The sequence below is a fragment of the Diadema antillarum genome, unplaced genomic scaffold (assembly GCF_040938485.1).
Source record: "Diadema antillarum isolate AM-2024a unplaced genomic scaffold, OU_Dant_1.0 scf00000231, whole genome shotgun sequence".
Classification (NCBI taxonomy): domain Eukaryota; kingdom Metazoa; phylum Echinodermata; class Echinoidea; order Diadematoida; family Diadematidae; genus Diadema; species Diadema antillarum.
In genome coordinates, this window is record NW_027271120.1 from 965,464 (window position 1) to 1,037,552 (window position 72,089).

Genomic DNA, 72,089 nt, shown 5'->3' on the forward strand with positions numbered 1-72,089 from the left:
TTTGCCAATCACTGTTGGACTGCGAATTTAACATGTGAAAATGTTGCCATGCGCTAGGGTAATAGTGCACTTAAGATAGCCTTGGTGTTAATTCGCGAAAACAATGTCTCGCGCAAAAATCTGAGACCTCCTCATCCGCAAAAAAAAAAATCTGTACGCGAAAATAACAGCTTTAATATACAGTGCTCTTTTGACACTTAGGATAGAAGAACTTACGTGAGGCCTTGAGTATTACAGTCAGCATAGACCCTCTGCTTGCTGTTTGTGGAGACCTCACAGTGCATTACTGTGCAAACACGAAAAATCTTCAACCGTGAATGCACGTTCATGGACCATCGCACACATTGATGCAGCTCAACGCACACACATTGTTTCTGGCCAATTCATTAGTCACGCACGACCACCACGGCTGTTATTCATGCTGCCGACATGGTGTGAATATGCACCAAACCAAAGTGACACTCCTTAATTTTTTCCCCCTTTGTCTTGTTTTTTTTTTCTAGATTTACGGAAGTACAACAAACGTAGCTTGCATGATATCACAATCAGTGCATTTTCACATCCGCATGACAACATGATATGTGCAGTGCCGCATTGCCACCGACTTCTGTTTGTCTGATGGTAAAAAGAGTTTTTGTTATCTTTTTATGAGGCAAGTCTGTGATAAAGCTATTGTACCGGCCTCCTACACAGGTGACACAACATTTGCTCCTGTAACAATTGCTCTGGTCTTAGTTTTACTTAGTTTGATGTGAGGATTAGGATGAGGGTTTATTTAGTGTTAGGTTTGTGGGTAGAATTTATGTTTGGCTTAACGCATAGATATTTCATGGGAGCAATTGTCATTGAACCCCTACAGAAACCCAGGAAGTTCTGTGTACAGTCTTCACAGATTTTAAAACCTTGAGGAAAATGGGTCAAAATGCCTCAATTTCTATTCATTTATTATGCATGTATTAGTACCACACTTTCATCACCTGTATTGCTTGGCACGGTGCTGAATTCAGATTAGTGCACATAAGAAGGCAGCATGATGGAAAGACTATAAAACATTGCATCGCTGCACGTATTGATCAATTGATTTGAAGCTCGGCTGTGCTGTTAGAATGTGACATGGCTTATGCCAGGAATCGACATCAATTCTCCTCACTAAATTACCACACACTTCGAGATTGTGTGTGTTACACAGCATTACTATCTAGCTCGTTTGATTGAGACTGTGAGGCGGTCCTTCTACTAGCACATCACATCGACTACTCATGCCTGTCCACTCTTGAGTAGCAAGTTGCATCAGCGAGCGTATGCGTCGTGTCGTTGATGCTTACTTCCTTGAGAAGCACAGGGGCTTACACATGCCCAGACACAGACTTCTTGTAGACACACAGGGCATCTTCTGCTAAACAATCTTTTCTATGCATGGTTGCATCGCTAAACACTAGGATTGGGGTAGCTAGAAAGTTTAGACTGTCTATCTGTGTGTCTGTTTACTTCGAAGCACTATGCAGGTTTCCTCTTTATACAACCTATAGCACAGAGCATGCATCTGAATCCAACTGTCCTACAATGGCTTGTGCTGCACTGGAGTCATTTTGATATGATTATACTGGTAGCCAATGCAGGCAGTCTGGTGCCATAGTGACATTGCTTTCATTAAATTTGGCTCCCTGCGCATAGTATACTTCATACTTCATACTCTCTTGCAAAGTGTCCAATCAGAGACATATCTTACTGCACACTCTGTACAAGCTTACGATTATTGACAATGCCAATGCTTTCTAAATTTTGTCTCATTTTGGGAATAGGTACATCACGAAGTATGACACAGAGCCTAATTATCGAAAGCTTTATAACCATTTTTCATCCTACACATGCTGCCACAACAGTATCCCTGAAGAGACAAAACTTCTACTGATGTTTCCAAGACACAAGTAGAGAGCTCTTTCCTGTAAAAAACAGCCAGGATAGTTGTGCCTTACATCTGAATGCAGACAAACAACAACCGCAAACTCTATTGCCAAGGTCACGTCTATGTCTTGTGGAATTGTTTTTCTTAGGAAAACACACACCATGACACAAGCACGCAGAAACACACACACACACACACACACACACACACACACAAGGGCACACAGATTGAGATGACCACGGCCAACCGCGGGAGAATATGTTCACGTGGTTGCCATGACGACATTGGTTGGGGTATCTATGGGGACGAGGTCGGAGTGGTGCTGCTCTATCCTGTCCAGGAGCTGGGAGGCCACAGGGCAGAACTCGGTCTTCCAGTAGGACTTCATCAGCTGCTGGGTCTCCACATCCCAGTCCACACCCTCTGGTGTCTCCAGGGCAACCTCCTCATCTGGGGACAGGGGAGAGATGGGGGAGCAAGATGAGGAGATGAAGAGAAACTTATCAAACTTCTGTGGGTGTCAATCTCCCAGTTTGCTACGATATCATGGTACTTGCGACACTGCACATCGCCCCAGAGACAAAAAAAAAAGAAAAGAACCTCATGATCTCAATTAGCATATATTCCAAAACCTCCATACTGAACTTTGAATACCAGAAATACTGATAGGAGTTTTAAAACATTACAATTATTAATGTCATCAAAGACAAAGTTTCCACATCACTTGACATCAACATCGATATCTTTTCATCAACAAGGAAAGTGCCAAAATGTGTCTTGACCATTCGCGTAGAAGAAATTAATGTTTTTCTAAATCCCGAAAGTTTTTGGTGTGATATTACCGGTAATATCGGGTAATATCGGTAATTGGTAACAAATTGCCCAGTGGGAACCTTTGCTTTAAAGATATGCATAAAATTTGAATATACTACGAAGATCGACTGGGGTTCACAGATGTGCACTCAAAATGGGTTGGAAACATGCTTGTGTGATGTAATGGAATTGCCATAGCCCATTCAGTATCAATACATTTGAATGAATGCAGAATGCAGTGTTTTGTATGATTTTCTTTTAAATCTGAGGGTGGTACCAAACTTTTGGCCTGTACTGTATAAAAAAGTTTTCTTCTCTCTGTCTCAAGAAAATTCAACATTTTTTTAGATAGAGGGTCTTGTCACTCCCGGAATCATATGAAGAAAATGGATGGTAACATTACATTGTCATCTTCAATAAGAATGGATAACAGCATCAGCAAAGATAGCCAGGAGGGCTTACCGAGGTAGTCGACCAGGAGCTCTGACAGGTCATTGGTCTCCTGCTCCCCTAGAGTGTCCACTGCCTTGGCCATGTTCTCACTGTAGTTCCATAGCGTCATGCACACCATGCCGGCCAGCTGCCAGTCGCCCCGCCCGTAGTCCCTCAGGACATCAATCAATCTGGTGGGTAATGGTGGCAGAAATGAAAGCGAGGGATGAATGAAGGATGGTCACTTACAGTAAATAACGGGTTATTAACTGCATCTTTTTCCACACTGAAACGGGTCAAAATTCAGGGGATGATTTATACACTGTTACAGCAAATACTTACTGCATGTCTGCATATAGTGTGCAGACAAGATTCACTAATGTGTACAATATACCATTCTCAGCTTGCCTGTGAGTGGTTAGGATAGTGGAATGTTCAAATAAAGACACATTTGAGACATTTTAATCATTTGAAATGTAATGGCGCATTACGGAATTGACGTTAATAATACCACTTGAAACATCCATGGCAAGCCATTTTGTCTATGTACCGCTACGGAAGAAACATCGTGCCAGCAACATCAATGTTCTTCCATAATCCCTACCACAACTAGACAACTGTATATCACTTACGCATCACTACCAGGTACTCATCTCTTTGTCAAAACTTAAACAGTCTGGGGCCTTGGGGAATGAACAGGGAAAGAATGTTTAGAAGCTAGCAGAAGTCAAAGACCACCGACATGATTTTAAACATTATGATTCTATATTTCTTTCATTTAATTGGCCTTGAGTAAAAACAATGATAAATCATTTTATGAATCTGAGATGTTCGTTCAACCCTGCAAAAAGATTCATCACGCCATGGGGAAAATCAAATCAAATGTTCACAAAGGAAAATAGGAAGAGGTATGCTGAGGCAAATTGTATTTTTTTTCCCCTGACGGCCCAAAAAGGGGATGCATTAATACATGGGTGCGATTAGGACACCGTTATTTATGGTACTTCTTGCTAATAAAGCCTTTAAGTGCCCACACACTCTGACATACCATGCAAGGCCATTTCATTTGCATTTAATAAGTCAATTTTCTTTCTTCCGAAACTTAGCACTTATATGTACATTGTATGTTACACAAGGCCTCTCAAGCATGGTATGAATATCCTATCTTATCCTAATCCATCATTATGATTGTGTGATCCCTCCTCAACATTTTATTGTTTCATTATGTTTCAAAGCTTTTGTTCTGATCAGTGTACATACTGCAGCAAGGTTTAAAGAAGACATATCCATTTTCGTTTGCCAAAATAATCCTGTTAGCTGTTTACTGCTAAGCCCCTCTCAAACTTGAAGAAATCCATCTTTTTTTTAATCTATGCTTTTTATTGATTTTCAAGATTCATAGCAACATCTATCTTTTAGATTTCTATTTATTTTCTACAGGTACAAGTACTTCTGGCCTCTCCTAATCAGACTATAAGAAAACTCGATCTCCCTCCAACAAGGAAATGCAAAGAGACTCAGAATCTAACATATAATCATTTCACACATGCTATTTAATGGTTTTGAAGGGAACTGAAACTATCTTAACAACCTTTTATTTTTTTTTCATTTCCTTCCAGTGTTAATAGCTCCTTTTGGGTGGAATCAGGCAGCACTTTCTCTTTAATATTTTACACACAAATACTGAAAAATTAAGAGAAATTTGAGGCAATGCACAAAGCATTTTGTACAGGCTGTCTACCTCTGGTCGTATAGTAAAAGTGATTGGAAGTTTGGAGGTTTATTTAATCAAGGATTTCATCATAAACCACGAACACTCACTTGCTAATCCCTCCCTCCTTCTTGAGGGTGGGTCTCCTGATCTCATCTGCCATCAAGTTAATCAGCACACCGCATGCCGTGTAGACCACCTCCCGGTTACCGGAATCCAGCAGCATCACCATCATCTCATCCACTGTAACGAGCAAAAGCAAAATGATTGACGGGTTCTGTAACCATGGAAACTAACGCCCAAGTTTAGCAGAGCCCTTCAGCTTCAGCGAAAACGTCCGGGCAATCTTAAAATGGTCCCTACGTAAAATGCTGAAAAGGTCCCTGCAAAATGTTGCAGAGACGTTGCTGCAGTAACTTTTGACGAATTCTACCCTAGCCAGCGAGGGTAATTACCTCCACATTTCCCCTGTGTTACCCAGAAATTATCCCGACAACCCTTCTGTGAAAATGCTCTTGAGGTAACATTCCTTTGAAGGACAAGTTCACCTTCATAAACATAAGGATTGAGAAAATGCAACAATATTAGTAGAACACATCAGTGAAAGTTTGAGGAAAATTGCACAATCGATGCAAAAGTTATGAATTTTTTTAATTTTTGTGTTGGAACCGCTGGATGAGGAGACTACTACAGCTTGTGAGTCATATGCGTACAACAGTATAAAGAAAACGTAAAAGAAAATTCAACATATTTTCACTTTTTGGGCATAATAAAAGTGCACTTGACTTGCCTCTTTCTAAAGGCAGGGGGAATAATATTACCCATAACATTTGTCGGTAACGAGTCAGGGGAATGTGTACTTTTTTCAAAAGATGGAATTTTGTGAAATTCTCTTTATATTTTCCTTATATTGTTGTACGCATGTGACATTTAAGTTATTCATACACTGCAGTAGTCTTCTCATCCAGCGGGTACTGCACAAAAACTTCAAAAATTCATAACTTTTGAACGGATTGTCTGATTTTCCTCAAACTTTCAATGATGTGTTCTACTAATGTTTCGCGGAGCGAAGCGGTTTTGATTCTGGTTAGGAAAATTTGCGTCATTGGTAATTTGAAGACACCATAGACGACATGCGCAGTGAGTGAAAGTTGTCATTTGTCACGTTTCGCGCAGTTTCTAATTGTGCCATTCAGTTAGTTAGCAGCTGATTGTTCCAACGTGAAGACTGGTCGCGTCATGGGATGCGAATGCTGACTCGTCCGTTTCTGCAGAAGACTCATGCAAGTCAAGTTTAGTCCCGCTACAGGAGTAAGTAAATACCGGAAAATGTGAAATGAACATTAAAAACTGAAAGAAAGCAAATAAGTGTATGCTTGAGCGAACTTATGAACTCATTTGAACTCAGTTACAGTGTTGAATTTGTTGCATGCGTACTGGTGAGTTGCAACGTGGTACGTACATGGTTATACAGGTATTGCACGTGAACAGTAGTGCATGTTCATGTAATGCACGTTTATGTCAAGGCATGTAATGCCGGGAATTTATGAACTATGTGTAATGTCATTTCATCAACCTGATGTGGTGGTTGTGTGAAGATACAGTTGTGACAGAAATTGACATTAAGACAGATTTAGAGAGTTATATAAATGTCGATAATGGTTTAAAGAGACAAAGCTGTTGGTGAATAGAGTTGATAGTGGGAAAAGGTCACCACACGTTAATAGGTTCTTTGTGTATGATTTATCGACATGCATCAGTGTGGGTGTTTGTATTGCAAGACAAATTGCAAGGTAATTATAGAACTGTGTTAAATGACAGCAGTTCGTACAGTGTTTGTAGCGCCTAAAGTGGAATCTCAAGTGTAAGAATCTACTCAGTGGTGTACTGTAAGGTTTAATTTGCATTTCTTGAGTAGAATCCATGGTATGGAGGTAACAATGTTGAGTGTACAATAGTGCTAAGCGAATACAGAAATGCAGGTTGTAGATTTGTTTTAAGGTGTTACATTGAGTATATTCAGCATCATTTACCGGGCTCAAAGTGAGATTATGAGTGTCTACAGTACAATCAGAGTGTAGATGCAAGTGATGTTTGACAGAAGAATAAGTACAGGTAGTTTGACTTATACATAATGTAAGTTATGTTTCATATCCGTATGATTTGTGACTGCAAGTGTATGAAGCAAAGTCACTGAGAGTTAAAGGGTGTTAACACGTGTTGTATTTGTACAAAATTACATGTTTGTGCAGAAGTACAAATTAGACAGGATATGCACAATACAACTAAGTACAGTGCAAGAGTGCCAAATAAAGTGCTCAGATTAATCTGCATGTGTACAAAGTAAATGAGCACAATGAGCCAGTGTATTATATATTATACAAAGCTGTTCTTTCAGTAAGACAGAAAGAATCTGTAATTTTGGCAGGCAAGTGTTGTAGCAAATTACTACATACAACTAGCATACATCTAGCATACAAGTGTCATAGTAAATTCCAAGCATTCAATGTGCATGTTCAATTGATACTCCCCACAATGTATGTATGTAACAGAAACATGATGGTTTATTAGTTGCTTTTCAATATGTGACAGGTATAAATCCAGGTGAAGTGTACATGTACAATACACGTACAATATACTATGAAGGTAATAAGAGACAGTGACAATAAGAGAAGTCTTTGAGTCTATATGCATGTCAGGCAATGTAAAGATTTAATCATATACAAGTGTATAATGTACAAGACGTGCATGAATAATGTACATGTGATTCAGAAGTCCAAGTTCAGTGTACAAGGCATGCCTGAGTATTACATGTGATTCACATGTCCAAGTTACTGCATGTGTATTAGCAACAAGACGCTAATAGTTTCTTTGTTTTACGGTTTTGATCTATTCACAGATCGAATAAACAAGCTTCACGGCTTAACTATCTCAATCCACGGCTGGGCTAAACTCGGGTTCCATTCTTCAACTATTCATCAAATTCGATTCCTTGCTGACCTGGAATAGGAGACAGAGGGAACACTGCATGCAGTCATGAGTGCAGAACAGAAAGAGAAGGACCTCAAGATCAAGAGGAGGACTGCTAAGGCAAAGCTGACCCGATTATTGAACGCCTTGCAGAAATTGCTGGACAGCAACAGGAATCTTGACGAGGTCACCGAGTCCTTACAGAATCTGGAGTTAGCATATAAGGACTTAGAGGAGAAACATGAAGCCTACTGTGAGATCATCGAGGATGACGAGCAGTTCCTTAAAGAGGGCACTTGGTTGGAAGAGTGTCAGTCAAGCTTCATGGATATGCAGATAAAGGTCAAGGATTGCATCAAAGCAAAAGCAAGTGAGGCATCTGAGAGAGCTGAGACACCACCGGCTGTAAATGTTAGCAGCAATGTCGCCTCACCTGAAAGGCCAGATGAATCTGACAGTCCACAAGTAGAGTCTGCATTCAGAGTACAGGTAGAGCGGCCCAAACTGCCACGTTTCGGCGGAGACGTGAGAGTGTACTCTACGTTCAAATCGGACTTTCACCATTTGATTGACCGATACAGTAAACGGGACGCGATGACCATCCTTCGTACAGCATTACACGGAAAGCCTTTGGAGCTAATCAGAGGGATAGGAAATGACTATGATGAAGCATGGGCATTGCTGGACTCCATATACGGCGATCCGAGGCTTGTGGCAGATGTAATCGTAGATGAAATGGAGCGGTTCCCCCCACTGAAAGAGGGAGATGATGCAAGATTCTGCGATCTTGTGCACATTGTGATGAGAAGTTACAACACACTGAAGGAAGTGGGGAGAACGGGAGATATGGATAACAGCCACATGCTGGCACTGGTGGAAAGAAAGATGACCAGCAATGATCGCAAGGTTTGGTTCCGCTACCTACAGAGGGATAGACAGGAGGCTACCTTTGAGGCACTGCGAACCTGGATGAGTGGGGAAATGAAGATGAGATTAAGAGCATCGGCCCCTCTTCGAGATGCACGGTCTTCCACTCAACAGAAAGACAAACGATCCAGTGCTTCAGTTAGTCACATCGCTGAAGAGGATAAGTCAGGTAAACAGGCAGACTACAAATGCTGGATTTGTAAATCATCTGATCACTGGGTTGACCAGTGTAAGAAGCTCCTGTCAAAGAGTCAGCCTGAAAGGTTCCAAATGATGAAAGACAATCATGCATGCTACAGTTGCTTGAAGAGAGCAGGAAGGGATCACAACATGAAAACTTGTAAGCGACGGAAGAGGTGCACAGAGAAATTGAACGGAGAACAGTGCACATCCTTTCATCATCCTCTGCTGCACAAAGAAACAGCTCGTGAGATAGTGGCAAGTGTTTCAGGTAAAACAGCCCTTCTGCCTGTTGTGACAATTACTATGATGGGTTCCAAGGACCAGAGCTACTCAGCTAACTGTCTACTGGATTCTGGTGCACAAATTAGCCTTGTCAGACGATCAGTCGCAGAGAACCTAGGGTTGAAGGGAAAGCCGATATCCATCAACATCACGAAAGTTGGCTGTGTCACTGAAGAGGTCCAGACAAAGATCTACAGACTAAGACTTCGATCTCTCGATGACAACAGAGTGTACAGAGTGTCGGCTGTCGGACTGGATTCCATCAATGATGATATAGTACAAGTCCAGACAGATGGCTTGTGCAAGACGTTCAACCTGGGACAGAACTGTCTACATCGTAGCAGCGGATCGATTGACGTCCTGGTTGGAATTGATCATGCTAAACTGCACACAGGAGAAACCAGGCAGAAAGGAAATTTGGTTGCCAGACATACCCCCCTGGGATGGGTGGTATTTGGAGCTGACCCGGATCATCAGGCTGCCAAAAACACAGTTTTGAATGTGATGGTTACAGATGCTGTGGACTTGAAAGATTTCTGGACAACAGAGTCGATGGGAGTTTGTCATGGTCCCAGCCAGTACCAACAGGACGGACTGAGTAGACAGGAAATGGATGAGAGTAAGCTTATCAGTGACTCCTGTCAGAAGGTCGGCAAGCAGTGGCTTGTTCCCTATCCATGGCAAAAGGAGCCGGATCTTCTACCGGATAACAAGGCTCAGGCTGAGAGAATGCTATATGCTACTGAGAGGAAACTGGCAAAAAATCCCAACCATGCAGACGCATATGACAGACAGATCCAGGAGATGGTTGAAATGAAATTTGCCAGAAAGCTGTCAAAGGATGAAGTGCGATTGTATGAAGGCCCAGTGCACTACATTGCGCATCATGCGGTCGTTCGACCGGAAAAGCAGAGTACCCCCATCCGAATCGTATTCAACTCATCTGCTTCCTACCAGGGACACTCGCTTAACGACTATTGGATGAAGGGTCCAGATCTGCTGAATAGACTGTTTGGTGTACTGATGCGATTCAGGGAACACGAGGTGGCACTCTGCGCAGACATATCCAAGATGTACCACAGAGTGATGATACCTGAAAGGGACCAGCACGTCCACCGCTTTCTGTGGAGGAATTTGAATCAGGATAAGCAGCCAGATGTCTATATCATGAGAGTTGTCACTTTCGGTGATAAGCCATCCCCAGCTATGGCACAGACGGCATTGCGGAAGACAGCTGAGGAAGGCGCTAAGATGTATCCGAAAGCTGCATCAACCATCATGCATGATACTTACATGGATGACATCTGTGCATCGGTGCCGACAGTGACAGAGGCAGAGGAGCTGAGCAGAAGTATCGACAAAGTACTGGCTGATGGAGGGTTCAAAGTAAAGGGATGGAGATCAAACAAGGAGTTCTCCAGAGGACATGATGGGAATGCCGAAAAGCCCAGACTACTGAAGACGATCACTGACGAGAAAGTCCTGGGTGTGGTATGGGAAAATGACTCAGACACATTCTCATACAAAGTCAAACTGAATGAGAATGCAATTCAAGCAATCAAGATGACAAAGAGGAGCATCCTTAGCCAAGTTGCACGTATCTTCGATCCCATTGGATTCGCAACCCCCATAGTGATACGAGCAAAGATCGCACTGCAGAGGCTGTGGGAGGAAGGCTTGAACTGGGATGATGAACTACCCGAGGAGAGTCAGACAGAATGGAGAAAGCTGTTCCGAGAAATGGAAAAGCTGACAAATGTCAGATTTCAGAGATGTTTGACCCCAACTAATGCCAGAGGCAAGCCAACTCTTTGCATTTTTTGTGATGCATCCATGGAGGCATTCGGAGCATGTGCGTATCTCAGATGGGAGGTAGACGAGGCGAGGTACGAGGTGCGGTTTGTGACAGCAAAGTCTAGGGTGGCACCGCTGAAACAGTTGACTATCCCAAGGCTTGAACTGCAAGCAGCGGTACTCGCAAGCAGGTTGTACACCACAATCAGAACTGAGATGTCATTGGACCTGGCAGATGTTATCTTCATGACTGACAGCATGATAACACTATCTTGGGTAAAGAGTAAGGCCAGGAGTTACAAGATGTTTGTCGCTGTCCGAGTTGGTGAAATCCAGACTGCTACTGACCCGAGTAAGTGGCGTCATATCCCCGGAGAATTGAACGTAGCAGATGACCTGTCGAGAGGGCTAGATGCAGATCAACTGACCGCCAGATGGCAACATGGACCTGACTTCCTTCGTAAGCCTATGTCAGATTGGCCTGAAGAAGGCAAGGCAGAGGAAAAGATGCCTGAAATGGAGAAGGAAATGAGAAAAGAACAGTCAGTTCTAAACATCACCCAACTACCAGATGAGGATGTCATAGACTGTGCCAAATTCTCCAGCTGGAGAAAATTGATCCGGGTGACATCATATGTGCTGAGGTTCCTGAGAAAGCTGAAGGCAAAGTGCAAAAGAGAAACTGACGAGAGTGAGAAAGACACAGATTGCACTTTGACACCTGATGACCTACAGAAGGGAGAAAATTTCCTGATCGAGAAAGCCCAGCAGTCATTAAAGGCCAGAGTCGACAAGGGAGAATTAAAGACCCTCAGCCCATACACAGACGAAACAGGCATAATCAGGGTAGGGGGAAGAGTAGACAAGGCTGAAATGTCATTTGAAATGAAGCATCCAGTGCTACTTCCATATGAGCATTGGATATCTACCCTGATTACACGGCATTTCCACGAGAGTGGTCACAATGGAGTGGCAGTAACGACTGCTAAGGCTCGACGCAGATACTGGATATTGAAAGGGCATAATTTGGCAAAAACAGTAAAGTTCAGATGTACAGTTTGCCGAGCATTCGACCACAAGACTGAGACCCAGGAAATGGCAGACCTGCCTACCGAGAGGCTATCTCCACATATGCCGCCATTTCACTACACGGCATGTGACTATTTCGGTCCTTTCCAAGTGAGGGTAGGACGAAACAAGACTGCAAAAAACTATGGCGTCCTGTTCACATGCTTAAACTCAAGGGCCGTCCACCTTGAGCTTGCAACAGACTGTTCCACGATGGAATTCCTGCAAGTGCTTCGACGATTCTTCGCTATAAGGGGCCAGCCAGGGAAAATCCTAAGCGATAATGGAACTCAGTTCATTGGTGCACAGCGTGAACTACGAGACATGGTAAGAGGCTGGTCTAAAGAGGAGCTACGAGAATTCTGTGCTGAGAAAGGCACGGAATGGACATTCACGACACCCGCTGCCCCCCATCAGAATGGCAGTGCAGAGTCTCTGGTTAAAAGCTGCAAGTATGCTCTGAAGAGGGCAATTGGGGAGCAGATCTTGACACCGTTTGAGCTGTATACGTGCCTGCTGGAGGTCGCCAACCTTGTGAATCAGCGACCGATTGGCAGGATTCCGACTGATCCCGATGACGGCAACTACCTATGTCCCAATGATATGCTGTTGGGGCGTGCATCTAGCGACGTCGCTCAAGGGCCGTTCCGGGAAACGAGAAATCCGAGGCATCGTGTCGAATTCATTCAGCGAATTGTCGACACATTCTGGCATCGCTGGACGAGAGACGTTCTTCCGTTGTTAGCACCGCGACAGAAATGGCACGTCGATCGCCGCAACGTACGTGTCGACGACGTCGCGATGATGGCTGACGCGAACGCGGTTCGAGGGAAATGGACCATCGCCCGCGTTATCCAAGTCTACCCGGGACCGGATGGTAAGGTGCGCAATGTGAAGGTGAAAACGCCAACTGCTGAGTATCGACGTCCAGTTACGAAAATCGCAGTGATCTACCCAGCTGAGGGATACGACGAGTGATTTGTTTGTGATAAATTCAGTGTTAAAGCGATCATGAGGAGAGATTTCCTCATTGGGTGGGGAGGATGTTTCGCGGAGCGAAGCGGTTTTGATTCTGGTTAGGAAAATTTGCGTCATTGGTAATTTGAAGACACCATAGACGACATGCGCAGTGAGTGAAAGTTGTCATTTGTCACGTTTCGCGCAGTTTCTAATTGTGCCATTCAGTTAGTTAGCAGCTGATTGTTCCAACGTGAAGACTGGTCGCGTCATGGGATGCGAATGCTGACTCGTCCGTTTCTGCAGAAGACTCATGCAAGTCAAGTTTAGTCCCGCTACAGGAGTAAGTAAATACCGGAAAATGTGAAATGAACATTAAAAACTGAAAGAAAGCAAATAAGTGTATGCTTGAGCGAACTTATGAACTCATTTGAACTCAGTTACAGTGTTGAATTTGTTGCATGCGTACTGGTGAGTTGCAACGTGGTACGTACATGGTTATACAGGTATTGCACGTGAACAGTAGTGCATGTTCATGTAATGCACGTTTATGTCAAGGCATGTAATGCCGGGAATTTATGAACTATGTGTAATGTCATTTCATCAACCTGATGTGGTGGTTGTGTGAAGATACAGTTGTGACAGAAATTGACATTAAGACAGATTTAGAGAGTTATATAAATGTCGATAATGGTTTAAAGAGACAAAGCTGTTGGTGAATAGAGTTGATAGTGGGAAAAGGTCACCACACGTTAATAGGTTCTTTGTGTATGATTTATCGACATGCATCAGTGTGGGTGTTTGTATTGCAAGACAAATTGCAAGGTAATTATAGAACTGTGTTAAATGACAGCAGTTCGTACAGTGTTTGTAGCGCCTAAAGTGGAATCTCAAGTGTAAGAATCTACTCAGTGGTGTACTGTAAGGTTTAATTTGCATTTCTTGAGTAGAATCCATGGTATGGAGGTAACAATGTTGAGTGTACAATAGTGCTAAGCGAATACAGAAATGCAGGTTGTAGATTTGTTTTAAGGTGTTACATTGAGTATATTCAGCATCATTTACCGGGCTCAAAGTGAGATTATGAGTGTCTACAGTACAATCAGAGTGTAGATGCAAGTGATGTTTGACAGAAGAATAAGTACAGGTAGTTTGACTTATACATAATGTAAGTTATGTTTCATATCCGTATGATTTGTGACTGCAAGTGTATGAAGCAAAGTCACTGAGAGTTAAAGGGTGTTAACACGTGTTGTATTTGTACAAAATTACATGTTTGTGCAGAAGTACAAATTAGACAGGATATGCACAATACAACTAAGTACAGTGCAAGAGTGCCAAATAAAGTGCTCAGATTAATCTGCATGTGTACAAAGTAAATGAGCACAATGAGCCAGTGTATTATATATTATACAAAGCTGTTCTTTCAGTAAGACAGAAAGAATCTGTAATTTTGGCAGGCAAGTGTTGTAGCAAATTACTACATACAACTAGCATACATCTAGCATACAAGTGTCATAGTAAATTCCAAGCATTCAATGTGCATGTTCCATTGATACTCCCCACAATGTATGTATGTAACAGAAACATGATGGTTTATTAGTTGCTTTTCAATATGTGACAGGTATAAATCCAGGTGAAGTGTACATGTACAATACACGTACAATATACTATGAAGGTAATAAGAGACAGTGACAATAAGAGAAGTCTTTGAGTCTATATGCATGTCAGGCAATGTAAAGATTTAATCATATACAAGTGTATAATGTACAAGACGTGCATGAATAATGTACATGTGATTCAGAAGTCCAAGTTCAGTGTACAAGGCATGCCTGAGTATTACATGTGATTCACATGTCCAAGTTACTGCATGTGTATTAGCAACAAGACGCTAATAGTTTCTTTGTTTTACGGTTTTGATCTATTCACAGATCGAATAAACAAGCTTCACGGCTTAACTATCTCAATCCACGGCTGGGCTAAACTCGGGTTCCATTCTTCAACTATTCAACTAATATCGCTACATTCTCTCAATCCTTATGTTTATGAAGGTGAACTTGTCCTTTAATACACTCAATAAGAATGCACAATAGTCCAAACAGAATGACACATCGCTCACCTATCACATGCATACATTCGCGCATGAATGGGTAATACACGGGATAAATGGTATATGTGATAAATTAAAAAGAAATACATAAGAAATTAATTTCAATACCACAACTATTTTCTTTTAATATAAATTTGTTCATAACACTACAAAAATAAATTAAACAAAAAAATTAACAAATTTGAAGGTTTACTTAGGGAGTTAGAGCTCCAAATCAGATGTATAAAAAACATTATGCATAAATTAGCATAAATGTTTTGGGAAAAATTAACAATTCAGTCTTGGTTATTACATAATGGGCAATGCTCACACCATTTTCTTTTTTTGTTCTTTCACATCTTGTGCACCATTATTAGACACATATTCAGAATAACAATAAATACCATAACTCTGACTATGCATTCTCATAAAATACATGATGGGACATTGACACATAAAGTTTGAACACAACTGATAATAAATGGCAGAGATCTGTGGGCAAATTAGCCCCCCACCCACTTAAGTCCAAGAAAATCACACAAAAATGGAGCATCTTTCATTTGCATTTGTTTGTGTTGATATTTCCTCATAATTCTGTATTGGTTTACTGGTCTGTAATGATTTGTGTGAGAATTGATACTAATATTTCTAGCCTGTTATAAGCTACAGGGGAAGATTCACATCTTTGAATCTCCTTGAAACTCCTGCTCATCTTTGAGACTACAGACCTTGATATTTTTCATCAACCAATTACCAAGCACTGAAATAGTTTAGGTCACACGATGACCCAGATGAGAACTCACCCTTCTTTGCCGTGATAAAGTTGCGTATATCGATGGAACGTGACAGATTTCCAAAGACCCTGGACGACTCGATCATTCCTTCCGTGTGGTCAGTAACCAGCTGCTTCAGTAGCACTAGTCAGAACAGAAGATCATAAACCTCACAGTCAATTTCAAACATGCATGATTACAATTACCAAATTTGTTGGTGTATCAACGGCACATGCCTATTGATCCCACCCCTCCCCCTCTCTTCCTCGCCTCCCCTCCCACTCCCCCTCCCACTCCCCCTCCCCCCCCCCCCTCTTCCCCCTCCTCCTCCCTCTTCCCCCTCCCCTTCTCCCCTCCCCATTGCAGGCTGGAGTGAGTGCATCAGGCAGTGCTTAAATCTCATGAAATGGAAATAATTTGTCATTCAAAACATCAGCTTCACAAATATCAGTTACTGTACCACTTAAAATGCTCCCTAATACTTCATTTTGCACTTCTGGTTCCAAAATGTACTGGTAGGATGATTCCTTATGTGGACATACGACTGTTTGCATGGACACAGGATTTTGCCGCTATTTTGTCTACCAGCACCAGTTCCCCCTGTTTTAAGGATCTTCCTGTCAGCAAAAAGAATGTGGTTAAAAGTATATTTGGGGAAAAAAGCAATACCACATGATATAACAATACAAATATTTTTCTTACTCTGACAAATATGAGATCAAATTGAATTGAATTTGTATTGCACTTTATAACTTTTGCATACTGTTTATGCCGAATATTTTGCGAGGTTTTTATTTTTGCGAATTTCGCGAGTCAGGTGCTATTTGCGAAATAAAAGACACACAAAAATATTGATTCTGATCCTGATATGAATGTGACGAACACAAATACATTTCTCCATTAAGTTCAGTACTCCACGATCGCAAAATTAACCACTCACGTCAATGTTGGGAAGTCCTGACTCGCGAAAATTTAGACCTGTTAAATATATGCGCATACAGTACTCTTGTCAAGCAGTTGCTGTTGTACTTATAAGTGAATGAAGATGTAATAATGGACTCAAATCGAAACCAAACTAGAAAATGTCAGAATTGAGCCCAGATCCTGCCCCTGAGGGGCAAGCACTCACATCTGGCGATCTGTATCTGCCTCTCCACGATGGCACTGTTGATGATGTCATAGAAGGAAAGGTTGTTGATGGTGATGAGGGCATTCAGCACCAACTCCTCGCTATGGTGGATGTCCTTCGATTCTAGAGGTCAGAGGTCAGAGGTCAATGACATGACAGAGCATAAAAGTGAGAGGGAACAAACATGTATGCTGCTAAGGATTGGCTGAACATCTAGCTTATGGAACATCGCTGGCCTAGCCACACTGGCTGTCTGTACTGTATGAAGCTCAGGCTGGTATCCTAGAAGACTGATGAGTTAAATATAGTTTGTCTAGTCTCTAACAACCTAAGCGTAATCCCAATTGAAAATGTATGCAGGACAGATACAGCCTTGCAAATCAAATGTAATACCTGCCAGTAGCTTTGGATGCCATACTCATGACTACAGCATGTTTTAATGAGTACACAATAAAATTGCATAAACTCTGCGACAGGTAACCAAATTTTTTGCTTGGAAATATGAAGGATTGTAAAAAAAACCAACAAGACAAAATCTTGGCGCTACAAATGCATTGGATAACTCCGGGTGGTCTACCTGGCATTGAGTCTGCCGTTTGTTTGTTCTGTTGCCTTTTTTCCCCTCTTAAAGGGACTGTACAGAACTGGTTTAGGTGGGAATTCATGTTTCGAACATTCCTAAGTGAGATACGGAGAAACCTCTTATGAAATATGAAAGAGCATGTAATTTTAAGGAGGATTCAACGTTTATTTGATGAAAATTGGCTTTCAAATGGCTGAGATATCCAAAAAAGTGATATTAATAAAAGGTGACAGGCCACGCCTTTTATTAGGATCGCTTTGTTTCACCTTGTTTTTGGATATCTCAGCCATTTCAAAACCGATTTTCGTCAAATAAACTTTTGATACCCCTTAAAATTGCATGCTCTTTGACATCTCATAGAGTGGTTTCTGAATATCTCGCAAAACGTAAAAAGCTAAATCCTCACCTCGACCAGAACTGTACACACCCTTTAACCTGTTGAGGATGAGTCCCGAGTATACTCGGGCAGGTGTCTATGGGAAATGCGTGTTGTAGCAATATCAGACCCTCCTAAACAGGTTAAATTAAATGGTTCAGAAAAACCTTTGCAAGTTAGAGCAAAGCAGATGAGTTACACTAAGGCTTTAAATGAAAACACAGGCAGATGATACCAAACCCCTCCTGGTTTCCCCCAGGTGACTAGCAAAGAAGAAAAGATGAAGAGGAGGAATATGAAGAAGAAGAAGAAGAAGAAGATGAAGATGAAGTAGAAAAAGAAGAATACATGGGAAAATACAAAAAAAAAAGAGAAGAAGATGAAGAAGAAGAAGAAAATAAAGAAGTGTAGAAACAACCGTCTCACCGAGGACTTGCATGAGGAGGTCGACACAGGTCTCGTTGGCGGCGATGAGGGGTCCAATGTCGGGGTTGATGGAGAGGTTGGCCACCACCCTGATCAGTTTGATCATCACATCCTCCGTGCTGCCATCTGGCTCGGTGTCTCCCACTGGTTCACTATGACTCTCCTGGCAGGAAACAATGCGGACTCCAAGTCATTATCAAGATTACGTTTTTATACAGAGAGGTTTGGGTTTTGAATAAAAAGGTAGTTTAAATCCAGTTCATGGATTCTACAAATTTCAACTGTGTAAATGCATGGTGGCACATCACGTAAACCAACAAATGTTCACTGATGAAGTGACACTGACGTGGGCACATTGCAAAGTATGCCTACTTTTGTACTTATCTTTTCTTCCATGGAACAATTTGTCGGTTGAGAATGATAAGGGCGTTCAGTTGCTGCTAAAGCCATAGCGTTTGAGGCACCTTAACGCCCTTATCACTCTCACCCGACGAATTATAAATCATGGATTTGATTAACAAACTACCTTTGTGAATTTAGGTCATAAATTATGTTATCAGCCAAAAGAATGATAGGAAAAATCGAAATGGAAAAGAAACACGTTGACTCAGAGAAGATAACTTTGAAGTCTTACCCTCAGATCCTTGGCGAAGTATCTTCTGATGGAGCCCTGGAGCGTCTCCATAGCGCTCTCCGTGTTGAAGAGACAGTAGCGGCAGTCGTCGTTGCGCGCCGTCAGGTTGCCGAGGACGAAGGCCACCCTGACGACGAGGTCGTTCCTCTCCGGGTGCTTGCCGAGGAGGGAGAGCAGCGACTGGAAGGCCGTCGGGTGCTCGGCCAGGACCGCCGTGCAGTCATTGTTTAGGGTCAGCTTGCTGTCGGGGGAAAACACATTGAATGTTAAACACATTGTACACACACACACTGTATGTCCAAGGACAGAACAGAGTTGCTGGCCACCTTGTCAACTTAGAGAGATAGTACAGTTTTGTTTGAGATGGGGTTTAGGCTTCCAACTTTTTTTTGGTGAGATAATGACAAACCTATCATGAAATATGAAAGAGCATACAATTCCATGTAAGGTTTATTTGATGATTTGTTGTTGTTGTTGAAATGGCTGAGATATCCAAAAAGAAAGAAGTCCTAATTTCATTAGGACCCTTTTATTAGGACCACTTTGTTTTACTTTGTTCTTGGATATCTAAGCCATTTCAAACCGTTTTTTGAATTCCCCATAGAATTGTATGCTCTTTATCATTTCTTAGAGTGGTTTCCTCGAAAAAAGTTAAAAGCTGAATCCTCTCCTCAACCAATAATATACCACCCCTTTAAAGGACAAGTTCATCTTAATATACATGTGGATTGAGTGAATGCAGCAATATCAGTAGAAGACATCAGTGGAAGTTTGAGGGAAATTGGACAATCTGTACAAAAGTTATGAATTTTCAACATTTCTGTGCAGTCACTGCTGGATGAGAAGACTACTACACACTGTAGTCTACAGTGTCTGATGTCATCACATGCTCCATGCAAAGAACAATATAAAAAAAGTATAAAGAGAATTCCACAAAATTTCTTTTTTTTTTTTTTAAAAAGGTACAAATTGCCTCAACCTGTTACTGACATATGCCAAGGGTAATATTACTCCCCCTGCTTTCTTAAAGACACAATTAAAGCACTCTTTTTTATGCAAAAAAGTAAAAACATGATAAATTTTCTTAATTTTGTTTAATATTATTCCATGCATCTAACATCACAAATTGTAGTAGTTTTCTCATCTAGCAATGGCAGCATTGAAAATCAAAGATTATTACTTTTGAATGGATGTCCAATTTTCCTCAAACTTTCACTGATGTTTTTTTTTACTAATAGTGCTGCACTCACTCAATCCACATGAACCCACAAGCACATGATTTAATTGACTGCCTCCTCATCAAATACGAGCAAATGTTTTTAAAGAGTTTCTTAACCCTTCGCAAGGTTTTACAGCCGATTAACACGAAAACCCCACAGCACTGTACACACTGTCCAAAGTTCCTGGCACCAAAAGGGGTTGGCCATGACCAAATTTTCTCGTGGCTGCTTTGCAATGAGGAGAACCGGCCAGTCTCACCTGAGAATCCTCGAGACGTGCATCATGAGGTCTCCGTCGCCGGCGATAGAGCTCCTGATCTCGCACAGGCCGGCGATGATCTTGTTGGCGAGGAAGTCATGCCGGTTCTCCCCGCGGTCCGCCAGGTGGCGCAGTGTGCCCACGACCTGCAGCAGCAGGTTTGACACGTTCTTGTTGTTGGAGCCTCTGGTCGCCTGGAGGCAGATCGAAAACAGAAAATGACAGAACTGATAAACCTGACTTACGAAAATCTATGTCACCACAAGATTATCTGTCCCTAAGGTGACAGGACCTCGTATCTCATTTGGCATACTAGAAAAAAAAACACCTCCAAACTCAACTTCAATGATCAAAAACACTGATTTGAGCTTTAAAAAAAAATCATTCATGTTATCAAAACTGATGCTTCTACATTATATGACTGAATATTGATGTGCCTTTGCAAAAGGATTGTGAAAATGAAGAAGTTTTTTTGCTCTCTTGAAAATTCCTGATTTTGAGATACAAGGTCTTATCACTCGTGATGATATGGATAAGTTCTCGTTGTGTAAGGTATGATAAAGCAGTCACACAAAAATTGCTGAGGATGAATTTCACTTCAGGGAATGTGTTGCATACTTTCATTACACGTACGAAAAGTAGACGACTATTTCCGCATTCAGTAAGGTGAAGGCCCCTACCAGCTTATCGCTGGAAGAGGAAAAACACACAAGCGGAATTACTGTATTGATGCATACAAGGTTTGATTTGTTTAGGAATGGGTAAATCAACATTGGCAACCAATATTCCCCCTTTTAACATCAATGCACCCAGAAGGATTTCAGTCAGTGCCAAGGTGCTGACATTCTGGTAGTGGTGCCACATCTATTTGGAGTCTTAAGACATAGAACAATCCTTGACTCCAGCTAAAAACATTTGTGCACAGACAAACAAGTAACATTTGGACACTACTTACAAGTAACATTTTGACCACTACTACTACCACTAAAACCACTGCTACCACTGCTACCACCACTACCACTACCACTACTACCACCACAGCAGTATTACAATGTTGAGCACTGCTTACTGATGCATTTACAGCCTTGAGTATCCGTCCCAGAGCTTCGATTAGACCCTTGTCGGACAGCGCTACGTTCATCTGGGCATTGGCTGACAGGCACTTGAGTCCACCTATGCAGTAGACCAGGGCTTCCAAGTTGGTTGTGTAGTCAGTCTTGGCTATAAGTGATACTATTAAATCTGTTGGAGAAACACACGAATATGTGTAATATGTTTGAATACACAAAGTGAAAAGAAAGAGATTGATAGATAGATAATGCATGTAGATAGACAGACAGACAGACAGATATATAGATAGATAGATAAATACACAGATACATGAATAGATACATAGACAGATAGATACGCAAGTACATAGATATTATATATATCACCAGAGAAAGAGATATAACAAGATTGGGAAAGACAAAAGATGGACAACAATACAACAAAAAGAATAAATGGACTGTTGCATAGATTTGTCACAATCCATACTAAGCAAAAAGGGCATTTTGAAGCCTCCAACAGCAGCCTTGAGCAGCCTTTCAGCAGATAAACAATTATTTGACAAGCACAGAATGTGTTCATGAGCCTCCGGTCTGCCTATATGGTGTCAGATAGTCTGCTACTGCTTGTAATCACACAGCAATATTCCTGACATACTAGCCAATCATAAAAATCAATACACTATTTCCAATTATATGACATAATTTGTTACCTATCTAGATGGTCAAGCTCTATAAAATATAACTAAAAAACAAAAGTTCTTGAATATCTCATGAATGCCTGAGGCCTTTTCCACCTCCCTATGTCTGCAACGTGACAGCAAAAATGCCATACCTAAAGTGTTGTGCTCCAGGAACAGAGTGTCGTTCTTCTCATCTCGGCTGAGTTTAAACAGGAGCTTGCACAGTGCCTTCAGGTTGCTACCACTAACATCCAGCTGCATGGACAGAGAGATAGATAGATGTATAGATTGATAGATGTATATATAGATAGATGGATAGATAGATACAATAGATAGATAGATAGATAGATAGATAGATAGATAGATAGATAGATAGATAGATAGATAGACAGATAGATAGATAGACAGATAGATAGACAGATAGATAGAAAGATAGATAGATAGATAGATAGATAGATAGATAGACAGACAGATAGGTAGATAGACAGATAGATAGACAGATAGATAGATAGAAAGATAGATAGAGAAAATTGTGTTCATGATGCATTCACACTCTTGGCACATTTCCTTTAGAATGGTGTTACACACAACAAATATGGAAGCTAGTCTGAGATTATATTTTAGATATATCACAATCCACGTAGGGCCTCACTATTCCACAAGTGAACATTATGAAGGAAACGGGTTAAAAATGTAAAGCCTTTCAAACCATGTGGTTGGGATGAACACATCCACCACTACAAATTAAGTTATCAACCTTACCTACTAGGCTTAGCTATCAGTTAGGAAATGTAAGTAGTGATAATAACTTATTTGGATTTCTTAGCTGAAATGCACTGATCCAAACTGGTGCAGTACAAGTCTGAAATAACTTTACTGGACATTGGGCCCATTGCACAAACATTTCACTGCATCTGCTACCTCCAATTATAGATGCAAGGTACCACGTCAGTAGCTGGCCAAAAACCAATCAGCTATCCAAGCCTGTGGGGCTGTGGACCAGTGATGACGGTAACATATCATACAGGTCAGTCCAAACCAGTAAGCCACTAGATGAACATGATTATGCAATCCTGGGCCATTTGTAATATTATCCCATGAGCAGAACACTTTCCTTTACAAGAATGGATGAATGCTGGAAGCAGCACATAGTGAAATCAGAGCACACAATTTGGGCACATACTGTCAATGCAAAGCGCAAAGACACTGGAGCTATGTAAACCCGGTAATAGTTGTGCATATGGGTAGTTTACAAGTATCTAGCTGTGGGCATGTTGGTGATGCTGTAAAAATTGGTTACTGAGAAAGCGATGCAAGTTGAAGGTACAGTATGTCTTAATCACAAAATACCTTGACTATCAAAACTCATTAGTACACTAACAGGTGATGACTTTTGTTGTCATGAGCACATACGGAATGCTCTACCCCAGGGTTTCAAACAATATTTTGGGAGAGGATATAAATTCCTCATGAGTATTTCAAACTCTTCAGGCTGGGTCACTGTGTACAATGTATATTCCTTCCAAAGCCAGCCATCATCTACAGCAACATGGCACAACATTAGCTGCGGCCCTATGGCCCCATAGCCTGGGGCCACTACAGATTGACGGTGGGCTACCAAACTTCCTAAAAAAAGTTATGTTTTGGTGGTCTGAACAGGAAACTAAGATTCCAAAGAAGATTTTTACATTTCCTTTTATTTTCGGGCCACCAAAATTCAGACTCAAAGGCTGAACTCACAAAGGTGGTTTAAACTTAAGACCATGCGTACAAAATTTAGACCATGGTCGAAAAATAAGCGTGAAACAGGCGTTACCTCTGACATGTGCGTATCAATGCGCATTTGCTCCTGGACATCTGTTGGCGTACGTAATCTGTCAATCATATTTACGCAGAGGAAATTTGCATATAACCATGGTTTATACCATGGTTTCAATTGTACCACCCTTCATAAAATTTCAGGTCTAAGGATTGTAGCGACTCAAACAGGTCATCAGAGGAAAAAGTGTCAGCCTTGTGTATAACATAATTACCTACGGTTATTACATTGCATTGCAAGGAACAAGGTCCTAGTCTAGTACAAAATGTGACAGTTTCTCACTCACCGCCAGCACCAGCCTGGCAGCCTTGAGTAGAAGTCCAGGATCGATCTGGTCCAGGAGCTTTGAAGATGGTCTTCAGGGCCGAGGATCTCCTCTTGGCACCCCGCCCCAGCATGTCACGGGCCGCCAGGGTCAAGTAGAGGTCATCGCACAGCAAGCACACTTCTTGCACTTCCTCTAAGGCCAGGTTGGCTGATTTGAAATGAGAAAATGAAATAAATATATATATATATATTTTTGGACATCAGCTTAGGGAGGCACTAAATTGTTATAATTACTACACTAAGGAGATGCTATACTTTAACCGTTGAGGACAAGTCCCGAATATATTCGGGCAGCGGTCTATGAGAAATATGTGTGTTGTAGCAAAATCAGTCCATCCTCAAAAGGTTAAGGAGACACTTAACCTTGAGGAGACAAATTTGTGTCTCCTTAATATTTCAACTACATATCTTATCCCATACAATCCATGCTTTACTGCTGACAATGCTCAGTACACACACACTCCATACACTGTCTCCCTAAATTTGTATCCAGAGTTACATGACACGATTAAAAAAAAAAATGTGATAACTCCTTATCAGAAAGAAAGTCTGATTAAATGAACATCATCATGTCTAAAGTTATAATATATAATATTAAGGTCTTCTTACTTCGGGTATCCTCTTCAGTGTTGCCACTGTTCTACCACAGGGCCCTGCCATCATCATTACCCTAGCATTGCCGGTTCAACTGTACCCATTTATACACCTGGGTTGAGAGGGACATTGTGAGTTAAAACATCTTGTCTAAGGACGTAAGCACTGGGAGGAATCAACTCAGTTCCTCCGGTCCTAGACTGGGAGTTGGGAATCTTATCACTATGCCACAGCGCCCCACAAAGTTCATTTCACAGTTTTCATTGTAAGTGCCTCCAACAATTCATGATTACACAAAGAGTGCTGAATAGGTCCCCAACCTGCAAAGCAGTCTAGGATAATTTTGCAATTTGCAGTTTAAGTGATGTAAGCTCTGATTCATCCAGGCAACATTCACTTTAGAAACAAGATATGTCTGTGAATCAAAACAGTAAGTCCAGATGCAGTCATTAAATTCTTGTTTCTTCATACCCAGTTTTGCCAATGTCACTAGGAGAGAGTATGTGGAACAAATACTGTAAAACGAGAAATGTTTCGCGTGCATTTTAATTTCGCGAATTTCGCGAGCGCCAAGATTTGCAAAATTAAAATGCACGCGAAATTTCTTATCTACACTATATGCATTGAACGCAAGAGGCAATTCGCGAAAATTTCTTGCCACGAAAAAGGCCGTCGGCGCAAATTCGTGAAAATTTCGTGCCGCGAATATATCATGTTTTACAGCAGCATGCATGTACCCAGAGTGCAATCTTGGACAGGTGAAAAGTCAACAGCATGTATGGCCACTCACCTTTACATAATGATGAGATCTTATCGAGTATGGGACTAACTCGCTCGTTCCAATAGAGGGCCTCCTCTGGTGTCTCCTCCTCTCGTCGGCTGCCACTCCCTACAAGAGGACATATCAAACGAAGAACTTCATGTTCACCACAGTAATCTGATACCTGCATTGATGTACATGTATTGCATCTGATACAACACCTACAAAGATTCTTGCTATGCGATTGGTTGACAGCTCATCACACGACACTTTGCTTTTTTACTAAAAAGCATCATAGCACACAAAACACATAGGAAATTGCTTTTTGCAGTTTTTCTAGAACAGTTTCTTTTTTCTTGAATTATGTGATTAGGTTTGTCCCAGTGGGCTCTTTTCACTTCTTCAAAAACCACCACAAATGCTCCAATTTCAACTCTAATTGCTTTTTAACAGAAGATGCTATTGTATTAATAGTATTAGTCATGAATAGAATGTACTTGATGAGTGCACCCAAATTTCAGTTTAATCTGATAATCCTTCCATAGTGGTCGCTGTGGAGTTTTATATCCTGTTGTCATCATATTCATCGTACAGAGCTCTGCTTGGTGAGATGAAGCACTCAAATGTATCCTAAACTTCAAAGCCTCTTTTCTCAGTGAACACTTTTTTCAGAGGGTTTATTACATTCTTCCTATTATTTTAGATGGGTTTATAGGAAAGTTCATGTGTATTTCAAGGCTTAGAGTATGCTCTTTCAGAATCTACCCTACACTTTAAAAAAAACAATAACAACAACAACAACAACAACAACAACAACTAACAACAAGCAACAACAACAACAACAACAAACATGTCTGGTGACTTTTTGGTGGTTTGGTGATGCAAGGTCACAAAGTTGGCTCACTTCATTTTATTCCCCTCACTGGAACCAACATGAATACCGATGAAGTAAACTTGATAGAAAACATGCTGTAAAAAAAACCCAACAAAAAACAAAACAAAGCAAAACAAAACTAGAAAAGCACTCTGAGAGCGCAGACCTCCGCCAAGCAGCTACTTTATTTTCACCGATGATCTTGCTTTTCCACAGAGATCAGTGATTTCCACCCATACGTACTAGTATGCATGCTGAAAAAACTGCCTGATTTCCCAATATAAAAGCCTTTGTTACGTTGTAAACCCTCAGCTGCGCCGCGTGCCTTGCCCTAACAGAAACTAGGGCCACACTTTAGTGCGCATATAAAAACCTACAAAATGCGCAGCTTGAACTCCCAAGTTCATTGACCCTACCTGCCAAAATATCAAAAATCTCCAGGTCACTACCCAAATTTAATCATATGTTCCTTGTGTCATTCTCACCTTTTCCTGCCAGTTTCATCTAAATCCGTGCCCAAATTTTTGAGTTATTTTGCGCACAGACAAACAAACTAACAAACAAACCAACCGTAATGAAAACATAACCTCCTCCCTTGGCAGAGGTAACAAAACAAAACAAAACTGTATCCACCCTCACCTGAGCGACTGCTGGCTGATTGTCGGTCGCTGGAGTAGCCACTCTCGGCTCGCTCGGTGCCAACACTCCCTGCTGATGATCTGTAAGTGTGTATACGAGACATACGGCAAACTTGACAGATGCAATAATAAAGCCCTGGCAGTAATCATTATCTCTACACGATATCTATCATTGCATTTTAGGGCCATGGCCTGAATCTCACAATAAAACCACAGTAACACTTGTTGGTGATGTATTGCTGTCAAAATGCAAATTGGCAGATGGGGGGTGGGGGGTGGGGAGTAGATGAACACGATACAGGAAAACGATGTGACCAGGCATGCAATGCCTTGTTAGTTGTGAATATCTTGTTTTTGTTTTTTCTTTTACTTTCACTGTTCTAACACTGTATCCACAGAGAGAGTGTGAAATGGGAGAATGGGGGTGGGAAGGATGAAATGTGCACAGAGTCAATACTGCTAAATACTTCATCATTATAAGAAGATTTACCTGACACCTCATGCATCTCAAGCTTACATTATTATCTTTTTAATATACTTTTTGGACACCTCGGGCTCCAATAAAAGAGAATTGACAATCCTACAGAATTGACAATAGAAAATCTTGAGCTCAGGCTCAACAGTGATGCTGTAAATGAGGTGCCAACAACAATCTAAACTGATACTCAAAAATTCTTCAACGTACTAGCAATACATCCGCTCAATATATTATATATAATCTTAGTTTAATTAAGAGATTGAGTATCATATGTATTTGATCTATCATTCAACTATCTTCGGATATTATTCAAAATCAGAGGGAAGGCTTATCACTGGTAATATCAAATTTTATATTCATTCTTTCTTGTTTGGGAGTTTACAAAAAATCTTGGTGACAGACAGCAGATTATCATCTTTAACAAATTTTCAGCCTTTTCTGTTTTTCTCTATTTTTCTCCCTAAGAACGTTTTAGTTAAGATCACCCAAAGGACTGCATAATTATACACCTGCTGGTGTTACTACCTCTCTAAACCCCCCTTTTTTTTTCCACACAAGATTTAGGTAGCCAAATAGGTAGGTCCAAGTTATTAGATTTCTAACGTCTTGAATTGCCAATGATGAAAATCATGCTGGGACACACGCAAGCATGTCAAGAAGTATTCACAAATACCACAAAATTCTGCATAGATCTTTTATGAAGGCACTGTAATATCAACTGTAAGCTATTCTACATAATAGGAGTAGTTCATGTATGCGAGTTCTCTGAACTTTATCTGTATCTTGAAATGTGCTAGAGAGGCAGCAGAATGGAAAAAAACAACAAAAGAGGAGGAATTCCAGCTTGAGGACTTTGACATCCTTCGATGTTTTCCATCCACTGAACGATCACTCACCGGCTGCTGCTGGTGCTGCTGGTGGTCAGACTCTCGGCCGATCTCACCCTGGGCATGCCGCTGTCTGGGGAGGGGCGTGGCAACTCTTGCTCCCCTCCCTCCCCACTGCCATCTTCCTCGCTGCCAAGGAGTTGCTGGGTGCGCTCCTTGGGTCCACTCTGTACCCGCCTTTCCCCCATCAGGGGCACCCCTTTGGGTGCTGAATTCTTCCTGTCCAGTGGCTGGGGCAAAACTTGGACTGTGGAAATGAGCACCAAAATTTTCATGACGTTTTGAGTTATATGTACATATATTTATTTTTAATGTTTATGTTTTTTCCCTTTTCCTTTTTAATTTCCTTTTCAATTCATTTTACTTGTATTATGTTAACAACCTAGTGTTAATGATAGTTTTATGTGTCACATGATTCTTTTTTTCAACATTTCTTATGTTGTATACATTCTCCTGTTTTGATGTATGTACATGATGAATTTTACGAATGGACCCATTGAAAAATAGCATACGCTGAATGGGTCTTTCCGTGTTGAAATGACTAAACGAATGAATGAATGAATATCAGTCACATACATGCATACACTTCTGTATGACATGCTAAACACCATGCATATAGTACATGGTATAAAATATACAATACCAGATTATGTGAATGGAAAATATGTTCATGTAACACCAATTCAAATGCTTTTACAGTTACCTCATCGGTGTGCCCAATAGTTTTGAAGAGTCATTCACAGAACATGCAATGTTCCTTACTTTGGCTACGGTGCAGGTGTATCAATTTTCCCATGCACAAATTCATGGTTTTAGTACATGGGTGTGCTCTTTGACAAAATCAATAATTGTCACAAGATGCCAATTCAACTAATCAGCAAATGTGATACACTACTGAATTCTATGAATGCAGTTTATGGAAATTCAAAATTGAATGTCGAGCACATTCCTTTCAGTGTGCATACATGACTCATAAAACACTACAGCTCAGCTCTGAGCAAACTGCACAAGACTACTCACTTTTCTGTCCATCTTGGCTGAGAGCACTGCGAAGTTTGGGTGGGGGTCTCCTCTTTCCTGATCCCGCCCTCTTGGGGTCGGCAGAGGGGGGCTTGGGGAGTCGTGGGGCATAGTCATCCACAGATATGGGCTTGACAGGGGGTGGGGCAGGTTTCTGTGAGGGAGGGTAGAAGGTAAAGGTTGACATGTTCCTAAAGCCACGGACAAATGTTTGCTTTGCCATACAGACACAATGTCTAATGATTTTGAATAAAGTACTTATCATTCGAAAATTCTCATAATTGTCACTTTTGCTACAACAAGAGAAGGGGGGATAAGAACATGGTAACAGAATTATTTCAATGTTTGCAAATTCATCTACATGGTACAGTTTGGGTTTACAGCTATCCTGATCTCCCACAATCATGCCTGTTACTGAGTGCTCTGGAGTCTATGGCTTGCACTTTCTACAACTGTTTACATCCTGCATGTAAAATCGTACTTTAGGATATCTTAATTTGCTTGGCAACTTTGTCACATTACCAAAATAATCCATTATCGACTTGTAGTGGAGAGGAAGAGCATCAACTTGTAGCTCTACTTTAACCCTTTCTGTGCCAGGGACTTTAGACAGTGTGTACAAGGCTGTGGGTTTTCTGTGCCAATCTGCACTCAAAGCACACACAGGGTTTGGAAACACACAAAATGCCAAGATGCAAGACGTGCGGTATACTCACATGTTCCAGTGGAGAAAGTCTGGCCCCAGATGGTGGCCTTGAGTCTACCCCATCAAAGTGCCTTGATCCCAGGCTTTTTTTTTTTTGGGGGGGGGGGGGGGGGGGGAGAAAACATAAATTCATTTAGGCATCAATATGGAGCATAATGAGATATTTATCAACACATCAACACATATTCATATATGTGACCGTGCACCTCAAAACGAACATAAAGTCGCACACACTGATTTTGCATGAGGACTGAAAATAAGTGAAATGGGTCAACTTAGCCGAACTTGACTTTTTCATATTTTCTGAAAGAGCCGGTCTTCTTTTACAGTATGCTAAAATTTGGTATCATAAAACGGGCAGGAAAGTGTGTTTTTTTAGCAGTTTATCTCGAACATTTTTGGTAGAATAGTGTGATTAGGTGTGTCTTTAGAATCCCTTTTTCATTTCTGAAAAACCTTGTCCACACTCTTCACTTTCAACTCTAATAGCTTTCGAAAGGATAGTGCTACTGCTTTGAAAGTTGGTATTAATTACGGACAGAATGTGTTAATGAGGCATGCTTAATTTTAGTTTAATCTGATAATTTCTTCACTGTTGTTACTCTGGTGGTTTACTTCCTGTTTTTTGTCCCATTTATCGCACAGCCAGCACGGTTTGGTAAAGATTAAGCGCTTGAATAGACACAGTACTTCAGAGCCTCTTTTCTCAGTTCACACTTTTCCTGAGTTTGTGCTTTCTTTCCAATATTTAGATAGGTTAGGAGAGTCCATTTGATTTGAGTTATACATCATTTTAACGCTTAAAGTCTGCTCTTTCAGAATATGGTCTTATCTAAAAATTCATGTCTGGCGACTTTTTGTTTGTTTTGAGGTGCAGGGTCACATATACACAACCAGCTTTCTTATAATTTAAACAGTAAGAGGTATCTTCATATTTTTTTAGGGTGGGGGGGGGGGGGGGGGGGGGAGGGGCTATCCATCTCTAACATACAATGTAGTGCCATATTCATCCTTACAATTATTTGCACATGGCCGAAAGCCACATTTACATTTACTCTCACTCTGACTGACAGTCTATGTATGCATGTTGACATTGGCAGATTGGAGTCCATGCATGAATGAGTCCATTGTATGATAATATGCATGACTGATCCTCAACATCCCATCACTTCAACTGCTTGTCTTTTACGGGAGTCAAGTACTGTACAGAGTAAATATGCATACCTGTATGCAATTCATTTTAAGTTTCCGACTAAATCTTACACCGGATGATGAATATTTAAGCAATGGTAGATCTAAATGCTGAGTAATTTGCTGACATCAAGTATCTAATTGTATATTATGAAGGAGAAAAAAAAAACCAAATAAACAAATTTAAAAAAATCCATCACACAGACATATTCCAAACCTCACTCATCTGAGTCAACTGTCAATTTAGATATCATGCGTTAACACACTGAGCACAAGTGGCAGCCTCAACATGTTTGAACACTCATACTGCCTGTAAGACAGCCGGGGAATTCTACCCCCTTACAATGATGCTCTCACTCTCCATTGAATATACATACACTACATTGTACGGGGAGCACACAGTGTACTAATCTCCACTACCATACAATGGCATGAACTGGGAATCAAAATGACATGACTATTTTTTACTGATCAATAGAACAAGGTGAAGAGGAGATATACACCCAGTCAAATTCCAAGGTTGTATAATTCGTCACTTCACGGAATAATTTCCCTTCTCAAAATTGTACAGCAATTGTAGCCAATGGGCATATAACTTTGAACGAAATGGTGTACAATTCTACGCACTGAAATTGTTATACAAATTCCAGTTTGTATCTAGCAGTCATACCAAAATGCAAAGCACATTGCTATGCAAGGTCAGTAAAAAATATTCCTAGCACTTAAAGACCTACATGTAGTAGCATGGGGATACCATGGAATGCGAAGGTTGGCCCGACGTGGAGATATTCAGGAATTTTTATCACTTTATCACAGATCTCTATGTATAAAAGAACACACACAGCCACACAATCTTGACTGGAGTTGAACGTTTCTGATGTGCGTACGCTTGGATGCACGTATCTGCTGACAGGCAATTCTATAGCAGGCCAGTGCGAGTCATGTTTTTCAAATGTACACCAGCAAACAAAGATCAATTAAATCAAGAAAACATTCTCCTCCCACACTACAGGGTCTTTAATAGATACTGTGTTGACAAACAACAAACATCGGAAGAAGCCTTGCTCTATGCTGAATTCAAACTGTCAAGACTGCAAGCTGCACTTGTACAAGGAAAAAAGTCATGGACCATCACCCCTTTAATATCAATCTGATCACCACTTATTTTACAGTAGATCTGGGCCCTGTTGCATAAAACCCTTACCGCTGAACTTACCGCTCCTTTCTAGCGGTAAGTCTTCAAATTAGTGGTAAATTTTATAATCCTTGATGCTGATTGGCTGTGACGCCTAATTTTGATGGTGGTTACCATTGAAATTCAGTGGTAAGTTTTATGCAACGGGCCCCTGGTAAGTCTCAGATGATGAAAAAAACAAAACAACATTAATCTGTTGAGAATAAGCTGATGTACATGTATACTACATGTATAACACACATTTCCAGTAGACACCTGCCTGAGTATACTTGTTACCTGGACAGTTTGGACTACCGGTACCTAGTTTTCAATGGCTTTAACACAATGAACATGACAGAATACACACTTAATTCATGTAGAGGGACTCCCAGATTGCTCCTTTCTTCTCAACTCTCATCAATTTTGCTAATCCCTTTCAGGAATGGATAATTGTCCCCTTGTCATCTTTGTTTCCAGGTTGTCTCTTTATGTCCCCCCTCCCCTCCCCCTTTTATACTTGAATCAGGGCCAAGTGTCAATCACTTGTACAAGGGTGATAAAGCTGCCACATTTAACAATACAAGGATTACAGCACCCTTGTGTGTTTGTGTATGAACTTTGAAATCCTTGATCTTGGACAATGTCCATCTTATCACATTGTGCTCATCAAACTTGTCTTTCAAGGATAAGGTGTAAGGTCTGTCCTACAATGTTTTAGTTTACTGTATGACTGTAAATGTACCATGTTCATTGTACACCAAGCACAATCAGAGTGCAGCACCGCTTCAAGTACTCCAATGTCTGTTGCCTGGCGTAAATGACCTAGTTTGCAAGAATGGGTGTATTGTTAAGTGGTGTGCTCCTAAAGTTAACTCTAATCTGTGGAGGATGAAATGAGCCTGGCACTGGAGGACTGATATATTGTTAATGAATACTAGTCCTCTTAGCATTGAATGGGCCTATGAATTTTTTAAGTTTTGGGTGTTGGAACTGCTGAATGAAGAGACGGAGACTACTAGAGTTTATGGCATCATATGTGGACAACAATTAGAAGATATACTGTAATAGTGGAAATGTTTGGAGTGTTGAAATTTTCGCACATTTCGCGCAACCTGAAACTAGCACAAAAATAAAAGCATGCAAATATTCTTGTTTGCCATATGTTCCAGCAGTTGATGACTTGATTCCGCGCGGAATTAAAAACATGCAAAACTCTTCTTACCCCACCAAGCGCAAAAAAATTAGTCGCACGAAAATATCCACCTTTACAGTAAAGGAAATTCCTCAAAATGAAACAACATAATGAAAGAACACATGACTAACCACTTTCAAAAAGCAGGGGGAATAATTGCTACCCTTAACATATCTCTGTCAGTATCAAGTTTATGGAATATGTAATTTTCATGAAAAATGAATTTTTGTGGAATTCCCTTCATAATTCTTTATATTGTTGTCCACACATACATCGTAATCTCTGCGTCTCCTCATCCAGTGGTTCAAACACCAAAACTTTAAAAATTCATAACTTTTGCACCAATTGTTCGATTTTCCTCAAACTTTCACTGATGCGTTCTACTAATGTTTCTGCTTTCACTCAATTCACATTTTTCTTTGGGTTTGGGTTTCCTTTAAGTGTATTATAAAACGGGTTGAAGAATGAAGCCAATCAGAAGCGTTGGAATGAGTCACATGCGCTCTCTTTATTTCTATTGCTATTAAAAACCCATGCAAGTGCAAAAAGTGTCCATAGCAAAACAAACAAACATACAAACAAACACAAAACAAAACAGATCTTCACTGTGTGTCATCCTAAGTGGTGGATCACCAATTTCTCTGAATGATCAATTTGATTCCCAAGATTATCTGTACAGCTGATGGAATATTGAGCGGCCCCCTTGTTTTGAAATACAAAGTTTTACCAGCTGATATTGTGGTTCACAGACCCATTTTATATAAAACAAATAATGAACAATTTAAAATTTGTGATAGTAGTGAAGATGCAGCACACACTTGGGTACTCTCAATGTTGTGCATGTTGCACCATAGTAAATACTCTTGAGTGTACCACATCTCCACTAACTCACCTGTGCATTATCTGTTGTATGAAATACATTGCAACATAAAAGACCAAGAAGACCTTCAAAGGATCTGAACATACCTGAAGGCTGAAGGCGGTCTCTCTGTCGGTGCCCTGGTGGTGCTGCCACTGAAGAGGGTTCTCTTGTCCTCCCTAGGGGTGAATGGCCGCCTGGTGGGCACAGTCCGCAGCGCCGCCCTCGCCTCATTGATGATCTCGGCGCTCGATTCCCGGTCTGTCTGCTTCTCGTAAAAGGCCCGGTCCTGGGCCTTCTTGCGGCCAGTCCGTCTAGTCCCGCCCAAGTCGGCCATAATGGGAGAGCGTGTTGGTCGACGACGCTAACTGATGGAGCCAACTGTGGGGTTGCCCCCTCACATCCAATAAGACACTACTGCACTACTGAGTGTGTGTTGTTGTATCTGTGACATCAGGGGTACTGGTAGTCCTTTTCCCAAGAGATCCAGTAAGCCATATCACCGATCACCCACTACAAAAATACAGCAGAGTCTACAAACAGTACAAGTATAGAGGATAGCATTAGCAGAAAGAGAGAAAAAAAGTCTACAACTTTCTTTGTGCTTGTCTTCACTTTCAGATTCAGACCCGTAGACATGCAAATAGTCAAACCAAATTACTCCTAAAGAAGTGGAAAGTGCCTTGATTGGACTGTGGATGTTTCAATTTCAGAGATGTTAGAGAATTGTTATGGGCTGGGAAAAAGGAAATATAATATTGAATAAAAGTAAATGAATTATAAACAACAAAAATTCTTCAATCGTATCAGGATAGAAAGCAAAACTAGGCTTGGGAAAGAAGACACAGAAAGTTGCTTTAATTCAAACAAATAATTAAAGTAAAATCCCAATAGAAGTCAAAATTCCTTGTTAACACATTGCAGACTTTTCAGAGTTATTTTTTTTTAAGCTAATTACGATGAGAATCTAAAGAGAAGACAGACAAATTCATAGCTGGGTGAGTCACGCATATTGGTTACTGTACCAAAATTTGACCCTGCAAGAGGAACACTAAACAAGTTGTCAAACGTTAGTGGTCAAATTTTGGATGGTGCTATGGTCGAATTATGGACGGCTCACTTTACATAATTACAACATTATGCGAAAGGAAGAGTGTAAACAATGTTATGAACCCAGATGCCGAACATTGAATCTAGATGTCTTACTCAATTTTTTACTAATCAGTATTTCCTAGGTCAAGGTGCTGGGGATATGTCTCACAAAGACTAGGACTGGCTTCACAGAAACCCTTTCCTAAACAGACTAAAGGCTCTTATACCCAATACTGTTGGGGGCCTGGGGCGAATGCTCTACCCTTGGAAACCAATGCAGAGACTCCAACTCTCCCGCTTTCGACGGGAGATCTCCTGCCCAAAGCCCACTTTTGCAAAATCTCCCGTTCTCCCGCTTGAGATTTAATTTCTCCCGCCCTGGCTCTGTGTCTCCCGTTTGAAATGATCTCTTACTTTTTGTCTTCGTATGTCGAAAAATCAGCCTTAGATAGCACGAGAGAGCATCAAGAACCCTAATTATTAGAGCTTCCAGGGCCCAAGCGGGCCCTGGACCCCGGCTGCAAGGAACTTTGCGCTCGTGATATGCGCTTCGCGCACATCAAGTTGGAGTCTCCCGTTTGCTAGGGGTTTCAGACGGGAGAATCTCCAGATCAGAAGGTGCTTAGTGTTGGAGTCTCTGCCAATGTGATCAGTTATTGGATGCATTTGCCAATAATCAGTTATCAGCGTGCTTTTAGCATGTAAATTAGCAAACTGATGAGCTGGTAGCTGTGTCTTTTCCATGAAAATCCCATCCATATCTTTGATATTTCAAGTAGCTGGTGAGTGCACTATACACTGTATTTATCAGAAATTATCAGCTGGTGACTGCACTGTACATTGTATTCATCAGATATCAATTTTACTAACTAAGTTTATATCTGAAGAGCCAGGACTGTGAATTAATGTGGTAGATTCTAGACGTACAATGTAATTGAGGAGGTTGAGATGAGATACTGTACCTCACCCTGCAAAATCCAAAAAGGGACGTGGACAGTGCCAGTGGTTCAAACTGTCAGTGTCAAAATAACAATAACAAAAATGTTATGACACTCCTCTGAACAGACAGATTTTTCTGTCGAGCAGGTCTGCTGAGCAATTCCGATGGTGATTTTAACATTACCTCATAGACATGGGAGTACCATAAGACTCAGGACAGGAGTCCACCTGGTTGGAAATATGAATATTATGATTTCGCAGAATTTTACAGGGGTGGAGGCCTACTTGCACTACTAGACTCAGCTCTCCTCTCTGACTCTAGTATCTTGGCTATACGATTGTCTAGAGTAAAATATCCCGTTTGCGGCAGTTTAAGCATTGTTAAGGGTTTTTCCAACTTATAACAAATCAGGCAAATTATTTTCAACCATTTCATATATCATAGACAAGATTATTCATTACCGTAACGCAGTTGTTTTCATAAAAGAAATTTACCATTGACCAACGCAGTTTTCATAATTTACCAGGGCAAAACCCGGCACAATTTTCGCCGATAAGGGCGATATGCGACGTAGTATTTCTGCTTGCGGCACGATGTACAATCCCTATGCAATACGCGCGTGCTCCGCGATCTTTAGCTGAACGCCATCACATGTCTCGCGAACATTGCGAAAGCACGTGAAAATAGCGGGCGCACATGCATTGGCCACAAACATGATTGCAATTCTGGCGGTGTTGCTGATGTCTTTCTCGTGTTTTTCTCAATTTTTTCGATGGTAACATCCACTTTCCGAACAAAAATGGCGGCCCACATCGGCTCGCAAAAGTTCTATTTTATGTGAGGATATGTTTTCACAATCCATGAGCATCGGGAAAACGACAAAAAAATCAAGTTTCTTGGACCATTATTTCTTAATTCCTATGTTACGAAGTACCAAAAATTTTATTTTGGATGCGATATGTTGTCATTTGGGTGAGAAAATTTCACTTTCGTCAGAGATCGTGCCCATTTTATCGGTTGGTTTTTGTTGATTGCTAGTGTGTTAGTATATGTGTAGTTAACCCCGGGACGCTCCGTATACAGTTACACACTGTGGGAGCGTCCTGAGTCAATAGAGTGCTATATCGGTAAGCTTGAAAAACATACACAGTCTGTCACAGATTTTCGCACCTCCGTAAGTTTCGAATATCACGAGGAAAAAACGTACTTTTATAGTATACATAAGATTCTTATCTAATTAATACCCTTCGTTCACCTTGTTCTTGTTCACACTGGTCCAATGATCTTGAAAAAACGTTTTTTTCACGGCCATATACGGGTCCGTAGTCCTAGCTCCCCATCCCATTCACCATTTTCGAAATCAGTATGCAGTACACTGCGCACGTAAATATTCATGTGCTGGCGGAGTCGCAATGCGTTTAGCCTTCTGACAAGGCCTGCGCGCGCGCACCCACCCAGAAAGCAACGCAATACTGTGAATATACAGCGAGAGGGTTTGCCAACAGTATGATAAGGCCTTGCCACAAAGCTACACGACTTGACGGCCAGCGCATGCGCACAAATCTCAAATCCATTGACTGTATAAGATGTAGTTCTCCCGAGTTCCTCTCGACCGAGTCGCATTTAACTCATCAAACCGAGCAGAAAGGGACTATTGCCAGAACCAAAAGTTGAACGCAGTCAGTCTTCAACATTACATCTTCACCTGTAAGTCTTCATATTGCAGAATTTTTGCGATTTCATATTGATTTTTAGGCGCTATACTTCGCCTGTCATGATCATGTCTGCTACAATGCGCAGCCCCAACACTGCGTGTTGGGGCTGGTCGCAGTTAATGTGTAGTGTGCATGTAACAGTGCAATGCTGTGTTTAGCGGTATATTACCATGTATGTTGTACCTGCCGCGAACGGCTGCACGGCTGCTTACTGCCGCAGTTACTCTATACCGACTCAAAGATCTACACTGTAGCAGCCTAATAAGGTTAGACCTAACTTGTTACTGTTAACGTTAGACAGCACCAGTAGATTTTATTATTCATTTTATTTTAATCCATAGCTTATCTATAATTTTAATCTAAGACACATCTCACTGTCATCATCTCCATGACCATCACACCAGAGTGTAACGTTATCGTTAGATCTAATCGCATCACTTCTCCTCATTTCTTGCAAGACAGAATTTAAGTCGAGAAGCTAAGAGTACCCGACAGAGGAAATCCAGAGCATATTCGTTGCACCTACGTACACTAGCTGGCATTCTAATATTGTACTCGTTTAGTAGAGTTAGATAGGCCTAACTCAGTCATTAGACACGTAAGTTAGATCTCTAACATACAGATCTCTCACGACGACATAACTCTACACAGAATTCGGTATGTGGGATACACGAGAATCTTACTCTACCATGGCTACTGTACTATACAATACTGCTGCGGACTTTGTTTGAAGTAGGCCGAATGGTAATTAAATTTGTCTATTTGCAGATAGGGCGACATGTTATGAAAAACATGAACAACCTCGGGAAAAAGAACTATAATCAATGAAGTCTTACCAGTGATTACAAAACCCATCAAAACGCTAGGCATACGAGATCCACAGTGCAATTATACGCCGGGTTTTAGGCAAATTTTAACAGACAAGCGTCGGTATTCACCTTGGTAGCGAACGTACGACAACAGCGAGTGGAATTATGAAGGATAAGTGCACAATGCAGATTTGAACGTAGATGGCGGCAGACTGCATACCAGGCGGTCCCATACACAGATAGTTCTGTGGTCCCATACCACTTGGCACACTGGAATCTCATTGGTACACTGTACCCGTTCGGTCGGTAGCGCGTACCGGTACTTGCACAAATTGGCCACCGACTCGATCACAATTGTAACTCTACAACGTTATAATGTAGCAGATAAGTCATAAGTGACATTTTCCTGGAACATCATGGGATAAGACCTAGTTAAAGACATGAGTTTGATCAAAAGTTCATTCAAATGAAGAAAAAGAGCTACAAGTTTACGCTATATCCATATATACTCAAACAAGATATGGATGAAAGTATCATAAACTCAAACGATACAAAAGTAAACACTTATCATAATTTACTCTATGACCTAGAACCAGATGAATCTTTTATTAGTTGAATAAGTCAAAGGACTCAAGATTCAAATGACAACTAGTCCTTTGTGTCTTGAAGCAATTCATTTTGCAAATTGCCAAGAAAAAAAAATAAACCAATATATCAACTAAATATTTTCCTCCGCCTATAGGACACAAAGTTCCCCCATAAAATGGGCGATATAACTCTTTGAAGATTTTAAAGGGGGAAAAAGAAAGAAAAAAACAGCAGGTGGAATTTCTGATTTTCTCCAACGTGTCCGTGTTACTTCACAAGTCCATAGGAAATATTTTATAAACCAATTGAGTGGGTGATATAGTGGGTGATAACATTATTTTCTAAAAGGACACCTCCCCCCCCCCACACACACACACACAAATGTTGAGAGGAAACGGAACTATTCTTTAAAAACTCACAAATTTCCTAAGTTTTTGTTTATTACATGATCTTCCCTCTATCTAGAACTATGCAACTTCATATCCCACAGGAGCAAAACAATAATAACATTTATCTGACCTATATTATCTTATAGTAGCAGGATAGAGTAATGTGCATGCAAAACTAGAAGAGATTAAAAAAAAAAATCTAATTCAACGAGGGCAGCACAATGCTGCTAATCATATTGGCATTCCATGGTATGCTAAGACGAAAGATTGGTAGTATAATGTACATTTGCCAAAATGATATACATGTATAATGCAAAGGACGCGTCTTTTGTTTATCGTTTTAATTTTGAACGATTTGCCCGATTCTTTTAATTAAACGTCATGTGTTTCAAACAAGCAAGCAAGCAAGCAAACAAACAAACAAAAATCTGCATTCAATGAAAATACATCTAATTATCAACCAATTTCCTAACGGAGATGTTTGCCTGGTCCTTGAGGGCTGTATAAACCTAAAAAGTCATCACAAATCTTTCATGAGTTTTCCGTTTTCACACTGACGTATTATATACATTTTAAGATTTGATATTTAACGGAGACAATACTATGTTAAATATATCATGCAAATCTATGCACAAGAGAGTATAAATCAATGAACAGTAGAGGAAAATAATTCTGATCATTGTCTGATCTTGACAACATGACCACAGTAACGGAAAATATTTGCTTTGGTTTATGCCGTGAAAGGTGGATTCAAGGTAAATTACACTTAGACTCTGCATGAGTCTGCGCTATTGCTGTTACAGACTGCCTTGTTAAGGAAAGATACTATTCTCTTTCACAATGGTATCGTGTTTCTATTATTGGATGCTTCAGAAAATAACGCACTAGTAATGCACTGCGAAATTTCAATATTCGACTGGCTTATTCGACAAAAACAATATTTAAAAATATCAATGTAAAAATTTACATTACGCGAGTTCAAGCCCTTGCAGGTGAAAGTGCACTATAAAATAAAAGTATGAGGATAATGAAACCACGGCAACGGAAAAAGTTGTGGGCCCATATTGCTCAAACACACAACTCAAGAATTTTTCCCCAGCTTTCCATAATTTCAGTCCAATCGAACCAAAACTAAATATGATTTTATCATAAATCATGCGTAAATGTGCGATGCTTGGTACACAAAAATAAACGTATAGCTGCCATAAAACCCATGTACGTCATACCTGGAGGAGCGACTTTATTTATGCAAACGTGACAGCGTCCTGCTTTTATACCGTAGAAATTTGCAGTGTTTAACAATTTAAAATTTTAACAACATTTCATGACCTGTGATATCACCGCCCCCAAAAGTAATATCATATACATAATGTGCACTAATGTGCACATTATGTATATGATATTACTTTTTGGGAGGCGGTGAAAATCTTATCTATCTATCTATCTAGCTAGCTAGCTAGCTAACAATAAATGATAATCAAAATTAACAATCAATCAATCTATCTATCCCTCCTATTATTGATACGATGATGTAGGCGTGTCTGTGTAGATACGGAAAAAATATGAGCATCATATCAACGTCATAATATATATTAATCACAAATTAATGACTATGGTGTTGACTTTGTCAAAGTCATATAGGCCTACGTAGATAATTATGATTAAGTCTAAGGAGGCGTGAATGGAGGAGGTGTATACATCAATGCAAGATAAAGACTGATGCAATGAAACAAAACACTTGGAAAAGCGTTTCCAATATAATAAGTGCACACAAGCACACACACACACACACACACACACACACACACACACACACAGTTCAGTTTATTTTATTTAATCACGGCAGTTTGCTTCAGCAAAGCTGTTCTTCCGCAAATCCGTGAACAACATAAAAATAGCAGAAATGCATACAAACTGCATGTACAATAATAAAGAAAGGAAAAAGTGTCAGGTATAAACAAAAACAACGAAACATTAAAAAAAGTGCAACCAAAAAATGAAGCAAATACCTACAGCAACATGTTATTTCATCAATATCAAATAGAGACAATAGAAAAAAGAAAGAGAGAAAAAATCTGGACAGTTGCTTAGGTTACAGCAGAGATATATCAAGAGCTCGTTTGAAACTGGACAGAGAGAGCGTACATTTCAAGTCATAAGCTAACTGATTCCAACTCTGGACTCCTCTAAAGGAAAGAGTTCTTTTTCCAACTTCTATTTTTACTTTACACAATAAAAATGACTTCATAATGTTTCTCAGAAAATAGTTTGTTACATGTTCTTCAAAATATTGCAATACATATTCTGGAAGCATTCCATTAGAAATTGTATACATAACATGTAGTAATTGTTTCTTCGTTTTTCCAAATTATCTAAGGACAAACAATTGAAAAGAAATAAAGAGAATAATAAAAACATTTTTGCTTCTTTTGACCATAATTTCAAAATGTACCTTTATTTATGTAGTGACCAATACTAGGTATATCATTTAAAAGGCATTATTTTGTACTTTATGACAGAGACCGTACTTCAAAATCTTCAAAAATGGTTTTTGCCAACAAACTCTTCAATTGTAGATTGCTGTGGTCGAGTATCTTTGTTCAACCAACAGGACAGTTTTCAAACTCTATTTTGAATAATTTGCAACTTTTCAGAATCCGTTTTTCGCAGATTACCCCACGGAGATGAAGGTAGATAATACCTTCACACACACACACACACACACACACACTTTTCTGTACGCATTAAATGCTTTTAGTTGACTTTTTAGGGGCATCATAATATGCATGGGGAAACAAAAACAACAAATGAGGGCAACTCATAATTTGTAACTTCATTCCAAACCCGGTCTAGCGGTCATTAGAATGGTGGATACTATTTATTAGGCCACTGTGTTATACTGAGTTACATGGGTGCAGGCCGTGCAGGCCGCAGGTGACCAGTAAGGAGGTTAATAGTGCGGGTCAGAGCTAGAATTGCAGATGATTTTCTGTTTCTTTTGGTGTGTTCCTCTTTTATATGATTCTTTGTAAGCCATACGAAGCGGTATATAAACACATGCAATATACCGGAGAACTCCCATATTTTTATTCTGTCAATGGGCTGTATTACGAAACGTAAAACCTCATCCCGGAGGCTAACCGTAAACTGTGGGTCTATTTCGCGCCAATTATCGAAGGAACGAAAAACAACAACAAACAAACTACTAAAAAAAATAATAAGATGCAACAAACGCATATACCTTCAATTAAAAAAAAGTAAATTGTGAATAACCCCAAAACAGAATAAAACAAAAGAGCAGCAAAATTGTGGTTTTGTTCATCATACTCTGTTTCTGTAGACGACAGTCCCTGTTTTTGACCAGACGCCTGTAGACCAATCAGCATTCTTCTTTTTAAACACAAAACTACATTCAGCGGGCTTTGCAGGGAGGAATAATGTGAACCTTTGTGACAGTTTCCACATCAACAGATCAGGTACACTTTAAATCAGTTTGTGGAAAAGGCAGGGCGATTTCTAGCACACTATGATTATGAGGACATTTTGGCCCGTGGTTACTCAGACCTTAATCCTCATCTGTTTTGTATTTGATAATCATGAATGGTCACATTTTTGTACAGTCGGTACAAGAATATATTCATGATTAAGTTAAAAGGGAGACTTATCCAGTCTGTAATGTTGACTGAGTTTGGAAAAAAAGAAGATATAAAGGCATCATTTACCATTTGCAGGTGGAAAAAAAAAGCTCATCAAAGTACGTCTAAAATGTGAGTTAGGGATAGAAACAGCCAAAGTGAAAATGTACATCAGTGGTATCAATGTCATGTAGGCGCCTATTGTTAAATATCCAAAATGTTAACAATACTTATGATAGACTGTTTCTTTATAGAATAAACCGTCTACAGTTATGGTTTATTGAGAAAAAATAGTAATATCACTTTATATTTTAGGATTTATTGCGAAATTTGATATTGTAACTTACCTACACATACGCATAATGTGATAACTCGAAAAGTTTGTAAATCACTGCTCCCAATGGTAAACAGTATCTTTTATACCATAACATTATGTTGGAGACGGTGATCATAACTTATTTAAAGCATTGCCTGATCCGCAGACGTGTATCATAGCATTATACAAGTAGGCCTAGGCCTATATTGTGCTCTAAAGCCTGCCTGGGGGGGGGGGGGGGGGGGGTGTTTCATAAAGCTGTTCGTAAAGTTACGAACGACTTACGAGCGACTGGTGATCAGTTCTTGTGCTAAATGATGGAAATTCTGATAAGTATAGCACATCAGAACTGATCACCAGTCGCTCGTAAGTTGTTCGTAACTTTACAAACAGCTTTATGAAACAGGGCACCGATCTACCTTTTTTCACTAACAGTGACAGGCCAAAACATTCAGTACCCAAACGTGACGTTAAGATTGTGGGAGGGGCTAATTTCGTCTTCCGCGCCATCCGCTGCTCAGTCTTCGTAGTCTCACTCACCCAGTTGGTTTATTCCCTAAAAATCTAATTTCCCAACTCGTGTGAGACGTCCATTTTGTGTTAGTAATGGAAGATTATGATTTTTTTTTTTAATCTGAAACTCCTATTCACGCCACCACGTTCAAGTGTCCGATGTCATCATTGGGCAGTTCATATTGATTTCCCATTTACCTTATTTGTTTACTCGCTAATTATATTGATTTATTCATGTATTCATTTATCAATCTATGAATTTATGTACTCGATATGTTATTTGCAAAGGATATCTCCCTTACAGAACAAAAGTTGTCTTCCTTATAATGGAGTCATGTAAAATCAAATAAAAATACAAAACGAATGATTTAACACGGCAGCAAATGCGCTTTAAATATGCGAGAAGAACAGGCAAATGTTCCGCTAATATATCTCATAGCAGAATAAGAGATATCAATCCTATACAGTGACAGATGTTCACAGACCATTGATTTGCACTTAAGAAAGGCAGGTGATGTGATGTACTGAGATGCTCTTAATTCAGCACAAAGACTCTATATGCATTCGTTATCGTAGGACAGATTCACCCTTTTACATGTATTAACCTAGTTGATCAAGCCAGTAATAGAGAAGGCAATCAAATTTGAAATCATAATATATCAAGCTTGAAATACAGATAGATAACGAGTAAAGAAATGACAGTGTAATCAATATTAGAGATTTACGTACAATTTTTTTTTTTTGGTAATAATTACTCTGCCATCATTATCATCCCAGAGTGACCGGGTGGTCATCCATGGTCACTCATGGTCATGATACACGGAACTTTGACCCCGAAATGTGGTCAACGTCATGGAGATTGCACAAAACTGGCAAATGGCGCACATAATATATTTTATAATTGTTTCAAATGCAAATCATATCGCAATGTATAGTAAACAATTCGAAATCTGTAATGATAGACCACGATTGATTAAATCCAGAGAGTTACACAGGAGGAAAAGAACACAACAATAATCGTTTTCTTAACCGTAGACTTGAGTAAGGGACTGCAGGTCATTGCAAACATGATTAACATCCTTCATATTTTTGTGTTTTTGCGCGACATAACCGCACGCCGGCCTTTTATACCTTTGATAATCATTTGCGCGCCAAACTAATTTTGAGTGCCTTCATGTTCATGTAATGCTACGTTTACAAGATGTTCCTGGCGGCATGCATGGCAGCCCCTTTCGCCCTCCGTGTTCTAGTCTTGTTCGTTCCAGTCCTCTCTACAGTAGTACAGTGAACATTCAGCTATCAGACGCCGTCTGGTCAGGCTAGACTACACTTATTTCCCACCACGTCCCACTACGGATTGCCGACAAGTTTTGTTGCGGCAAACTCTGTGCTGTCACGTTTTGTTGCGTTCTCCCCGTTTTACTACGGTTTCCTAGGTTTCTAATCAGCACCGTGACTGCCGTGACATTTTTTTTTTGACAGTTTATCTTTATTTCTATTTTTTTTTAACACGGCATCCACAGCAACCATGGCCTGTCACGTCTGCCCATCCCGTCCCCCATGTTGTCTCACGTCCACCTCGTTTTGTCCACGGTGGTATGAGACGTGATTGCCGTGGCCGCCGGGAACATGGTGTATAGCTTATAGCATAAGATTTGTGATGCCTTATCGTTGCCGTATCGAACCAAAAAAAAAATGATTGCACTTGTATGTAGATTAATTTGTGCAAAGGATTAGGAAAGAGAGACCAAGAGTGGGAAGGGACGGGGAGAGGGACTGAAAGACAGACGGAGAGACAGACAGACAGACAGCTATCCGCTGGCAATCATTATATCTTACCTTTTCCTGCGATATCGAGGAAAATGTGTTCAGTACCAAAAAAAAAAGAAAAGTTTTTTCTAATCAAAGCATAATTTTGAGAACTGACATTTTTGTGACAGATTAATTGCGAAGCCCGCGGCCTCTTTGTGAAACGCGGCCTAACAGTGTGTCCCAAAGTAGCACGACTGGGAAGAACCCAACGCAGACAGATTAGGGCAGAAAACTGTCAAGTTAACGCTACCTGTAGCTTACGAAAGGTTACAATTAGCATGATAGGATGGAGACTAAAGCACCCAATAAGAAAACCAACGCAACAAATCATCAGTTATTTTAAACGTATAAACACACGGTAAATCTCATCGATGTGGTCATCCAAGTCTCAAATGTTATTATAGTAGTAGCAGTTTTTAGGTTAAACATTGTGACGTCTATATGGAAGGATTATGAATACTTTGTAAAACCGTGAACATTCGCGGCATGAAACTTCCGCGTTATGCCACTGGCATTCAACCCATTCAATACATCGTATGGACAAATACTTTCACGTGCATTTCACTTTCGCAAATCTTGGCTCCTCGAGAAATTCTCAAAAGTTTCATGCACGCGAAATTGTCTGGTTTTACAATAGCCAAACTCCGGAGCATATATATAAATATAGATATAAATAAATAAATGAATATATATATATATATATATATATATATATATTATATATACATATATTATGGGGTGGGTGGGTGATTTGAATGCAAAGAGTGGGTTACTGTAGAGCCGATATGTGACTTTCATGTGTAATTACATATACATGTAGCGAAGCAGAAAGATAGGCTAAGGCAGAGAAGAAGAAAGAAAGAAAATAAAATGAATCTGCAAAGCAGCGGAGTCAAAATAATGAAATACTTAAAGGAAACCAAAACCCAAAGAGAAGTGTGGATTGAGTGAAAGCAGCAACATTAGTAGAACTTGAGGAGACTACTGAGGTTATGACGTCATGTGTGGACAACAATAAAAAGAAAATATAAAGGGAATTCCACAAAAATTAACTATTCTAGTATAATGAAAGAGCACTTGACTAACCGCTTTCAGAAAGCAGGGGGAATAATTGCTACTCTTAACATAATCATATCAGTTTCAAGTTGATGGAATGTGTAATTTTCATGAAAATGATTTTTTCTTTGGTAGTATTCCCTTTATATTTTCTTTATATTGATGATGAGTCTCCTTAACTGAGTCTCATAACTGAGGTTATGACGTCATGTGTGGACAACAATAAAAAGAAAATATAAAGGGAATTCCACAAAAATTAACTATTCTAGTATAATGAAAGAGCACTTGACTAACCGCTTTCAGAAAGCAGGGGGAATAATTGCTACTCTTAACATAATCATATCAGTTTCAAGTTGATGGAATGTGTAATTTTCATGAAAATGATTTTTTCTTTGGTAGTATTCCCTTTATATTTTCTTTATATTGATGATGAGTCTCCTTATCCAGCGGTTCCAACACCAAAACTTTAAAAAAATCATAACTTTTGCATCGATTGTCCGCTTTCCCTCAAACTTTCACTGATGTGTTCTACTAATGTTGCTGCTTTCACTCAATCCACATTTCTCTTTGGGTTTTGGTTTCCTTTAAACCCATGTAGATGTAAACATTTGTCGTTAGGATGCTTTTCAAAGTGCTGATGACACCCCTAATCATCCACTTGGGGCAAATGAGCCACTTTTTTTTTTAGTTTTTGTTCTTTTGCCCCAATATGGAGAATAAAATCAGACAAACAAACAACCATATAAAGACTACCTATACACTGAGCAAGACAAAAACACCCCCACATTATACAGCTACATTCCGTAATGCAAGCACGTAATTGGACCCTTGTGCAGAGATGATAAATGAATTGTCACACTGGCTATCAAACGAAGACATCGGAACAGTTTTTGCCTCATAAATCTCCCGGTGTGCCTGAAAAATCACACATTTTCAAACACCAATGAATCCAAAATCGTCATCACCCTTTTTTCTTGGTTTTCATGACAGGTATGCAGTACTAGTATCAAACATTTTCATCTAATGAATCCAGATAAACAGTGACTGGATTCGTGAGTTCATCGAATAGTATAGTGATAAACGAATTATTCACATGGTTGAGGGTACGATTTTTTCAGACAAGGAAAAATGACAAATATCTAATTTTCATGATGTAATGGGACATAGCACTATAGTCATAACAATTTCTGTATATGTGTGTATGTGTATGTTTTGCAGTAGAAACATTAGATTTTGTCTGTGCTAAATTTTCATCGAATAATAATGGGACGAAAAAGCTTGATGATGGGGCGAGACAACGATGGCGAAAATTAATCTTTGTGGAAAGGAAATTAAGGACATTTGACAAGGTGTAAATGGGGCAGACAGAGCTTATTTTCACCACGAATGAGTGAGTATCTTGTCTATTTTCGTCGTGTGTGTGTGGGGGGGGGGGGTGGCTCTGTGACAAATACATGTTGTTCCACAACGGATTTCGCGCGAGACCCATTTCACAGCTTTACAAGTACATGTATTGTATCAAAACGTATAGTGTGTCGGATAATCCAATTACCATAATTCCGAAGCTAAGAAGAAATGTCATTAGCCTTACAGGGCACCATGTTCTTTATACAGCATTTTCAACCCCATGCAGCAACACAACAGACTTACAATTGTCAAAACGTATGCATCCTATGTGGAATTTAGACGCAGGCGTCTTTTCAAAGTGAAATACACCGAAAAACAATTTTCTCCTTTTTGTCACAGCGGTAAGCTATTCACTTCTAAGCGGTACTCATTCACAAAGAGAAGAGAGAACACCAGTCATCCACTTAAGTCCGTCATGTGTACATCATGCCTTTTCAGAATGCTCAAGCAAACGAGAAAATCGTGAAATTGATCTAGCAAGACCAGTTCGAAAAATAACACTATCGACGTCACTACATCAAGATGCCACAACGGGTATTTTGAAAGCTGGGAGAAGTCACGTTTGGCCTCCCATAATAAGTCACATGGCCCAAGCTTTCAAACTAGCGTTCATAATTATTGACAAACACGTTTAATTGGCTAAAAAAAGTTTGACAAGGGCGGATAATACCTGTCCCGAGCTCAATGTCGTATGATGCGTTTCCATGGCAACATGTTGTCCTAACAACCTAGCGATCGAATCAAGATTAGTTTACGGTGTTCAGATGCAAATGGATCAATTGATGAATCCACGCTTTAAACTCTCTCAACAAACAATTCCATATCCGTGTACAGCCAAGTTAATAAACAAACAAACAAACAATAATTTCCACCTTTTTTTCTGTTAAAAGAGTTCATTCTAAATTTAACACGAACACACTGCAATGACGTGATTGCTATTTTGCATGCGCAAAGACTTTTTAGGGTTATATTCAATCATTTGCTCTGATGCCAGCAACTACTCCACCAGTAGTCCACGTACTAACGCGTTGCTCTGCTTCATCTGCATTCCATCTTATACCAAAATCACACTCCAAACACCCATTTTAGTTTTGCCAGTGGAACACTTTGATTTGGTTCGATTTAATTTAATATGATTTGATTTTATTTGATTTGATTTGATTTGATTTTATCTGATTTTATCCGATTCTTCGGCCGCTGCATCATCAGCATACATGAATTAGATACAAATTATCACGTAATTGCATTGGGTATAGGACTTCTCTTGTGTACAATGACGATGCCAAGAGTTATCAAAGTATGTAACAAACAGAACAGTGACAGCTTAATCAAGGCTTGATGTTTTTTGTAACCCTTAAAATATGACAAATCGATTGACGTTTGAAGTGACGTGTTCGAGAGAAAAGAAGGAGGGAGTTTCAAACAAGGGATATGACGAGTGGAAAGGGTTTATCGCACCAATTTTCTGTGCCTTTCACTAGTCACCAACCAAGGCACTTCCATTTGACGACTGGTCTAGACTGATTGCGCATTCAAATACAATTAATCAGATGTAAAACGAACTTTAGAATCTTGAATTCGGTATACACAGTATATCATGGCATGTTGTATATTCCACAGCTGATGTCGGAACTTTGATATTTAAAAAGCAGCATCCCCCCCCCCCCCCCAGCTTCCCGAATTGGATACGAGAATTCCAGTGTTCTACAAAGCTGTTGCAGTATAGTGATGACAAGAATTGAATTTTTCACATTGTCTTGTTTGAGAAGAGTGTCCCTATTCAATCGAAAAAATGTCAAAATCGACGTTGGCTATTGACAATTGTATGAGCACAAAATGAACAACAAAACAAAACGAAACGAAACAGAACGAAACAAGGCAAAAAGAAACAAATCACACCAAACCAAACCAAACCAAACCAAACCGAAAGTGTGCATTCTGTGAGAAATTGAAGTCGAGAACTTTAAGTGCTCTCTTCATTTTGCAAATGGGGAACCGTTTGATTGTGAAAGCTTCCATCTTTCAGTGTCCTATACTTCCCTAAACCTGATATTTTTTTCCTGGCACCTACAACATAACAATCTCTCTCCCTGCTTTTATGTAGGCTCCATTATATTTCTCCTACTTTGCAAGATTGTAGACACCACGAATGTTCAGTGAACAGACCGTTTCATATCAATATAGCTGTACATTATACATTCGGGGGAATGTTTCACCTGAATTGTGATTTGTAACTGTTGTATTTGGATCCCCCGCCCCGATATTTAGTATTCTACATGTACATCAAACATATATTCATCTAAACACATAATACATCATAATATTTCAAACAAAACTGAAAAGCAGGCAATGAAATATCGTGACCATCATATACATAATCAAGAACAGCTGTCTGAACAGACACCATTTTTTCTGAAACACTTGGAGCCCATGATTATTTCTTTCAATAATCATTATCATAATATTCCCTCATGATATCTTTACATAAATTAAAATGAGGTATTATTCCTTCTATTTTACAAGCATAAATTTCATATCTCACAAGCATAGTAATACAATTCAATGCCGAATTGTTAATTCCCAAACCAAATACACTGTAATTTATTTTCCCTCGTAAATTCTATTCATAAACCAGCATTAACATTAATGGATTCTCTATACTTCAGACCACAATCTATCAACATTAACAATCAATCAAAAACGTATTAAAGTTTTAACATATATACACATTTCAAAACGAACATTCTTTTCTTTCAATCAACATAAGTCTGTTCAACATCTTATTTGTATATTAATTGATGTATTTGGATGATTGCATTTTTGTATGACATTTTTTTTTTGGGAGAAATATCGAAATAAGATCAATTGAATTGAATTGAATCAAATTCAACCTGTGGACAGCGGACAGGTCCCCGGATTCTTATACATAATTCAGGCCCAACCTGTGATGGTTACATCCTTGACCTGATTTTTTTTTTCATCTATATCTCCAGTCTCCTCAGCAAAGTATCCAATTTTGGTACCTCGAAAGACAACGCTTGTACACTGTAAAAACATCGGTGTTAGATTTAACACCACGGGTGTTAAATCTAACACCGATCAAACTTCAATAAAGGACCACACCCACAGGTGTTAAAAATGCACTGTGATGGTGTTGAAAAGTGTTCACCTGACACTTCGTGGTGTTAATTTGACACTGTACCTGGTGTTATTTTGACACTGTACTGGTGTTAATTAAAAAATGACATCACATGGTGTTGATGTGATATTTGTTGGTGTTAATATCAATGGTTTAACACCCGTCCAGCTTCATTAAGAGACCACACCAGCTGGTGTTACTTTGGTGTAAATTTATATTCACATTTTTTCAAAAATCTAGTATTTTAATGTAAAATTCTTGATCGTCTTGTTTAAATCAAAAATCAACAAGAAGTGTAGTTACTAAGAAACTCTTCAAAAAACAGTCTAAAATTTGGAAATGACACCCGGAGGTGTTAATTTAACACCACAAATGAGCACCGAAAATTTAACACCAGCTCGGTGTTCACTATTTAACACCGGACTTTTTGCAGTGTAGGATGCGACTCAAAAAGAATATGGAGCAGAACTCATGGAGACAACTACGAGAAGTTAGATTGTACCCCACCCTAAAAAAAAATAAATCAAATAACGTGGTTTTTAAAGCGGAAAATCTATATTCCTTCTTTATCTGTGACGATTATTTTCACACCAGGATAGACGCAAAATAAACCTACTGACTCTAAAAGCTTTTCATTTCGGTTACGACTTTGTGCAATTCACCGGGGATATTTGTATTTTAAGTTAGATCAAACATTACCTGCACATGAGCGGATATTTATTCGTGATATTAAATTATCAGTGATACAAATTTCACACATGTTGAACTCGTTCATATGAAATTTGACTGGGAAACAGAAAAGACATACCAGTATTTGATATTGTTTAAATCAGAATCAGCTATGTTGGCGCACGGCAACGCTGTCTCAAAGTACGGGGCCATCTTCCTAAAGTCAAGCTCTGCTTATGAAGATGGCTCCCTGCATTTTCAATGTCAGATGATATTGTGCATATTATGTTCTTTACACCCAATTTGAACTGTTCCTTATCGTACAATTTACATTCAGTTTGACATTGCTGTATATTTCTCCTTTATTGCGTTTTCTTTATACGATCGTGCCCCACAATCTGCACTAATGCGTTTAAACAATTCATATGATTTATGACATAATTATAATCAAATTTTATTATACATTTTAATGAAAATGGAATGCAGAAATAAACTGAACTGAACTGGACTAAACTTAAATGACTTGCCAAACAGGAATAAAACGAAAAACATCTGAATTTATCTGAATTATCGTTGAAGTCTAATGGGGGGGGGGGGGGTATTTCTATGCCCTGTTTTGATGACTCACATTTCATTAACCACAGCTCACACTCTTTCAAGGTGAATAAGAAATGTTAATTTCAATTTCATTCTTTTTTTTCCTAGAAAAAGATGGAGTCAAACCAATGCTAAGAATGGATTTCTCCGTGTCCTCCTTTTTCTGCCCAATTTGATACCGCATCGGAAATGTGATTATTTCGAACGTCTCATTGAAGAAGGAATGATACTTCTACCCCACTCCCCGCTCCTGCACCCTTCCCCCGCGCTTGACGTCCCTCCCTGGCTGGTTGTCTGCATCTATTACGTCCAATCTTCGCGCGCCCGTGTTTGTTTGGCCCGCTGATCGAGTCGAGTAGGCACATCTCGAGCAAAAAGGCAAGCACGCTCTTCCTTGATTATGATGTCACGAATTCCGAAAACGACCATCGATGTGGAAGAAAATCTCACGCCATTGACGTCCGGACACCGTCGTGCCATTCTGGCAGGATCGAACGGCGGTTTCCACAAACGTGGGACGATTTCGTAAACTCGCAGGGGTGTTTTCGTCTGCTGCATAGCCCAAATTGCGTCACTATTGCCCTACATAGTTCAGATGGTTACATACAACGTTCCTCTTTCGGGGATAGTTTATTACTTCATTAAATGCTGTCATACACTTGCTGTCATACACTTGGTGATATGTAATATCACCTTCTGGGGCACGGTTCCTTGAAGATATTACGCCAGCTGTTAATATCTTATTCACATGATAACAGAAAATATTTCCAAATGTGTAGGGGACACGTGCAGGGTCACAACAAGGGCACTTTGACACGCGGTGCTTCAATCATTTCGGGTGGCTGCAAGCTTATCATCATTCTATTTCTGTAGCGATGAACTTGAACATTGCGATGTAATAACCTAGAGGTTGTGCTGGTTTCTGCAACGAGGGTGGAAGGTTGCATATACATTTTTTCTCGAGGGTGATGCATTACAGTTGTCGAAAGTAAACACACAAATCCATCATTTTTCGGAAGGCGTCATACAACATTTTATATGGGTGGTGAAGCATGAGATAGGGTGTTACTAACTTGGAGCACTCCGAGGCAATTCGTACAGAAATGACATATTCAGATGAATCATACGCCTAGGCACACGGAGAGGATGATAATCTATGGTGTAAAAAGAAACTAGAATTTACATCAGTACTATAAATAAAGGCAAAGCGACTGAAAAGCATGTGGATATCGTGAAGGGAGGTCGACTCGAAACAAAAAATGAAATTGTGCCTATACTCTTAACATCAAGACACATGGATTGCGTGCAGTCTTTAAGGAGAGCTATATACTGCTTTTGAAATTTAAAGGGGTGGATTCAGCTTTTAATTTTTTTTTTGAGAGAGAGAGATATAATCTCAAAATCACTTCAGAAATAATGCAGAGCATACACCATTCTAAGATTGTATGCTCTTTCATTTCATAAGCGGATTCATTATAATCTCACAAAAAAGTTGGAAACCTGAAGCTCCGTCTCAACCAAAACTATTTCATCCCTTTATACGAACTTTTTATATATCTGTTGCTGTTTTTCCCCCTTTTTTGTTTTCCCCTCTCTCCAGTGGAAGTTTGATAACAATGTCATTGTTCATTGCTAAGTATTGTTATGTCATGTTGATGTTATCAAAAATATCATAATGAACCTCTTGCGTCATTGTTTGATGCAATAGAAAGCGGCACCATATGCCAAGAAACACCTTAGCAAAAGTAGAAATTACAGAGAGAGGGAGAAAAAAATGAAGAAAGAGCTAGAAAGAAAGGAATAATGCATTAATAAATAGATTGTATAGATAGACAGATGGGACCCATGAAAAGGAGCGAAATAAGACGAGCTTTTTTTTCCATCTTCTTCTAATAATTGCAGGCTGGGTATTAGTTTCATTGCAATTATGGCTGTGACGGGATAGGTTAGAACCCTGGAAGACAAAGATCATGTGACTATTGCTATATCATGTTACATAATCATGACCATAATCACAGCTAGACAGTCACCCTTCAGAATATCAAAAATAAGTTTTGTGTGTTTCATATCCACCAGCTCCCCCCCCCCCCCCCAAAAAAAAAGAAAGACATTTGGCACTCTGCCGACATTCTCGATCCTATATCTGTCAAACATAACAAGCGATGCGATGTGTGTCTGTCCGATGTGTCTGTCTGTCTGTCTGCATGTATATCGTCGCCAGAAATCAATGCCCTTGAAGTATAGATGAGAATTTCAGTTGTTTCTTTCATGAAAGCGTTCATGCAGATGAGAGCTCACTTACGATGATGCCCTCGCACTGCGTGGATGTAGTTAGTCATACTGTAAGGGAAACCAAAATCCTTCATTCTTCCACACAAATCAGGGAATATCATCATATAAAAATGAACTCATCGGGCACTAGCCTCTTGACTTTCTTCTGTCGAGGTATACTTGTAATGTATTACCTGTTTGAGTAAGCACGTGTGTGTGTGTGTGCGTGCCCGTGTGTGTGTTTTTTACGTGTGTACATGCGTGTGTTTTACATTGCGTCAACAAAAGTGCGAAGAGAAATGAAGGGTAATACAGTAGTAACGTCGAGTACAGAGCTCCAGGCGCAACAATATTATCTTGTCACAACTCCAGGTCATAGCGCAGACAATAATGTGCACCAGTTGCCGGGTAACTCTTTTGACTGTGATACTTGAGGTCACTTCCGGTCCTCTTCTCTCTCCCATTTCTATTGTTTCTCTCTTTTTTCTTATCTTTTCTCTTACCATATTTTCTGTTCTCTTTTTTCAGGATCTTTATCAAATTCTCCCTCTTCAATTTCTACCTCTTCTGTTTTTCTTCGTCTCCTCCATTCTCGGTCATCATCATCGTCATCTTCTTCTTCTTCTTCTTCTCTCCTCCACCTCCTCCCTCTTCTTGTTCTTCTTGATGATTCTCATATTCTTCTTTTTTTTCTTCTCTGCTATTATTCTCCTTTTTTTCTTCTCCTGCTCCCCGTCAACAACCGCTCGCTCTCTCCTCTTCCTCCCCTCCTTCTACTCCTCCTCCTCCTCCTCCTCCCCTCCTCCCTCCTCTTTCTCATCCCTCTCCTCTTCTTCTTCCTCCTCCTCCTCTTGCTCTTGCTCTTCCTCTTCTTCCTCCTCCTCCTCATCGTCGTCGTCATCGTAGTTGTGTCTCTTGTAAATTTTAACATTATGTCATGAAGTAACAACATAATTTCCAACCCCAGCCTATTCATCTGAAATTCTTCAAAAAATATATACACAAATTCGCCATTGCTATACAAACTTTCTTTTAGAAACGTAAAGACGTAAACGATGACACCATATCATACGAGAGAATGTTTATTTCCTATGATAGATGACCATTAGTGTTTTCACTGGTACGGTGTTCAAAACAAATTGTTAAACGTCGAGACAAACAGATTGAGGGGGGGGGTTAAGGGAAAGAGAGAGAGAGAGAGAGAGGGAGAAGGGAGGTGAAGGGGGTGGGGAGGGCGGGAAAGAGGGAAAAAGCACGCCGCGTGAATAATTAAACTCATGAATTGATTAATGAGTAGATTATTGCAACGTTATGAATACTTAATGAAGCAGGGAGTTTCTCCATTGACGGGCTGTCGTTGAAAAATAGATGAGATAAACCCACATGAAACAGTGACTGGGTGCTTCAGACAAAAATATGACGTATAACTGAACTTTCATTAACTCATGTCTCAGCGATTGGCAACACTACTCCAGACATAAAATGTAGTTTTAAAGTAACGTTTTCAAAAGGCATGATGAAAGCATATCAATCACCGCATATGTGTGCGTGTGTGTGTGTGTGTGTGTATGTGTGTGTTTGTGTGTGTATTTCTTTCTCTAAACATACGTAACTGACGCACTGCTCTGACTATAGGGTCCAACAGACCTGGTAAAACAAAAAGAGACACTTCTGGCGAGATGGAATATTGTAGCAAAGAAGAGAAAAATGTCAGAAGGGAAATCTACCCATTTAGCAATTGTTTTTGATGATTTCTTTTCCTTCACACAAACCTTTCTCTATAAAGACAATATACACCACTGTAGACTAGCAGAATCTTTTTTGAACTGCACATCATGGAAAGGTATTGGACTAATGCTTTGATAATTGATACCAAAGTCGCAGTCAGAATGGGGGACTTTGTACAAACATAAACATACCAGTATAGTCACACATCGTCATCAAAACATATAGCAAAGACATAATCTAAACAAAGTAAATGACTCGATTTTGTTTTATAGATATTTCTGGATAGCAATACAATGATTTGGCGTCACACAACAATGTAGATCCGGCATGTGTGATAGTCACAGCTCATCTACACGCACGTACAAGATCCCGCTTGATTCATTTATCATAAAGAGCAGGGAGCACATAACTCCGTGAATTGGTCCGCCCCATAAGTAGGCCTTAGAGTCTCTGAACGATGTGTGGACGCACTTTAGAAGTAACCCTACGTAGGTAAATGACACATGCCAAAAGGTCTATCATATTCTTCTTTCCTCTCTTTTCTTTTTGTGAAAATTATGATTATCATTATTTGCCTGTATGTATTCTTCGTATGTAACATACATGTACTTTCACGTGGTCTCTCAACTTTGGATCCAGTACACTGGAAATTGCTATTGAGACTACCATGTAAAGACATTTTCGAGAGGAGGAGAGCTTTCACCCAAACCTTGGTATATCATTCAACCCATCAGTCGTTTCCACCTCTCAAAAATGTTTAAGAATCGATTCCTCTGTTGTCAAGAACGATCGTTGGTAGGAAGGAAGGATGTGTCGACTGGAAATATTGCCATGGCAACGCAGAGCATCTTTTGAGCCTGGATCTGACCTTGCGGCTATAGCAGCCACATTCTTCGTGCCTGGATCTTGGCTCTTTATTTTTTATCTTCTTTTTCTTTCTTTTTTTTCTTTTTTAAATCGATATCTGTGTTTCGGGTGATTTCCGCTTGGGTATCTTTTGGTGACAGGAATATTTTGATCAACTCGCTGTGTCAAAACCTTTTCGATGAAATTAGAAAAAAAAATCAGGCGTTGACTACTTCGAGAACGCTCATCAAGATTCGAGCTCTAATCCCTCAACACTGAATGCGGCATTCATTCATTTGTTCCCTTTTTATTTTCATTTCCAGACAGTATACATGTGTATTACATACATCAAAATGAGTATCATATAGAAACGTATCTTGTTTCATTAAAGACTGTAAATGAAAATTATGGCACTGCTAAAAAGCGAATTTGTATAATCCAGTCCCCTCACTAATGGTACATCCCTCTGTACATTCATCAAGCAATTTTAGACAGAATATGATCGTAACAAAATTCCAAGAGCCGCATTGGTTTCCTTTAATGCATCAAAATTCTCGGGATAATCATCAACAATGATATTAAGATAACTAGCTCGGGCGCTAGATATTACACTATTATTGAGTAAAAGGTGACTTTCCATCATCAAGAAGCATTCAAATTAGGCAACAACTAAATCCAGATATCACGTACTGCCCTTTATCTATGGTAGGTCTCTCTCAATTTTAGTGACCACGATATCACTTCAATGTGATATCTTAAAGTGCAATATATCATATCATATTATATCATATCATATCATGTCATTATCATATCATAATCATATCATATCATATTATATCATATCATATCATATCATATCATATATCATATCATATCATATCATATCATATATCACATCATATATCATATCATATTATATCATATCATATCATATTATATCATTATCATATCATAGTTATTATGTCATGTCATATCACGTCATATCATTATTATCATAATCATACCATACTATGCTTACATCTTTGTGGCCATCCACGAGAAAACTTTGATTTCGCGCAACAAGTTTTAATTTATTACGTATAGAGTCTTAGCAAAGAAACCTAAAATATTATATCATTTCTCTCAATTTTGTGTTATTTAACTTTACGTATTGAAAACTATTTCTCCACAGAAAATGGTTACGCACAATTGTATCTACTCCCGCCCCACCCTACCCTACCTCCGAATTTCAAAAAATGACAGCGATAAGGATAAAAAATGACAAGGGTAAACCGCAGAATTTCATTATTTTAGAATATATTCGGGATGTCCTCGCTCGACTATGGTTGGATTAAGGAATTTGAGTTTAATGATAGCGAACGGCTGTACTTGCGATTCTGTTTATCTGTAAAATATCATCAAACGACTCTTCAAAAATTGCATTTGACGTTGATAAGTGCACAATCGGTTAGGCTGAAATGACTTGCCTTCCGTCCGGATCCCACATGAAGGCATAATGCTGTGTGATGGAAAGAAAAATGAGTTGTTTTATATGGGAATCTGATCTGATCATACTGTGGGCTATGATATCACGTGCTCGTTTTTGAAATCCCGTAGAGAGCCATTCGCTTACAGGGGTCGTATTCTAATAAGAGCTGCATGGGAACACGGACAAATTATGTATGTCTGAAATTGATTTGTGTTTTTGCATACAGTAAATTATGATTCGTATCTGAATTCATTTACTACGTTTTCAAAGAGAGTTGGGATTAAGTTACACTTGGTAGCGTAAAATCAGAGCCATTCCTATACAAAGTATATATAAATATATCAATGAGCAGTGTGTGTGTGTTTATCAAATATTCAAAATATCGGGATGACAATGTGCTCTTAATAACATGTCAGCATGTGAAGCAATAATGATTATATGATTCTAGACAGATTCTATTGGATGCCGAGTTCTCTTGAGTATTGCCCATTCAATAGCTCATTTATAGGCTAATATACTTTAATTATCATTTTGCATGACTCTGTTAATAATGATATCAAACAATACAAATTTAAGGGGAAACAAAGTTTTAACTTTAGTTTACAAAAGGCTTATTTTGGCTATTTCTGAACTACCCACTTGAAGAATATCAATAAAAATGTAGAAATTCTCATTAACAAATGACAAGGTGCTCCTCGAGCAAGGAGGGTGATCACATCAAACAAATAAGTATGATTAAGACATAACAATGGAAAAAAGTGCATGATAATTACAGTAGTCCATCATCCACTAAAAACGCTACATTACACCAGACCGGAGACCTAATGGTCCACAAGAATTCCACCGAAAAGATAAAGTACGTCAATTAGTGTTTGCCAATTCCCCAGTATTCACTTGAATATCGCACCAATTATGCGCAAGAAAATTTATAACATGCTTTGTATGATAAAGTCAAACAGTCCTTTCATTCTTATACAATTAATCTACATCAAGGTTATCAAGTAATTGACATTTTTGCACGCATGTTTGATATATTGATAATATACTTTTATTTCGCTGTAATAATTGCTAGCTCGCTTCAATGAAACGAAGATAAAAGAGAGTGAATTTAACGTGTTAAAGGAAATTAGTTTTCATTCTGCTGCTAATGCTTGGAAACAGGAAAAAGTAACGGACCGCATCCTGCACAACAGGGTTTAGAAGTAGCGGTGTGATGTTTTTTCAAGTATACAAAGTCATTAGGAAAGCTCAAATATGCATGACAGTAAAGGTATCGATGAGAAGCTCAGAAAACATTGAATATATAAAATCTATCACGTTTTCATATGACGTCAAGAACGGGTTTGCGAACTCTACTCCCTTAATTTCTGTATATACACATGTCAGTGGAAGTGCTACTTGTCTCTTGAATAGCTTTATATATATATTTTTGTGTGTGTTATTATTCAGCGTTTGAATGGGGTATTTTTTTAGGTGTGATGGATAAGCTATAATGGAAAAAAAGTTCTTTTTTTATTTATCTCTTTAATTTCAACAGATATTCTTGTTCAGTATTCACCAGTTTTTAAAGCCAATAGTTCTTAAAATTGTGTAGGAACCAAAAAGCGCGCAAACTGGTCTTTGGAGAAGGCAGTAGTTGAAAAGGGAGCGAAGAAGCAGATAACTTGTTGAGCATTTTACGTCAAAGAAATAAGGCGAATAATCTGAGCAAATACTGGTCATTCGAATTTTTCTGAATTTTATTGATGATTTCTCGCTCTGGATGGCATAAGTAACAAGAATAAAATGGGATATCTACATAACAATTAAAGATATTAAATTTTCCTATATGTAAACAGTACATAATTTGACAAAAACGGAAATCATTGAGGTTCAAGTTTAAAATGGAAAGCAATCATGGAGATCTGCAAGAAATGTATCTACAGACTGATTCATCGGACTTTAAAAAACAAAGAGGCCTTAAAAACAAAATTGAAAACAACTTCACAATCTTCATAGTATCATACCTTTTGAAAATCCAGGTGCATTGAGAGTTAACAAGCTGCTCATGACGTAACTGAGAGTGAGACTTCCGGCGCTGATCATCCTGATTATCAGGCCATTTTATTTTACTCAATTTCAGCATCGGAATAGCGAATATGAAGTGACCATATTTTTTTTTCTCTTGTGATATAGGTTTATACCTTCAACATGTTACTCAGTATATAAAGATTCCCATATTGACCATGTATACGAGTAGTTATTTTCAATGAATTTCTACTTTAAGGAAGAAACAGAGATTATAGACGGCGTCTGGTTATCATTGCAGTCTTCAGATGTATGCTGCAATGGATAACAAGTACCTTTATCGTATTTGAAAGACTATTAAGGAAAAAACACGCATACAGTCCAGATTTCCAGGTTCGTTATTCGGGAACATGTAAAGTATACTCGTAAGCATGTTTTCACTGTCATTGGTGCTGAAAAGCCTGACATTTCGCTGACATGCCAAACTTTGAATGAGCATTATGCCGTCAAGGCGTATATGCTTGTACAATGTATTCCGTATTGTTGCTCCCCTTGCTGCGAGGACTTGTGGTGCGGAGAGTCGCTATAATCGCTGGTCTTCATAGGTTTCTACCTTCACGATACAGCTGTCAACAAAACCTTTAATGGTCGGCTGTGATCGTCCTTAAATTTTCCGATGAATTAATCGCTTTATACAGCACCCTTAAAGCAGCTGAGTGGTGAAATTGTAGTCTGCATCAAGAGAGATGGGAATCTTGACTTTAACCCAGCCTAAAGGTCCCTGACATCATGGATTATTACCGGTCTTGTGTTCATGGTGTCTTGTGCTGACGTGAATAGGTTTTTACATCACGAATTAAGGGATTACTTGGTTGAAAATGGATCAAATGTTCTTGAATCATCAATCTTATTACTTTCTGCGCCCACTAAGCTCCCATCTCTCAAAAACATCTTGCTTGCCTTTCGTGATGTCAACAAGACTATAAAGTCAGCTGAAACAACCATTACAGTACATGTACTTCATGGTATACACCCTGCCATAACTATTTGTACTAGCTTATGCATTATCAAGACATATTTCCTACAATACAATACAATACAATACAATACAATACAATACAATACAATACAATACAATACAATACAATACAATACAATACAATACAGTCCCACACCAATTATTTGACTTTTCTCAATCCCGGAGCATTACCCACTTATAGCAATGACAACATTATAATGGTAAGGCTCTGAGGGTGACGTTTTCTTACAAGATCTATCTTGCCATTGTGAATTGTGCATGAGACTGGGCAGGGAGGTCTCACCTCTCTGGTCTGGGTAAGCTTCATAACAAATAACATTTCGATGCTTATTTCAGCTGACTTTTATGCTGTTAATGAAATCACGAGATGTTATTTCAGGGTCGGAGCTTATTGGATGCAGAAAATGTGTAGAATGAAAGAATTACAAATCCGCCGTGTATATCTTGATAAAAAGACTATGGAATTTGTGATTTGTCAACCTATGATAGTCACATCAGTCGACCTTTAACACAAGAACGTCCAGTTTGTATTGGGTCACGAGCCACAATGCACTCCTTTTGGGAGTGCTCAGGTATGAAGACGAGAGAATGACACCAAGAAACAACAACCAATTCAATTCATTTATCTTTTTCATTCTCATTTTTCTTCCAACAAAACATAACACAGAATAAATCAGGAATTATATAATAAGCATATATTAGAATCTGCGAAAATAAACGATAATTAACAAATAGAGATATACATACATACAGAAAAAATACTAAGTTATGTTTGGAGGGAAAAAAGAAAACTGAGAGGTCCACTAAAGAGCAATGCTTGTATAATTGTGAATCACTCAAGAGTTTCTTTAAAATACTTATTGTAATTACAAATATTTAACACAAAAGTAATTAAGACTTAATAATCAACTACGTATAACACCCACTTCAATTCTCTCGTATCAGTCTTACGTTGGCTTCATCAGCCCAGTTGCAATGTTTGTATTATTGCAGTCCCCGTATTAAGTGACCTTTTCATCATGACTTTTATCAAACCAGTAAAAATATTTGCAAATTGTATAGTCCGTGTATGCTGCCTTAAAAAAAAAAATATATATATATGTCTATTATGGATGACGAAGGAGATAATAGAGAAACCTAGCTTACGCTTCTCTGTATTTTACATCATGAAGGTATATATCAAATGATCTGAAGACAAGCGCCGCTAGCGACTCATACGGCAGACTAAATGTAAGCCAAGAAATGAGAACCACTCATACAATATGTATTTTCTGTTCTTATCGTTGCTTGTGGTGTTTGTGTTTTTTTCTTTCGTTCGCAAAAAAAAAAAAAAACGCGAGGAAATCAAACAATGCGAACCAATTAACCACGCTCTACAGCAAACTCGGCTCTGTAATTTGATTTGAAGATTGTGCCTTATGGAACACACTGATTGAAAGCAAATCGGCGTAAATTGGTTGAAGACCAAGGAGGCAAACGAATTTCACTAATGGACCTTTTTTTATCCTCAGAAATGGGGAATCTAGACATTAATTTTTCATCCAAAATGACGACCACTTTGCCGAGAGTATATCGACTGGAATCATTGTCGTTCTACTGCTTTCTAAATTCAAACTCTTTACTCGAGTGATGTCTGTCATTAGCCTACTGAAAGGTGTACGCTTCGGCAGAGTGATGCATTATTAACCTTCGAATCTGGCTGGCACGACCAGTCGACTTTGTTCTAAAGCTGTGGAGGCTGTGATGAGTGCCTAGTGTACGTGTCATATCAATATTTCGACTGGTGTTGAACTACATAGCTGAAAACACGTCCATGCCATGTGTAGGCGTTCACACAAGTGCCTATTTAGGCAGTAACCCCTAAAATTTACGTGTTCCCCCATTAGGAATTCACCAGCTGTGGGTGAGCAAAATCACTCTACTTCAAAACATATAGGTTTTCACATATCCTATATATATATATATATATAAACTTTAAATCTCTTTAAATTAGATAAAACTGATTGACGAATACACGTACGCTGAAAGTCGCAATTCCAACCAGTGAAACTGTGAAAGCAAATTCAATTTACTTTCATGATCTCATTTGAGGAAAGAAGTATTTACCTTTGCTTAAAAAAAAGAAAAAAAGTCAAGACACGAAGGCTATTCTCATTCAAATCATAAACATTGCATTCTGAAATATTTTGACATTTTCCAGTGTCGTGCTGCGATGCAACATTTGACCGAAAATCCGAGCTTTCAGACAAATGGCTTTCAAGATTCTAGAGCTATACGTGCTTGATTTTCCGATTTTATTGGGATTAATATCATCGAATCCGAAGGAATCTCTCGTGCCTGCTCTTTCTGCCCTTCCCAAAGTCTTCACTATACCTTGTTCCTTGGCTACGACTCACAATAAATATTAGCAATGGTTGCAAACAAGATGAGAGAGAGAAAAAATGAGAAAGTGAATGAAATGTGGACCAATGTAGAGAAAAAGAGGCATAGAAATTGTATGGGGAGTGTAAAAGAACAGAAATCGGTTGAAGGAATGCGGCTGTGGATGCATTAGCGCGCGTTTTCGCTGAATTAGCACAACTAGTTCGGTGAGAGAGAAAAGGAGCAGTAGTAATGCCGTCGTGAAACGGCAGGAATGACGGCTTAATGAATCAACCGTCACATTTGATCAGCTAACGACATCAGCCAAGACACCGTGCGGGGAGACCTTCCGTGTTCCTATCGGCGGATCACTCCCCATTTCCCCTTCGATCCCACTTCCTTTCTTCTAGCTCTGTATGTAAATACTCCCCCTTTTCCACGACCATTACTGTTTCTTCCCGCCCCCTTTTTCAGCGCAGCAGAAGAACCAGTGATTGCAAATTTCCACTTTCTGCCACCCTGGATTGTCATGTTTAATCTAAAGCAAGATTCTGTTTGTTTGTTAGTTTGTTTGTTTTGTTTTGTGTTTTCTCTTGTTTTCTCTCTTTTTTTTTCTTCTGGGTTTTGCTTCGTTCGTCTCACATAGTGGACTCGAGTTTGTAATTCAAGTGCCTTCCCGCGGTAACATGAGTCAAGCCGAGTGGTATATGTTCTGGGTAATGTATGATTTGATCCATTTTGTGCATTCCAAATGGCTGCTGATGGAGGCGTGGGATGAAAGCAGCTGGATGGGCATTCAATGATAGACATTTTGCATCAGACGCTTATTGCTGCTGTTGTTACTATTATTATTATTATCATTGTTATTCTTATTATTATTACTATTATTATTATCATCATCATTATCATTATTATCATTATTGTCGTTATTATTGTTATTGTTGTTATTGTTATCATAATTATCATAATTATAATTATAATTATTATTGTTATTGTTATTGTTATTATCATTATCATTATTATTATTATTATTAATGTTGTTGTTGTTGTTGTTGTTGTTGTTATTATTATTATTCCATCTCCCCTCCTCCCTGGTCACAAATTTCGAAAAGTAAAATACGTGTTGTATGACATGTTGCTGGCGGAATGACCATGGTTATGCGGGGAATTAGGCTCTTCCAATGAGTGTGCCTGTGCTTTAAAGTACAAATCTCTACTAATACGACATGAATACATTAATTTATAAATCATCTTCACTCATTATCCTTGCTCCCCTCCCTCCTCCCCAACCCAATCCCCCCCCACCCCCCGAAATCACCTCAAATCGTCCACGCTCTACCAATATGTATGGTCATTGACTATACATGACAGACCTATAAGGATTTGATTTGCGTCGTTTCCACGCCCTATAGGGAATAAAAGTATGTCAGTTTGCCACTTCCTTTTGAGGGGAACTTCAGAGACTGTATGTGTTTCGTGTCTCGATTGTTAGCTTTCATACCCGGAGTGCTTGTTATTGTAATATCAAATTATCTTCGCTAGTGAAAGATGAGAATGAAAGGAAATTGAGTGAAATGAAATGAAAGGGTAAAATGGCATGAAATGAAATGAAGAAATAGAATGGTATGAAATGAAAACCATCAAACGCGGCAATGATCGAAAATTGACACCGCAGGCATGAGAGTTCGGGTGAAGGACACTTTTGTCCTGGCGAAGGCTCGAACTGAGGACCTTTACTGCCGTTAATCAGTTAAGGAAATTACCTTCACGTGTAAAGACAACCTTTTTTGACATTTGGTGTCTCACTCATTTAACCCTCTGCGCGCAAAATCAATTTCCTTTCCATTGGTGTGTGTGCTAACTCTGTGCACATCTTAATAATTGGCACAGAAAGGGTCAAATGTTATTATACAGACTCTGCTGATTGAGCTACATGTTGACGTTCGAATGGATGAAGGGACAGGCAGAATGTATAGTATACAAAAAAAGAAACCTCATTCTTTCTCCCTTCTCAACCACCCCAACTCTCTCCCTTTCCATATTTTCCCTCAGTAACTAGTTGAATGACCATGTCCTTTCCACGACCAGGTTGGCATAACAACCAACGCCACAGAGGACACGTTCTTGCTTTTGTTTTGGCCCGTGTGTTTTTGCTGGCGTTTGTTCGTCTGGAATCAGTTTGTTTCTTTGTGTTGTTTTTTTTTTGTGCACCAAAATTGTGAACAGACTTGGCTAAGATCTTCAAAGAGGACAGAAATGGGGCAGATAACCAACTTCTCCCTAAATATTTGAAAAAGAATCCTTTAGCATTTTGATGTAGGTGCTGTTCTAACATTCACTACGTAAACCCGCTAAGAACCATAAGATTCAGTAATGGTAGATTCATAAGGATCCCGGAGGAAAAAAAACAGTAGTCACGGTTGAACGGCATTTGAAGAGCAATATGAAGATGAAGTTGAAGGGCAATATGTCAATCGATTGCACTGAAAAGGAGGGAAAGATTGTGGATGGAATGTATTGCTCGTGGAAACTTGTCATGGTTGAGGCCCAACCGGCGTATCATACTGCCCTTGATGTTTGTGCAAGAGTTAACGTGAGCAGACACAACCACGTTAAGTTTATCATTCTGTGCTATTTGACCAAAGCAACAGAGCAATGGCTCCTACCAACAAAATTCCTTTTACTGTAAAGGATATTTAAGTGGGTTTGTGTTGAGGGTATTTACTTTCACCTCACTATATCCTGTTGAAGCTCCTACAATTCAAATCGTGAATTTAGTGTAGTGCGGAGGTAGCATTAGATCTTTAATGAGTTTACAATAACAGAATTTATCAAAGTCGTTTTGGGCGACATGAGAATAAAAGAGCACCAGGTGCATCTTTCGTGAGCTATCAAGCAACATCTACACATCCGACGAGCCGGAGTCGTCGTACGGAATTAAGAAATCGGTTACTCCTACTCAGATCCTCAGTTCGCCTTCCTTGTCGAGCTCCATTGCCCTGTTTCATCTGCCCTTGGGTTAAGAATACTATATGGATGATGACTCGACGCTATAAGGTTTATGTATCGGCAGAGTATATATATATATATATATATATATATATATATATATATATATATATATATATATATGTATATATATTATATGTATATATATCGGAGGAATGACTGCTCGCAGACGTTGCAGTATAATATATGTTCACTTAGCCTTTAATTCTCCAGAGCTTGCGACCGAGTTACCCGTCTTTTTCCAAGGGCTTGGGATATAAACAAAAGAGCAACAAAAAAAAAAAAAGAAGAAGAAGCAAAAAAAAAAAGCCACCAATTTGCATGCATTTGAACAGAACAAGGCAAAAATCCTTTACTGTTGCCTGACCCGGCATAGTTTCTTTGCTGAACATTTTGCTAATACAGCTTGAAGAATTATACTTTGATTATGCGCGGCGCATGAAATGTCCGTCGCAATATATAAAAGAAAAAAAAAAACCTAATCTCTATGAGGATGCCGTGCTCGTGTATTCTTAAAGGTAAAGGACTTGCCATTCTGAATGACATGTCAGATTTAACATCACACTTAGAGAGAGAAGTGGGTGGAAAGCGAGTGAGTGTAATTAGAAGGTGAGAGAAATGAGGGGCAGTAGTTTTAACAAATAAATAAATGAATTAAAAGGCTGAGAAATACGGAACTGAAAAGAACAGAAAGGACAAGAGTTGGGGAATTAGAAAGAGAGAGAGAGAGGGGGGGACGGAAAGAGAGAGCCAGAGAGTATGAGAATGAGAAATCAAGAAACGACGGGGAGCAACAGAGAGAGTTTAACCACTGAAAGTCTTTTTTTTCCCCCTGGTCGTTCCGTGATACCACCAAACCCGAAACGCTTCGTCGGAGTGTCGTATAAATACCGCCAGCCTCGAAGCGTCCACCCCTAAAACAGTCTAGCCGTCGCTCGCATACGCAAGACACCTTCAGTTTTCCCTTCATCTCGAGTGCAAGTAAGTCGGGGACTTTCGAAATTTTGTGTGCTTGAATGCTCTGCCTGTTCTCTTTTTTTGTGTCAATTTAAAGGCGGGGAACAAGTTACTCCAAACTGAGTCTCTGCTTCGTAGACTATTCCGGACATCAGTCGCTTGTCACCGTAAACAGTCCCTCGTTTGCTCTGCTCAAATTAAATCGAATCTGAACGAAATACGGCTGGTCTTCTTCTCTCAGAAATCGACAGAGAAATAGTTCCTCGAAGGTGCTGTAGTATCAGAATCGTGAGTGAAGCCTTTCAAGGTAAGTCTTTCATCTTTCATTACATTCACGACGGTGCCAGTTTCTTTCTGTTAGCCGGCATCCTCTGCACATGCAACATTCTGTTTTCATCGACAATGTTACAAGCATGGACACACAAGGTTAAACATCCACTGAAGTGGCAAAGTGAACATGACTGTGTAGCGATCTCACTCAAGTAAAAGTTAAAACGTTCTCTTATATAGTCTTTTGTAATTACCCATTCACATTTTCAATACAGGTTTTGTGAAGAAAAAAAAAACAATAAAAGAAATGCAAAGTTGAATAGTAATATATGGTGGGGTGGACGGTAATTTCAGTTTTTTTTCTATCCCTTTAAACATTTTTTAAGAATATCCTTTTCTTTAAAGACACTAAAAATAGAGGTTAAGCTTTCAAACCATCCATTGAAAGAGGTGGAACAAAATTTTACACATTCGGAATAGTCTAAGCAAATGGCCTCTGCCCAATTTATTATTTCCATGGCTACAAAGAAAAGAATATAAAACGGGGCAGTTTTATGAAAAAAGAAACACTGCCAATTTCTCTCATAGGGATAATGATTTTGTGAAAACTGGCAACATTGAATAAAAGGGGTTGCTCATTTGAACACTTATTTCAGTTAATTTCATGTTTTATATTTTTCCATTTAAAGCCCCCCAAAAATATACTATCATGAGCACAACGTAATTATATGAATACACTGTACAAAGTATTTCAAATATTTACATCAGCTCGTGTGTTCTTACATGGTAAGTTAACAAACTCTGAACAAAGTCATACAGTATTAATTGACGTTGTTTCAATAATAATGGGTAATATTAAGTAGGCTGTTAGAAGTGGAGGAGACAGCTAAAAATTATCCCTGGTATATTGCAGTCTCTCTAGAAAACAACAACAACAACAACAACAACAACAACACACAACACACAACAACAGCACACACACACACACACACACACACACACACACACACACACACATGTAAACAAACCTTGCTGTTACAAAAAAGTGAATGATTTAAATTTTCTTCAACGGAAATGTGAGCCCGTTGATGGTTTTTGGTTTCTTTCACTCGTCTTCCTCGTGCCACTTTGCATGACGTGGTCACGTGTAAGGGTATTTAAGAGGAGTAGCGTGTCAGACTTCATTTAGGACCGGTGCTCGACTCTGCGAGTCCGCAAAGCGGAAAGGGACACTCCAAACCCCTGGTGTATCTATCTATCTGTCTATCTATATTCCGCGCATCTATATGCCACACCCCATCAAAACGCCAATCGCGCTCCCGGCGAACTGTCGAAGAGCTAGGGCGCGTTGTACCACTCTTGATTTCCCCTCTGAACGTCTTCGAAGGATAATGCAGTTTTCCAAGAGATACGTTATTCAGTGTCATCATAGGTCATCTTTGGATTTTGTCCGTTTTTTAATTCTTTGTAAATTCTTTCGAATCCTTTTCGGATGATCGACAGCACATCACTGCTTTGGACAATGTCTCGTGAATGTACACCCCCCTTCATCAACTGATCGCTATTGTGTGACATTGTTTCGCACAATTTCTTTCGTCTTCAAGTGCTTTAGAATGATTAGGCCCTACTCTGATGCCTGCAAGCTTCGGTGTTTGTTTTTTTTTCGGAAAATCGATCTATCTGTCTGAATGTGTATATTTGTGAGCACGTGCTTACGCACGCATGTATGTACTGTATATGTATGTCTGTATGTGTATATGTGTGTACGTGTACTTATCTATTCATCTCTTTATCACTTCCCCCTCTCTCTCTCTCCAAAATGATAGAGTCACATACTTTCCAAGGAATACCTTACTCGTAATGCAGTGTCACAATTTTGTTTCTGTCTCCTACCTATACCGAACCTATACCATTTGCATTCTCGCCGAATGCAAACGTACATCTAAGCTACCTAATTAAGATCATTTTCAGTAGTTCAAATAAAAGTGCATTGCCTGCTTAGAAGTGTAAAAGAACATTCAACACCCCGCGTCACATTTTCCCCTCGAAACAATATTTTCCCTCAGTTGTTTCGGTGATTGGTCAAAATGCAATCACGTGACGAATGCAGAAAGGATCAAAACCGTTATAGTGCCTGCAGTGACGTCACGTCAGGTAATTCTCGGCCTTTGAAATTATTATTATGTAGTGAAAGGTTAATGACGACTCCACGAAATTTTCTCACTCCTTATGGGTTCATTATTGCTGCGAATTGGAAAATGAAAATACAGTTTGAATTGAAAAATGTCAAAAATTCAAATTAACTTTGATTTGAAATGAAATTCATAACTGTGTCTCTGTGCTTATTTTCAGACAAATAACGAGAATAGGTGATGTATTTTCTGAGCGGGACTGTATCCATGCTGTCATACTGTTTTGTTTGCAATAGTTCGACACGCGTGAAAACAAAACCATAAAGTACCGCAAGAAAAAAATATATCAGTTAGTTGATTTGTGGCAGTAACTTAAACGTGGGTGAAATAATGAGAAGACTATAGGGATATTTTTTATTGAAACTACGATTGGAATGATTATTCTACTCCATTACAACTACTCCAAATACTACAACTTACAAGTACTACCACTACTGCTATCAGTTGCAGCGAAAGGATGTCTCAGAATGAATTCTAAGATTTA

At 39.4% G+C, this 72,089-nt stretch overlaps 2 protein-coding genes across 2 annotated transcripts; one reads left to right on the forward strand and one right to left on the reverse strand.

The window, feature by feature from the left end:
- Window positions 1-2,077: 2,077 nt before the first annotated feature.
- LOC139724805 (armadillo repeat-containing protein 2-like) lies at window positions 2,078-35,117 on the reverse strand. Its single transcript, XM_071635928.1, is given in 18 exon segments — window positions 2,078-2,356; window positions 3,182-3,342; window positions 4,973-5,105; window positions 15,936-16,049; window positions 17,035-17,157; window positions 18,420-18,582; window positions 19,054-19,294; window positions 20,533-20,726; window positions 21,602-21,774; window positions 22,414-22,516; window positions 24,367-24,426; window positions 24,428-24,555; window positions 25,792-25,890; window positions 27,275-27,354; window positions 28,648-28,885; window positions 29,659-29,812; window positions 30,375-30,447; window positions 34,888-35,117. Coding segments are annotated over 18 exon segments (2,655 nt in total). The 3' UTR covers window positions 2,078-2,168.
- LOC139724812 (uncharacterized) lies at window positions 7,357-13,064 on the forward strand. Its single transcript, XM_071635934.1, has 3 exons — window positions 7,357-9,843; window positions 11,395-12,157; window positions 12,236-13,064. The coding sequence occupies exons 1-3, from the start codon at window positions 7,899-7,901 to the stop codon at window positions 13,062-13,064; spliced, it is 3,537 nt and encodes a 1,178-aa protein (XP_071492035.1). The 5' UTR covers window positions 7,357-7,898.
- Window positions 35,118-72,089: the final 36,972 nt, after the last annotated feature.

Bases quoted from the DNA above. Each gene is read 5' to 3' on its own strand.
- LOC139724812 (XM_071635934.1), top strand. From the start codon at position 7,899: ATGAGTGCAGAACAGAAAGAGAAGGACCTCAAGATCAAGAGGAGGACT. The intron at 9,844-11,394 runs GTAAGCTTATCA...ATATCCCCGGAG, and splicing joins TAGACAGGAAATGGATGAGA to AATTGAACGTAGCAGATGAC. The intron at 12,158-12,235 runs ATTTCACTACAC...AAAAAACTATGG, and splicing joins CTATCTCCACATATGCCGCC to CGTCCTGTTCACATGCTTAA.